This window comes from Archocentrus centrarchus, chromosome 24 (assembly GCF_007364275.1).
Source record: "Archocentrus centrarchus isolate MPI-CPG fArcCen1 chromosome 24, fArcCen1, whole genome shotgun sequence".
Classification (NCBI taxonomy): Eukaryota; Metazoa; Chordata; class Actinopteri; order Cichliformes; family Cichlidae; genus Archocentrus; species Archocentrus centrarchus.
Genome location: NC_044369.1, coordinates 3,131,989 through 3,183,019, shown reverse-complemented (window position 1 = coordinate 3,183,019; position 51,031 = coordinate 3,131,989). Strand labels below are relative to the sequence as shown.

At 41.4% G+C, this 51,031-nt stretch overlaps 2 protein-coding genes across 2 annotated transcripts; one reads left to right on the top strand and one right to left on the bottom strand.

Annotated features, from left to right (window-relative positions):
- The first annotated feature begins 488 nt into the window (after positions 1 to 488).
- Positions 489 to 2,589, top strand: LOC115774256 (uncharacterized). The gene is made up of 3 exons (XM_030721436.1): positions 489 to 1,415; positions 1,724 to 1,942; positions 2,196 to 2,589. The coding sequence occupies exons 1-3, from the start codon at positions 673 to 675 to the stop codon at positions 2,428 to 2,430; spliced, it is 1,197 nt and encodes a 398-aa protein (XP_030577296.1). The 5' UTR covers positions 489 to 672; the 3' UTR covers positions 2,431 to 2,589.
- LOC115774255 (uncharacterized) lies at positions 2,347 to 8,464 on the bottom strand. Its single transcript, XM_030721435.1, has 13 exons — positions 8,180 to 8,464; positions 7,739 to 7,875; positions 7,073 to 7,379; positions 6,692 to 6,774; positions 6,499 to 6,551; positions 5,848 to 5,890; positions 5,551 to 5,621; positions 5,263 to 5,364; positions 4,825 to 5,135; positions 4,518 to 4,696; positions 4,102 to 4,271; positions 3,156 to 3,370; positions 2,347 to 3,017 (listed from the first exon to the last, which is right to left on the bottom strand). Exons 1-13 carry the CDS (start codon positions 8,325 to 8,327, stop codon positions 2,782 to 2,784), a joined length of 2,055 nt encoding a protein of 684 aa, XP_030577295.1. The 5' UTR covers positions 8,328 to 8,464; the 3' UTR covers positions 2,347 to 2,781.
- Positions 8,465 to 51,031: the final 42,567 nt, after the last annotated feature.

Genomic DNA, 51,031 nt, shown 5'->3' with positions numbered 1-51,031 from the left:
AGAACACACACACACACACACACACACACATACACACAGTATGCCAGATATCTTCAATGACAACCACAAAGTCCAAATTTTCATGAATTTAGAGCGCTGACACTTTATTTCTTTCAGTTTTGCAATAAAACTATTAAAATATATATATATATTTAATAAAACGCATATAATGACATGGTAAGTACACAACCCAGACTGTGTTAGCTGATATGGAATTTTTATCTCATCTACAATCAGTGCAAATAGTTCTGTATTTGTGGTTATCAAAATGAAAACCTTACAGCATCACTGTGGTTGGTAGGTTTTTGTTGCGTTTAGCTTTTAACCAAGATGGGCAGCTCTGTACGGTGGCCCTGAAGTGCAAAGCACAACAACATTAACTAAGCACAATTACAAATTACGAAAGCACAACAACATTAACGAAAGCACAACAACATTAAAGAAAGCACAACAACATTAACGAAACACAATTACAAATTACGAAAGCACAACAACATTAACGAAAGCACAACAACATTAACGAAAGCACAATTACAAATTAGGAAAGCACAACAACATTAACAAACCGGAAAAGGTAGGTCCCAGTGGGAAAACCTGGGAAATCGCTGATTGGACGACGCCACTTTTGGCTTTTGAACCGGAAGTTATGGCTTTAGCGCGGTTGTTGATAAAATGAATATTACTGGTAATCCAGACGTAGCTACCGCTATCCACGAATATTTTGAGTCAGGACATACATACGAGGTGATACTGGACATGCTCAGGACTAACCACGATGTTTCATTTAGTATGCGTACACTGAAGACGCATTTAAAAGAAGCTGGACTGTACAGACGACGGAACTACTCTCCACTTCCTGAAGTGAGACATGCCATTATGACAGAGCTGAGAGGACCAGGGCAGTTGTTTGGCTATCGGACTATGTGGCAAGTTCTCAAACAAAAACACAAGCTACGTGTCAAACGTGATGGAGTTATGAGACTGTTGAGACAGCTGAATCCTCAAGGAATCGCCATGAGGACTCGCAGGAGGTTTACAAGACGCACGTATCACTCCATGGGGCCCAATTACATATGGCATGTAGATGGTTACGACAAACTGAAGCCATTCGGCTTGGCGCTCTCAGGATGTATAGATGGTTTTTCAAGAAGAATGATGTGGCTTGTTTGTGGAGCAACCAACAACAATCCTTCTGTCATTGCTCTCAATTATATAAACTGTGTCAAGAGTCTTGGAGTGATACCAATGAGACTACGAACAGACCTCGGGACTGAGAATGGGACTTTGGCAGCAATACAGTGTACCCTCCGTCATGCGCACACAGACTATTATGCTGGATCATCAAGCCACAGTTACGGATCATCAACAGGGAATCAACGCATCGAGTCATGGTGGTCTTTTCTCAGAACAGGAAGGTGGGTACATCTGTGTTTGGTAGATGCGATGTACAGTGGAAGCTGCCCAGTATTGATTTTATAACATTTTCTTGTTTTGCCAACTATCATGCCATATTGAGTTTGATCCCCAAATTACTTACCATAAGCAAATGTTTTGTTTTCAAAATTAGTATTTTCCATTGTCTGGTTACAGAAGGTACACCGACATTTTTAAACTACTTGGAAAAGAAACTAATTTTTTGTTTAACATACATTTCTATCATACAATATCAAAATGAGCAGAAATTAACAAGAACAGAACCATTTTGAATTTAATTTATCCCCAGGTCTCAGTTTTGGATGGACTTGTTTGGAGATCTAAGAGACTTCGGAACCTTCAATGGAAGCCATGAACATCAATGCTTGCTGAGATTCTGCTTCAGCAGTGTTCTGCAGAAAGACCTGGATGAATGCAAAGACCTCTGGAACAAACACAGGATCCGGCCAAGCAGACTTGCATCATGTCCTGGGGGAATTCCAGATGAACTCTATCTCTTGCCTCACAGGTAATTGTCATCTTCACAGAAAGAAATCACCTTCTGCATTACATATTAATGCAGTATTCTTATAGCACAAGTTGGGAAATATATTTTAATCATTGTACGAGTAAATACAGTTCATTTATGAGCTATCACTTTCTGGTGCTCACTTATACAGATCCATGTAGCCAGCAAACAAATCTGACATATTAAACTATTTGTAGTACATGTAGAAAATATGCTTCACAATTCTATTATTAATTCTATTCTGATTTTGCAGATATGGTTCAAGAGACTGTGGATTTGCTGTTGAGGAGAGGGAACTGGATGTGTTCCCTGAAGCAAGGCAAGCGACTGAATTGTGTGGTGATCAAAACATTGAGGAATACCTACAACAGGCTGTACAACAAAATGGACTACAGCAGCCACAAGACTGGGAATCAGCCACAGAACTGTATTTATTGCTGAAAGATATAGCCAGGTTTTGGACAAACTACCTGAACCCAAATTTTTGATCTTTTGTTTCCTGTTCCTTCTGCTAAAATGAAAAGTAATACATTATTCAAAACATACAAAGCGACAGGTGGATTAAAACATTTAAAATGAACTGTGTATTCAGTCTTAACCCTGAAGACAGACTTGACACATTCTGAATAAAACTCTGTAACAACGTGTTCAGCATGTTTCAACTTGCCTATACTGTAAATTATTTAGCTCTGCGAACCAAAAAACACCAAAAATGTTTAGCAAAACACTAAAGTAGCTTTTCGCTTCAATGTGTTACAAAACTTGCTTACAGTGGTAGTATGCCAACAGCATCTGAACTAGACTGAACAGGAATCAGTAACTGGCATTTGACCTTAGATTTAATGACAGCCGAATCCTGGAGCATTTTGGATCCCAAAGTCCATGTTTGCCTTAAAAACAATGTATGATTCCAAAAGCGGTAGCTTCAGTGTATTTGCACAGGTGTTTGCAACTGGAAAAGGTGAATCACTTAAAAACTCGAGGCGTGGAGGTGGCATTATGCCTGCTGGTGGAAGTGCTGCCAGACCTGTAGCAAACATCAACAGATCTTCCAGAGATACAGCTGTCATTTTTTCTGAAAGAAGAAAGTAAACATTGTAGTTGGATTTTGCATTGAGGAAAATTAATTACCTTATTTCTTCTTTCCTTTCATTATAACTAAAAAAAATAAAATAAATAAATTCTAAACAACACACAATCTGTCCATGCAAACCTTCTGAATCAAGGAGATAATCTGCCCAAAAGCCCAGTGTTTTTCCCTCCTTCTGACGCCTGTTGCTTCCTGTTGCGCTGAGATCTGGTCTGAACATGGTCTCCAAGTCTGAAGCAGTCAGGGCCTTGGCAGAGAAGCATAAGACTGGGGACAGAACACTGGAATGCTGCTGCAGTGCAGGGAGGAAACCAAGACTTGCCAATCCATCTTTGAATCTGTTAAGGATAAATGCATAACAGTGTTAGAATTGATTTAAAGCATAGATATGAACTATTCCATATCCGTCAACATGTGTAAATGCCAATGACAGTTTTAGTTTAATATACCTGGATAAATTTAAAATGAATAGTGTCATACACCAAGTAAAGCTCAGGTGTTTATGTAGGACCACTCATACACAAAACTATTAACAGTGCTCAGAAATCATTAGTAAAAGCAAAAATAGATAATTATGATTTAAGCATTTTTAAAAAAATGTTTTCACACTGTTTGTCAAACAGCTTATTTTTAGAAATCCCTTTTTAAAAGTAATCATGTAGCATGAATAATGATTCTAAAGCACTTTTAGAGTTATGGTGACAGACAAACTATTATACATACATTTCTTCGTGGATGATAAAAATGGTGAAACTTAAAATTTGGCAAGTATTGATATATTCCTAACATTTTACCTGAAGGGGGCAAAAAGATGGGTTAGCAACTGAAGATAAAAACAAAAAAAATTAAGGAAAGAAGCTTGTTAAATCTGATATGATCAGGTAATTTGTTGTTGCTGATCAGATTGCATGGTTGTTAATTAGCTTTTCATAATAAATAAAGGTCTCATGATATCAGTGGCTGCTGTAAACAACTGGCAATGCTTAATTCATATTAAGTAATGAGCTTAGAACCGCAGATTAGTTTTAAAATATTTTCAGCCATAAATGGCAGACAGGTTATTACTTACCGTTGAATGGCACTGTGGTTTCTGTCAATGATGTACCATCTGAGATACTCCTCCACAAAAGCTTGCTTCTCACATGTCTTCACACTTCTGAGGCATCCAGCAGTTTGGAACATGGTACTGTTTTGCAAAATTACATTTTGCAGAGATTCCTCTGATTCTGCTTCCAGGACCTTATAGAACAAGCAGTTTATTGTAAGGAAAACTACCAAGATATAAATTTGACAACCTTTTTATAATGAAGACAAATACAGGATTAAAATTATTCCATTTGTGACTTCACATTTGTTGAGAGAGGGTGAAATATGCCCTTTCAAAAACAGAAATAATTCGCTCAACCATAATCTTTATCTGAATGTCAAAATAATCTTTACTTGTCCTACAGTAAATCTGTTCCCTGAGCCTAGGTCATTTCCTACCTGCTGCAGAACTTTCCCTATCTCCTCATCTTGCACATCTTCTACAGTTGCGCTGAAACTTGGATTCCCTATCATGTGGTTGACCAGGTTCTTTGACAGAAAATGTGGTGCTGGTCCCCCGTGTACAATGGATACAGCAATCATCTTTCCTGCTAAAAAATACTCATCTTCCCTGGCAGCTGTTATACAGAGCACAGAATTATTGTGGTTATTACTACTTAAATCTGCCTATGATAAAAATATGAGATGTTTCTGAAAATTTTGATTTTAGTAGTACAACCACTTCACTATACCTAAAAAGACTCACCTCTTGAATTGCAGACAAGATAACGGTTTTCTGGGGGTCCATCGAAGATGGGGCGATTTCTCAGATGGCTCATGAGAAGTGTAAGGAATTCACGCCTTGGGCCGCCTGTATCCAACCCTTCTTCAAAGCAGCCAGCATCGTCATTAAACTTGATGAACATGTCATTGCTGTCAGAGTACGTGCTGCGTTGAAATCCGCGAACAGCTCCATCCCATACATCTGACCGACATATATTGAACCTGCTGACCTTCTTGCGGTCAATTGCCAGTGCCAGATGTGCAATAATTTCATGTGCCTGCACATTTGTTTTTCTAGAAAAAAAGAAAATATTTTAAACACAGGATGTACTTCTTTACTGATTTATCAAACTATGCATAATGTAATTATGTGCAGGAACAGATGCTGGTTAATTGAAGACAAAATGTCTAAATTACTAACACAGGCTCTTCTGTAGGCAGCTCTTTCTCTTTGTCATGAGTAAGATCTTCAACATCGTCTTCGTCGTCAATCAGAATGGGTTCAAACAGGTTGGTGTAGTTTCTGCAGACAAAAAACGTGCACACATCATAGATGAAAAAGAAATACATAAGCCTGCAGTTCCAGCTTTCTAGAACCAAACATTTAATTTATGACACAAGTCAAATATAAAAGATTCAAAGTAAATATATTTATAATCATTATCATTTTGTCTCATCCCCTGTAATAATTACAGGAGATACAACACACCTGTAACAGGAGCTCTGGACAGTGAGACATTCACGGGTGCCTGGATCTTTTCTGTTATCCAAATCTATATCCTGAAAACACAAAAATGAGAATGAGTGAAAATTAATGTTTGGCCAATTTAGAACTATTTTAATATCCTAACAGTTTAAAGGATTGAGAGGAGAATCTGTGGATTGTGGTGCGAGATGAAGGTCAGTCGAAAAAAGTTCACATTCTGCATTTTACGCTGCTCACATCCAAAAATTGCTGTAAATGCTACAAATATAACAAATCTTTCAAAAATAAAACAGTTAGTACCTGTTGTACTTCATTTGAAAGCACTAGATCCCCAACATCATCCCTTAGAGGGCAAAGAAAAGCATATATCATTGCGTATTATGAAAATATGCAGTCATGGAATTCATTATGAGACTGCCCCGTTTTCTTCAATGTCCTGTTTATTTTATTGCCCTGTAACTCCTCTGTGCATCATGTGACTAAAACAAACAGAAAAAAACATGGAATGCCTAAAAGCGCTGTTTTTGGCAGTATGGTACTATAGCTATTAAAGTGAAGTGATTTTTGTCATTCTCGCAAAGATTTTGTAGAAAATTAATAGATATAAGTTTTCAAAGTAAACTCTTATGAGCTATTTTTGTTGTTATTGTATTTGCCTAAACAAATGTACCTTTACTTGTACCAGACAGTAAAATGAACAAGACATTGAAGAAAGCAAGGGTGGTCTAATAATTATTTCCACGCCTGGATATTTGACATTTCAAAAACAAACAAGCATCCAGAAAATAAACAAGCAATACAAGCACTTTATAGGACATGTAACCACATACAGGACAAATAATCAAAGTAAATGTCATTAATACATACTGTATGCAAATACAGTAAAGGCTAAAATACTTTTGGTACACATGCACATGTCATGCTATGAAATGTTCTTAAAATATAACTTACTCTGTTTCTGCCACTTGTTGTAAAGGACTGCTTTCATCCAGAGGTTCCCATGGCTGACGTAAAGACACACAATGCATTTCACATAAAAACATTTACATAGTTCTATGGAGTTGAGGTAAAAGGTAAATGGTGCTTGTGATGGTCGAACAACCCAAAAAAAAGACAGACTAAATACATTTTAAATTGAACTTACCAGTGTATCAGCAAGATCCAACTCTGAGGATTTTTTAATAACAATCTCTGGGTCAGAGTCAGACAAGTCTGACAAATTTCCAACTGCAAAACATGAAAAAAAAACCCTAACTTAATTTCTACTAAGTGATAATACTATATTTGTTAAACAATGTTACACCCGAATGCATAAACATAACATTTCTAAAAACTCATGACTCAGTAGATCCCAGAGTGTATGGCTTTCAAGTTTCTAGGAAGTAACTTGACATGTAGGAGCTAATCTTTGTTATTGAGTTGATTGATTTATGCCAGTGATGCTTACTTGCACAACTTCAAAATTTATATTTGTTGAAGTTTAGGCGATGTGTGCCAAACTCCACACACAAACACCACAGCTTACCTTCTTCAAAGTCCCTTTTCAAGCAGATGAAAACAGTAATCCTTTGATATGGCTTGCCAACTTCAGCCTTATAAGCACCAAGGGTAAAAGGTCTTTGTGTCCCAGGGATATTAATAACCTCTGTCCCATCTGGATACAGAAGAAGGAAAGGCCCATCTTTTATATCTTTGTTGAAGTCCTTCATTTTTTTAACAGCCTGACTAAGCAGAGTTGTGGCAGAGATGTCTGGGTCTGTTGTAAGGGAAATATTTTTTCCACGTTGTGGCCTTAGACCACCCTTCTGAATGACCATCAAGCCAACATTTATCTGAAAGAAAGAAGATGTGAAAGACTGAGCAATGTTTAAAAATAATTGTCAAACTTGTTCTTTTTGTTTTTAAATCTTGTGTTACATGTTGCAATAACAACCAAATGGACCAATTATTTACTAATATCAGTCAAAGCACAATGATGGAAACCCTTACTTTTAAACCACAGATTTGGATACAAACAGTTCATAATAACGGTTGGTAATTTATTAATCAACAGCTGATTTACTATTTTGAATGATCATGAATTGACAATATGCTATTACTGGTTATCAATTATTCTGCATAGCTTTGTTCCGCTGAACTTTCTTCATAGATAAAAGCTGCTTGTTTTCAGTCGGAGCCATGATGAACCTACCCGAACTTTTATTTTTTCCTTGTGCTTTAACCCCTTTCTCCCTACAGAATACTTTTGCCGCTCCTCGTTTTTCTTTTGTTGATATTCTAGGAAGGTGCTGAAGGCTGGAGTCGGGCAGGGTGGAATAGTCTGTCGTGCTGAAGTCAAGGAAAAAAATGACAAAGTCGCACATCAGAGAGATGCATAGTCCTATAAACGACATGCCATACTAACCAGAGCAACACAGGTTTTCCAGGAAAATAGCGCCCAAGAATGCAACGGACATTTATATTTGATCTATAAATGCTGCTGTATTACTGAAACCTAGGCACACTTTTAATTCAGCATTTGAATTTACAAGGCCCATTTAAATGAGAACGGACACGGTCTGTACACCGCTAATGTTAGCAAGTTACTACATCCATAAGACAAACAAACCATTCTTCATGCTTATGAACTTACTTGAAGGCTGTGGAGTACTTCCGACACATATTTCTTGAATCCTCTTGCCACAGTTGCTGCAAAAGTTTGGTGACAGCTCAACCAGCTCTTTCCCGCAGTTAGGACAATACATAGCGATATGACTGTCTTGCCGCCGAGCGCACGCCATAACTTCCGGTTCAAAAGCCAAAAGTGGCGTCGTCCAATCAGCGATTTCCCAGGTTTTCCCACTGGGACCTACCTTTTCCGGTTTGTTAATGTTGTTGTGCTTTCCTAATTTGTAATTGTGCTTTCGTTAATGTTGTTGTGCTTTCGTTAATGTTGTTGTGCTTTCGTTAATGTTGTTGTGCTTTCGTTAATGTTGTTGTGCTTTCGTAATTTGTAATTGTGTTTCGTTAATGTTGTTGTGCTTTCTTTAATGTTGTTGTGCTTTCGTTAATGTTGTTGTGCTTTCGTAATTTGTAATTGTGCTTAGTTAATGTTGTTGTGCTTTGCACTTCAGGGCCACCGTAGCTCTGTGCTGCGACATTTTCAATAATGATAAAAATGCTGCCATACTTTAATGTGTGTTGATAAGAAGATATGACTGACTCAAAAACAGGATTATGTATATTTTTAACAGTCCAAAGAGGAGAGCAGAATGGGGGAACAAAACGTTTTCTAACTGCTAAACAGAGAGAATAACGTGGGCTCAAAAAAAACCCCAGAAATAAAAAAGTGACCCTTGGATGATTTATTCATGCAATATATCACTTCAGGTTGATTATTTTTGTGATTAAAGAGGAAATCAGTATTTTTCTTATTGCTTAAACTGTTGGGTTGTTTTACATACTTTAAGTGACAGTTCACATGGCTCTAATGTCACTGTTAGTAGATGTAGTACATTCTGACTTAGCAGAGCACCAAGACAAGGATTTTCTTTATTTTTTGTAATTATGGATAGGATCTGTAGTCTTAGTTGGGGTATTTTTCCATGATCTGGATTCAGTGACCCTAACGTTGGAAATCAGGACACACAAATCTGGTTCAGTTCGGTGTTATTCACAAATCTAATAAAATACAAACTTAATTTGACTTGCTTAAACTTACTTTACATACTTTTCCTGATTTTGTACATCATTTTTTAATAATCATTTCAGGTACAGTGGAATTTATAGAGTCCATTATTTCCTCAAGTAGAGCACTAGATGTGTGATTCGAGTCTTTACAGCTGAAGACTGAATCCATGTTTTGGCTCTGAGATTTTCCGATAGTTTTGAGAAATGTTTCTCATTTAATATTTTTACTTTCATTTTTGAATGTAAATCTATCTTTAGTTAAATCAATAAATAAAATTACAGGAAAGTCATATGTAATATCTGACCTGCTAGAGTCTCTTGTACACATATTAATAGTAGGGAACAAAGAAGAGGAATGAAGAATATTTTAAAAGGTTTTTTTACAATTTTATTTTGAAATATCAGTACTGAAATATTGAAAGCACAGAGTATGAAGCAATTTCTATTTGTCTTGCTTATGTGATATAAGAGTTATTCCATTTTAACACTGAAAATATTGATATCAGAATTTAGAGGATGATATATCACTCCCACCATTGCATTTTCCCCCTTTTTTATATTTATCTCAATAAATAATGAGTCTGATTATTCATCCTCAATAATAAATTCATCACAGATAACCACAGGATACAATGTGTTCACATATAAGCATACTCCACCACCTGGTCTGTCAAATCTATTTCTATGATATAAAGTATATCCACTCAAATATAATGTATCCACACGTCCTGTCATTAATCCAGGTTTCACTCCAGCCAATTGCATCAAATCAATGGTCAAAACTGGCCAGCAGGGCCATGACATTTAGCCAAACTTCTAATATTTAACTTAAATTTCTAATATTTAATAGTCTAATATCTAATAGTCTATCCGGCATACAGTGTTTACAGACAGACTTCTCACTGTTATGAAAGCAGTGCTGTTCAGATACTCCAGAATTTTCCAGGCCAGTTGTACACATGCTGAACATGACAATATAGATTGAGTACCCAGTGTCTGATGTAAATTCAGAATGGTACTAATAAACCTCATTTCTAAAAATCCTAACATCTAAGCTAATCCTAAGAAAGAGAAAAAGAAGAAATGAAAAAAAAGTTTAAACATGAGACCATGCCGAACAACAAGATTCATTCATCATCCGCTTTGTGCCATTTATCCTTTACATCCAATAATTAAGATTAGCCTTATACTGTAGGCAAATTCGTAAGGTGATGGCTGGACATTAGAGCTTATAAACTTTAAACTGGATACATTTAAACATTAAAGCTTACTATAATCCTGAAGCACCTTTCCACACAGGTGAAACATGCTGCTGTAGGTACTGAGGTCACTGCAGTCGGGGAATTACTGACCCAGATCTTGTAAGCTCTCAGCTGTTTTGGGCAAATTTATACTTTTGTACCCTCTACATAGTGGGGCTCATTGGTCCTACATGCTGGATGCACAATTTTTAAAGAAACACATATTTTACAGCAGTTTCTCTGACTCTACCCTTGGACACACTGGAGAATGTACAATCAGAACATTTGTCTACAGCCGGTGCCACCACTATGGGTCATTAACCAACAGCTTCAAAAAAGTACACATACAGGAAACAACAATTAATGCACTCATCACTGCATCTTCCAGTGTATTATGTTTAATGTTGCCTGTCCTCTTGTCGTTCTGAATTTGGATTTGTTCAAGAATTTTGATTTAATTGTGACATAATGAGTGAATTGCTGTAATTTACTGCCAATCATGTCAAAATTATTTTAAAAATTATTAATGTATTCGCAGAATAAGTCAAGACGTGTAGCTTTTAGTTTTATTTCATATTCATAAACTGAAATGTATATTTTTAAAAAGAGGTTTGGAGCTTTGTTACTATAGTCAAATTATAACTGTAGCGACTACAAAGGCCTAAGTCGCTTGAGAGGAAATACTGGGAACTGTCTATTTGTGTGACGCGTAGCCTTCGCTCCTAACAAAGTACGCTGAGCCCACGATGAGTTTGTGTCATGTTTATTGATCCACCGCCAAGCTTGAATCTAAATGAGGATCATCAGCGAAACTGGCAAACAAACAATACATACGAGCTTCGTGCTTCATGCATTACTTTGCATTGAGTTACGTTACATTGCGGTGCGTTGCGGTCAACAAAAATTACGGCCACCCAGCTAACCTCTCTCCTCCATTTCCTAAGCAGGTGAGTATGACACCCCTTTAACCCTGTCAGCTGTTACACCCACACCATGTGATCCATGCATCAATACGTCACCACGACCGCTGGCGTGATATCAAAACACAACTTAAGACAAAATGTATCTGGCACCTACAATAACAAATCTTTCAATTTAATAGGATTTCCAAGTTTTCTAGTAAATCATTACATTTTCGAGTAGTCAGATATTTTACAGTGTGTTTTGGTCCATATCCAAAATGTTTATAAGGTTGTGTAAGGTTAAGTGCCTGTGAAGGGAGTAAGAAATCATTTACTATAAAAAGAGAAAAAACAAATATAATTTTAATTCAAATCTTCTGTTTGATATCAAATTTAAAAGAACTGTGATGGCTCATCTTTCTGGTGAGTTGAAGTTCTCTGAAGTTCAGTGGAGTTCAGGGCCAGCTGAACTGTTTCCTACATTTTCATAGTTCACTGTGCCTTCATCATGGTCACCAACATAATGAACCTGTGAAATAACACACAAGTAAACTTCAGGAGAACCTCTGTGGTCACTGAAGGAATATCTAAAGGGCTAAATATACTTCAAACAAGCTAGGTCATTAAACATCTAAAAGACTGTCCTTCTTTAACCAAAGCCTGTCCCTAACCATGAAGATGGTTAATAACAATTCATTTACTAGAGTTTAGGTAGCTGCTCTGCACTGTGGTGGCATCTACTGTAATGATATTTATTCCCCATGGCTGTATAATCCATTAATGTACATTTAAATGTTGGTAAGACAAAAGAGGGCTTTCAGGGAATATTGGTAAATGTTCACTTTCTTTTCCATATGTCAGAAATAAATCCACAGTGTGATTAAAATGGTGGGACAGCTTATTTACGTTTTGAGAGGAGCCAATTGCATCAGCATCTACATGGATGCTAAAATCACCCAACATAGAAGTTTAAAAAAAATATCCAGTGATTCAATAAGAATTTCACATGAGGCATCCTGGCTACTTAAATCGTAGACACCAAAGTTATGTTTTATTAAACACTCTTTAACAGGCAGTAAATTGTTCTGGATAAAGGGGTAAAAGCACTTACTCACAGGACATTTTCAGGTCTTTTTATGGTATAAATAAGCAAAAACGTCCAGGGGGACCAGCTGATGCTTAGGAGTTATAGGGTTAATGGCATTTACAGTGTTTATTAGAAAGCCTAAGTTTTAAATTCCAAAGCAGTTTTTTTAACTTACGTTTGTGTCTTCAAGTGTTTTGTTCCTTCCTGGAAAAAACACAGAGAGAAACAATTAAAAATATATGTATATGTACTTTTGTGTATTGGTAATCGGTGTAATTTCTGATCAGAGTTCTCACTTCTGTGTCTGATGAGAAGAACAGTGACTGCAATCATTAGGATCAGCCCACCAATACGAAGAGCCCCCATGCCATAGCTCAGAGGAGACAGAGCTGTGGAATCTGGAAACAACACAAAAATTATATTTAAATTTCATACAGTTGTAACCTTGTAGTGAAAGTCTTGTAGCATCAGAACAACTGAAGCTTGATTTGTGATAGGGGCCAGCATGTTATGAGTCAGATTAAGCCAACTCTTACCCGTCCTACCGATGAGGACAGGTGTGTAGTGGGCTTCTATCTTCACACTGTTTTCCTCAACAAACTGGCAGGTGTATCTCTTGTTGTGGCCACTCTGATGATTCACAGTCAGAAGAGAAACACATTTCATCGAGTCCTTGTTGTTGGAAAAGCTGTTAAGCAGCACGGTTCCTGTCTCATCCACCCAGCGGATGCTGTTCTGTTGACAAGAAGGAAGTTCAGAGTATCTAAAGAGAGAGCACTCTAATGTGACATCTCCGTCCCTCTGTGAGTCAGTGTGTGATGGAGATGCTGAAACTGAGGAGAGAACAGGAAACATCAATTATTGAAGAATGAAAACACTGAAAATCTTTATTTCAAAAAAGTTTTACCGATATTTCAACATGTGTTTCAATGGTAATTGATCCAGATGTAATACAAAGAAAAGGTTTTTGATGAATAATCCCATGATGACCAATCAAAATTTACTTCCTTCTTCACAAAAGAAAATACCCATTTTAGGTCATCTCTCCAGCTGAGATGCTAAGTGTCATTGCTGACCCACAAGATGTGGGACAGAAAAAGGAAAAAACAAAACAGATGTAATTTACTGAGGTAGATCAAAGTGATACTCTGCATAATGTAAAGCATGTTGAATAACAATCATCCACAGTTGAAAGTTTGAGGGAAGGATTGTTTTGGGAAGGTCCCTCTGAGTTTGAAGATTAAATATGAAAACATGTCAAGCTTTTGATGCTGAATACTCACGAGTCAATATATTTAGAAAGACTTCAGAAAGTCTGACTAGGTAAGCGTCCTTCTTACACAGACAGTCATAATAACCAGCGTCCTCAGCAGTGATATTCTTGATGCTCAGTGAGCAGTCACTGTACACACTCAGTCTGGAGGATCTGGCTGAGCTCTCCTCAACCTGCCCTTTACGAACCACGTCTGTAGCCTCAGATGGATCTTTTTGGAATATCCAGCGAATTATGGAGCATGGATAATTTTCTTTGCCACAGGGCAGAATGACATCATTTCCAGGTCTATGATAGAAATAGTGTGTTCCTCCACTGATCCCTGCAGCAAAAAAAAACACATTTTGGAAAATAATTATACATAATATAAATTATCTTCAAACAAATAATAAGAATTAACTTTTGAAACTTCACATAAAATATATAAAACCTGCATATATTGGGTTTTTTTTTAATACATTTCAGTTATATCTCAGTTCTCCATCTCTCCAAAGATATTATTGTATTAAACAGCAATGACTTTAAAATTTGAAAGTCAGATTTGTGAGATGATTTTTGCGTTTTGTTTGACTTTTTTTCTGTTTTTAAAATCGAGTTGACATGAATTTGAGAATCTCCGTTCTTAACTTCCTCATAATTTCCACACTTTTTCTTCCCAAGTGTTGCCTTTATTTTACAGGTAGCAAGAAGCATAATGTGAGATTATCAAAGTAGACTTTAAAGCATCTCTTTAGTATTTTTGTGAAATAATTTATGAATCATATAAAACAAAAGGAGCTTTACCTTCAAACTGAAGCACAAAAATTAGAAATAGTTCCAGCAGAGCCATTCTGTGTCATTCAGTGACGTTTGTGCTGCTGGTCTGTCTGATGCTGCTGTTTCCTCTTTGACACCAACGCCCACCTCAGTGTCATAACAGGCTGTCATTAGAAACTTTGGGTTTCATCATATCCGTGTCTAGAAATAGACTGCACACAAGAACTACAAATGAAACAGACAAAAGTTAAAATGTTTTAGCTGAATAAACATTTTAGTGTGATGCCAAAAAAATATTTAAGGGTGTTTTTGCCATAAAGTGGTAAAATAAAAAAAAAAATTAATAAAAGCAACTTTAATTTTTATTATGTCAGTGTTATAAAAATGAGGAAGTGTGATGTTTGTAACTAAACAAAGTAGAAAAAGCAGGCGTGTCCTGCTGGCAGCGCTGACAGGCCACTGATGATGTTTGAACTGCATTAAACTCAAACACGTCTCAGAGAGCGTCTGATGACCAAAATGACACAACAAACAGTTTCAACTGTGGACCACCTGCCCTCTTTACCTGCATTGTTTGTAGGGTCACATTCAGTTTTATCCTCCTGTTCTTCTCTGCAGCTGGATGATGGAGCAAAAACAACTCTCTGCAGGTAATTCATGGTCCCACTAATGTATCTGCCTGTGTGCAGTTTTCTGTTAGGAGAGCAGAGGCGTGCTCCCATGCAGTCCTCTAAATGCTTGTTTTATGCTTGAGTGAGGTTAGTGCAAAGGCAGCCTGTGACTGTCAGTCTGCCTGCACAGAGCGTTTCTTGTCAGATGGGGGCAGCGTCAAAAATGTGACAATTATACAATTATAGATGTTTAGGTTTGCATGAGCGGTTCATAACTGGACACCCTAAAATAAAAAACCAGAGGATTTTGAACTGCCAGCTGGTTTATGGGAAATAGAAGAAATATGCACATGAATTTATGCATCCAAATCCCAGAATAAAAGAAACCAATAACTGCACACCATAACTACATCTGATCCATTTGCTTTGACATAGTTTAAAAGCTAACTTTGTTTAGCCAGATGATGATTTTGATATCTTACAAAAAGGTTTTTTTTAGGCTCAGTGTGAAAACATGTTGAAATACCAGTGATGTAACTTCCATTGTGTCATGGCAGCAGGTTAAAAAAAGAGGATTTGTAATTGCAGTGGAACACTTTGGTTGGTGGTGGTGGTGGGGGGGGGGGGGGGGGTTAAGGTTAAGCTCAGATGTTGCCATGTTGCTGGTCCCACAGTGTCTGTGATGTCAGTGGTATGAAGGATCTGTAACAAAGTAGAACAAGTCTGCAGACGTGCTTCCAGCTCTGAAACCTTTTTTAACCAGCATTCAGGATCCGTCTCTGTTTGCTGTGGCAATAACAGCCTAATAATGAAGGCACTTCCTTAATTTGAGCATCTTAATAAAATCTGTTGGATTTGTGAATCAGTATTTAAATAATACATTTAAAACATTTTTTTGTCCTTAGTTCCATAAATTTGTGTTACAGTAATGCTGCCATATTTTAAAGTATGTAAATCTGAAATTGACTCAAATACAAGGCTGTATCTTTATTTTTTTTATTCAGCAGTTGAAAGAGGAAAGAGTGCAACAAGACATTTTTCCAATGGGTAAAAACAAAATAATAACATGGGCTGAGAAATAACTACAGAGTGAATGCAAAGCTGAGCAACATTCAGATGAAATATTCATAAAATAAAACACTTCAGGGTGGTTATTTTTCACAGATGTCTCAAAAATGAGCTCAACAAATGATCCAGGATAATTAGACTTATTAACAGAGTTTCATCTTTTCTGAATCATAAACTGGCTTTATTGTGGAGCACCCTGCTTTGTTGTGCTTTATTTCTAAAAGTTATTAATGAGATTTATGTAAACAAAGCAGCTCAGGGACAAACTAGAGAGCGTCTGTGGACCCCTCTGAAAACAACATGTTACACCTCCCGGGGTTTAGACATACTAACACTTTCAGCAGATGATAACACAGCTGCTGAAATCCAGCTCACCGGTCTATGGTAGCAGAGCTCCTCCAGGTTTAAATTACAGCAATGATGTTATGAGACGTTTGATTTCTTCTGGGTGATTGTTGCTAAGTTTAGCTGACAGTGCTGTAGAAGCTGCTCGGGTCACTTTCTGCCTTTGTCTTGACTGCAGAATAAGTCACTGCCTCCTCCTTTCTGACCTGCATCACACAAACTGGAGTCTTTATGTGATTCAAACCATTACACACATTATGCTGCACACCGAAGACTTATTTTAAATAACTCACATCAGAATTTATGAAAAATGCATCACAATATAACCTATTACATATGCAAAGTAAATTTATGATGGAATCATGATGTTAAAACACAAAACAGCTGAATGAGTCAGTTACCTTTTCCTTTGGAGACGCCTCATTTTTAGCATGATCAATAGCAGCATAGGTGATATTGCTGTCTGGCTCATCCTGAGTACAAAAACAGTGGTTTATACAGTGTAAACATCATATTTGGCATATTCTGGTATATTTATAAAAAAAAACAATTTTTTTATTTCATTTTTTGTTGAAATAACTTAAGTGTCAGTCTCAGGTGCTGACTGTTTAACAGTTGAAATCTTATATAAACATATAGAAGCATCAGAGGTCATGCTCATGTTTGGGTCTGAAGTCTGAGGATGGACCAAACCATAAACAGAGGTGTTCTGTTGGATTAAATCAGGTGAGTTCATCCTTTAGGAACCGCCTGCATGTGCCACATGAAACCCAGCATTGTACACCAGGAGGAACCCAGGACCCACTGCAACAACGCAGGGTCTGACAGTGGTCCAAGGACTTTATCTTGATACATGTTGGTATCTGCAGAGAGCACACAGCTGAATGAGGCTGCTCAGCAGAGCCCACTGCTGATTTCAGGTCTGAAACTGAGGCTGGGGCCTGACCACCCCCACCCTGGTAACAGGGTGCTCAGGGACAGGGGAGGCCACAGGTGAGAAGTTGAGAAGCAGATGAAGCCTAACCAGCTTCTGTCACATGTGCTCAGGGTGAACCTGCTCTCAGCTGTGAAAAGCACAGGACACCAGTGGTGGACGTGCCAATCCTGGTATTCTGTGGTAAATTTCAAATTCTTATTACTATTATCACCTGCAGGTACAATATACATTTTACTGCATTGTACTGTGTATTACTGTGTGCATCTTATCAAATGCCAATTTGCAAGGTTCCACAGTGCCAGGCAGTGAGCACAGCGCCCACTAGAGGCCGTTGGGCCCTCAGGCCTCCATCGTAAAGTCTGTTTCTGATTGTTTGCTCAGAGACATTCACACCAGTGGCTGCTGGAGGTCATTTTGTAGCTCTGCAGTGCTCATCCTGTTCCTCCTCGCACTAAGGAGCAGATCCTGGTCCTGCTGATGGGTTAAGGACCTTCTACGGCCCTGTCCAGCTCTCCTGGAGTAACTGTCTGTCTCCTAGAGCCTCCTCCATGCTCTGAGACTGTGCTGAGAGACACAGCAAACCTTCTGGCAATGGCACGTATTGATGTGCCATCCTGGAGGAGTTGGACTACCTGTGCAGTCTCTGTAGGGTCCAGGTATGACCTCATGCTGTCAGCAGTGACACTGACCCTAGCCAAATGCAGAACTAGTGAAAACCAGTCAAAAGATGATGAAAGGAAAATGTAAGTATCCTCCACCTGTGAAACCATTCCTGTTTGGAGGGTGTCTCATTGTTGCCCCTCTAGTGCACCTGTTGTTAGTTTGATAAACACCGAGTTTGATCGCAGAGTGAACGCAAAGCAGCCAACATGTGCTCAGACCCTCTGGGAACCATTTCAGGTGATGACCTCATGAAGCTGAGTGTGCAAAGCTGTGATCAAAGTAAAAAGTGCCGACTCTGAAGAATCTCAACTCTAAAACATATTTGTTTCCTACAAGATTCCTTATGTGTTCCTTCAGTCTGGATGACTTCAGTATTAATTTACAATGTAGGAAAAAAAAAGAAAGACACCGAATGAGAAGGTGTCTCCAAAATTTTGACTGGTACTGTACATGTTTTCAAGCATATGTGAGATTATCAAAGTGGACTTTAAAGCATCTCTTCAGCATTTTTTGCAAAATAATCTATGAATCATATAAAACAAAAGGAGCTTTACCTTCAAACTGAAGCACAAAAAATAGAAATAGTTCCAGCAGAGCCATTCGGTGTCATTCAGAGACGTTTGTGCTGCTGGTCTGTCTGATGCTGCTGTTTCCTCTTTGACACCAACGCCCACCTCACAGTGATAACAGGCTGTCATTAGAAACTTTGGGTTTCATCATATTCGTGTCTGGAAATAGACTGCACACAAGAACTACAAATGAAGGCAACTTGTAACATTCTGTACAAAGAATTTGATCTCTTTGCTTTGACATACTTTCAAAAGTTAATGTTTTAGCTGAATAAACATTTTAGTGCCAAAAAAATATTTAAGGGTGTCTTTGCCATAAAGTGGTAAAATAAAAAAGAGCAGTTGTAATGTCTATTGTTATGTCAGCAGTATAGAAAACAAGGAAGTTTGATGAGTTATAACTAAACAAAGTAGAAAAAGCAGGTGTGTGGTGCTGGCAGCTCTGACAGCCCACTGATGATGTTTGAACTGTCAGTCCTGCAGTTCCTTCCACTCTCTCTCTACTTTCCACTCTCATCCTGCTTGTGTTATCTTTGAGTTAGTTCAGTTATAGTTATCTCAGTTCCCTGTTTTACTTTGTTAGTTAGAATCTCTGAGTCTGATTGTTAGTTGACTTCCTCCTCTTGATTGTCTCAGTGTTTTCACCTGTCCTCGTCACCCAGCTGATCAGCCCTTTGTGTGTGTGAATGGTCCTGTGGACATATTTTAGATGTAGTGCTGTCCGGTGGCCTGTCGATGAAATTTGTGATCTTAATTTTATTTTTCAGTCACATGCCTCTGAATTGCACTGCTCCCCTCAGAACTAGAAGTCTTAAACCTGAAGCTGAGCTAAACGATGTTACCAATTACTTTCTTATAATAACAGAAGTTATTTCCCCAAAATACCCCTTAGATATGATTCTTACCCACCTACTGAAGGAGGTTTTTGACACTGTGGGGATGAGGATGTTGTCTATTATTAGTCATGGGTCTTTTTGTGGACTTTAACTATGGTGTGGTGGATATATGGTGGTAATAGTCTCCACCACATTTAAAGTTAATGGAAAGACTCTAAAGTAGAGCTGAAAGCATCTTGCAGACATCTGCATTGTCAGTGACACATAATCCTCAAAAACTCTCTCTCAACTCTTCCAGGTTGCCTTTTTTCTTCCTGGAGGGTTTTGGGGGGGCAGTGTGGGCGAGCACTGATGACCAGCAGTTGGTGCTTGTGGCACAACTGTCCCCTCAATTTTAACTGCACCCTATACACCTCATTCATTCACAAATATAAACACATACACTTAAAAGTTGGGGAGGGGGAGGGGTGGATGGGTCATCTCACACCCCGATTTCTTACATCTCACCCGTGGTGGGGGGTCGGGTGGTTCCTTGGGGACCAGGCTGGCGGCGTCTTGGGGTCGCTGTTGGCCCTGGGGTGGTTTCCACTCGCCCCATCTTCAGAGGGTGGGTAGCTATGGATCAATGTGTGTCTTTGTGTATTTGTCACAGTCTCCATGAGTATGGGTGGGTGAGTGAATGTGTATGTACGGTGTATCTATGTTTATATGTGTGTGGGTGAGTGTGTATGTGCATGTATGTGTATTTGTGCATAAATGTGTACATGGGTGTGCTTGCGGGTGTGCATGTGTGTTTGTATGTATGGCTGGACCTGGGTCTGTGTCTTGTGCCTTGCCTCCTGGCCGCTCCTTGTTGGTTGTCTCCTCCCCCCCTGCCCCCCTGGGGTGTGGGGCAGGGGGGGGAGGGGGGCTGGATGTTCTGATGTGGGTGTTAATCTGCTCCCCTGGGGGCTGCTGCATGAGGCTGCATTGGATTCTTCGGCGTGGGGGGGGCCTGTGCAGGGGGCGGGCTGGCATCTCGTTGCCTCGGGTTCTCTGGTGCCCTTGCTCCTCGACTGACTCCTCCCTCTGGGACCTCCCTCTCCCCTCTGCTGGGGTGGGTGTGCGGTTCTCTATGTAATGAGTGGCCGCGGGTCTTCGTAGGTCTTGGTGGGCTGCTGGTGGCCTTGGCTTCCTGGGGCTTTCTTTGCCCGCCTCTAGCTCCTGATGGGCAGAGCTGCGGCGTTCTGCCCTCATTGGTAAGTACATTTCATGACACAGACACACTCACATAATCATAACACAAAATGGTTGGTTTGTGTAACTATCTTCTTTTTTTTTGTTTTCCCCACACAATTTTTAATTTTGCAAGTATTGTCAGTATCTTTTATGTTTAACAAATGATGAACTATTTGGTTTATTTACTTGTGCTCTTTCCCATTTTTTTTTCTATTTTCTCTCTATTCTCCCCCCCTCTTTCACTCTCCCTTTTTCTTTTCCCTTTCCTTTTCCTAAGCCTGTCAGCTCTAGCACAATTTGTCACACAGTATGTTGAAAATAACTCAAATAAAATAAAGGGTCACACATTAACCCTGTGCCAAGAATAGGTTTCTCCTTTCCCCAAACTCCTCGTGGTGAAAATCTGATCAAAATAATGGCATTGAGAGACCAGCTGACCAGATCCATAATTATAAATTCTAGTTCAGAAGCTTTGTGAAGAGAGGCTCTAAAGCAGCAAAGCAGGATAAAAAGGAAAGGCAGCGGAGAGAAGAAAAGTGCATCCATCTCCGCTGAGAGCTGAAGAAAAAAAAAAGAGGAAAAAACTTTGAAACTCCTTCAGAAAGTCTGGAGAACTACTGTTGAAGACCAGTTCAAAAAAGAACAAGAGGAATTCACCAAATTCAGAATCAGAATCAGAATCAGAATCAGAAGGTTTTTATTGCCATATGGGTGAACAGGTTCACAGCATTAGGAAATTGCTGCGGTACTTCGTGCTTACAGAAAGAAACAAATAAGTATAAAAACTATAAGACAATATACAAGTATACAAATTGCAAATATACAGAGATATTAGAGCTATAACTATAGCACAATATTACAAAATTACAAAATATACAGTGCAGAGACTAATTAAAAGATAGAAGAATGTAGACTATATTCCACTAATATGTACATCAGTGCAGTCAGACAGGTGCATAGACATAGGGTCATCAGCGTTTGTGGAGGGTGGTAGTAACAGTCTTAGGGTAATTGTTCATGAGTCCAACAGCAGAGGGGAAGAAACTGTTCTTATGGCGGGAGGTTCTGGTCCGTATGGACCGTAGCCTCCTGCCTGAGGGGAGAGGGTCAAAAAGTCTGTGCCCAGGGTGAGAGTGGTCGGCTGTGATCCGACCTGCACGCCCCAGTGTCCTGGAGGTGTACAGGTCCTGGAGAGATGGGAGGTTACAGCCAATCACCTTCTCAGCAGAGTGCACAACGCGCTGTAGTCTCTGTTTGTCCCTAGTGGTGGCTCCAGCGTACCACACAGTGATGGAGGAGGTGAGGATGGACTCAATGATAGCAGTATAGAACTGCACCATGGTCCTTGCTGGCAAGTTGAATTTCTTCAACTTCCACAGGAAGTACATCCTCTGCTGGGCCTTTTTGACGACAGAGGTGATGGTGGGCTCCCACTTGAGGTCCTGGGTGATGGTAGTTCCCAGGAAGCGAAAAGAGTCCACTGTGGTGATGGGGGTGTCAGTCAGGATGATGGAGGGTAGAGGGGCTGTGTGCTTCCTAAAGTCCCCTATAATCTCCACTGTCTTCTGGGCGTTCAGTACCAGGTTATTGTGGCTGCACCAGGACGCCCGACGTTTGACCTCCATCCTGTAGGCCGACTCGTCCCCGTCTGAGATAAGTCCGATGAGAGTCATGTCGTCTGCAAACTTAATAAGCTTGACAGACTGGTGGTCAGAGGTGCAGCAGTTGGTATACAGGGAGAAGAGCAGAGGAGAGAGGACACAGCCCTGAGGAGTGCCAGTGCTGATGGTCCGGGAGTCCGAGACATTCTTCCCCAGCCTCACGGGCTGCTTCCTGTTCGTCAGGAAGTCAGTGATCCACCTGCAGATGGGATCAGGCACGTTCATCTGGGACAGCTTTTCTTGGAGGAGATCAGGGATGATGGTGTTGAAGGCAGAGCTGAAGTCCACAAACAGGATCCTGGCGTAGGTTCCCTGGGAGTCCAGATGCTGTAGGATGAAGTGCAGAGTCAGGTTGATGGCGTCGTCCACAGACCTGTTGGCTCTGTAGGCAAACTGCAGGGGGTCCAGAAGGGGGGCTGTGAGGGACTTGAGGTGGGACAGCACCAGACGCTCAAATGACTTCATGACCACAGAAGTCAGTGCCACAGGTCTGTAGTCATTTAGTCCAGTGATCCTTGGCTTCTTGGGGACAGGAACAATGGTAGCGGTTTTAAAGCAGACAGGCAGAGGCAAATTAAAGCACAAAACACAAGAGTCCAAATATAATTTGTTTCCTGTGTTAGTGAGTTTACCCAGACATTTTTGTAATGATAGAGAGGGTCTGTAGTCTTAGTTTTTGGGTCTTTGGTTTGTTTATATCTCATCCTTTCTTCCTTGGTTTATTTTCCCAGGCGTCCCTGAGTGTTAGGTTGCTCTGTGTGTGTGTGTGTGTGTGTGTGTGTGTGTGTGTGTGTGTGTGTGTGTGTGTGTGTGTGTGTGTGTGTGTGTGTGTGTGTGTGTGTGTGTGTGTGTGTACTGGGCCCTATACTATGAAACAAAATCAACATACCCGGGGTATTTTTCCATGATCTGGATTCAGTGACCCTAGCATTGGAGATCAACATTGGAGATCAGGAGAACCAGTCAGTTCAGTTCAGTTTTATTAACAAATCTAATAACATATAAATATCAAGTACAATAATATAAAAATAAGTATTTGTGAAATGGGACTCCCCAAAAGCTAATCCCAGCTTATGAGTGGGGTTCAACATCAAATCATACAATCAAATACATTTATCATTCCTATTGAACAATTTCATATAACCTTATATCCAAAAGGGCAAAATTTACCATAAACATCCTGAAATGTATCTAAGACCAATCCATTGCATCTAGACAGTGGCACAAAAAAAATTAACAACAATAATAGATGTAATAATTGCAGTTTAAAAAGTCTGGTGCATACAGGAGTGAAAAATCAACCATATTCTGATAGCAATTCTTGTTTTAAGATCGACTTACAAACAGAGAAAGATGTTAATATTTTTTAAGTGACACTTTTTCTGATTCTTACATAATTTTTTTTTATCATTTCAGGTATAGTGGAATTTATAGAGTCCATTATTTCCTCAAGTAGAGCACTAGATGTGCGATCCAGGTCTTTACAACTGAAGACTGAATCCATGTTTTTGCTCTGAGATTTTCAGATAGTTTTGACAAATTTTTCTCATTTAACATTTTCACTTTCATTCTTGAATGTAAATCTATCTTTAGTTAGATCGATAAATAAAACTATAGGAAAGTGATCTGTAATATCTGAGAAAATTGCACCAGAATAAAAACAAACATTGTCGATGTTAACCCCAGTACTTACTGGGGTTAGGTTGATTGGCTAATCTAAATTGCCCATAGGTGTGAATGTGAGTGTGAAAGGTTGTTCGTCTCTCTGTGTTGGCCCTGTGACAGGCTGGCGACCTGTTCAGGGTGTACCCTGCCTCTCGCCCTATGACAGCTGGGATGGGCTCCAGCCCCCCCCGCGACCCTGACCAGGATAAGCGGAAGCGAATGGATGGATGGATGGATTGTCGATGTTTTTAATATTGTCAATAACTGACCTGCTAGATTCTGTTTCTCTTGTACACATATTAATAGTAGGGAACAAAGATGACGAATGAAGAATATTTTAAAAGTTTTTATTTTTTACACTTTTCATTTTGAAATATCAATATTGAAATCCCTGCGTGTCAAATAATTTGTCTTGTTTATGCAATATAAGAGTTCCTCCATTTTAACACTGAAAATCTGAATCTGGAGGACGATAAATCACTCCCACTATTAAATTTTCCCCCTTTTTTATATTTATCTCAATAAAAAATAAGTGTGATTATTCATTCTCAATAATAAATTCATCACAGACAACCACAGAATACAATGTGTTGACATATAAGCATACTCCACCACCTGGTCTGCCCAATCTATTTCTATGATATAAAGTATATCCACTCAAATATAATGTATCCACACGTCCTGTCATTAATCCAGGTTTCACTCCAGCCAACTGCATCAAATCAATGGTCAAAACTGGCCAGTAGGGCCACAACATTTAGGCAAACTTCTAATATCTAATAGTCTATCCAGCGTACAGTATTTACAGACTAACTTCTCACTGTTATCAAAGCAGTGCAGTTCAGATGCTTCACAGTTTTCCAGGCCAGTTGTGCACATGCTGAATATAACAATATAGATTGAGTACCCAATGTCTGATGTACATTCAGGATTGTACTAATAAACCTAATTTCTAAAAATCCTAACATCTAAGCTAATCCTAAGAAAGAGAAAAAGAAGAAATGAAAAAAGTTTAAAGATGAGACCGTGCCGAACAACTAGATTCATTCATCATCCATTTTCTGCCATTTATCCTTTAAATCCTGCTTCCAATAATAAAGATTAGGGTTAAATCGTAGGCAAAGAAGGAAAAATTCTTCCATTAATAATTTTATCGCTGAGTGTGCTCTCAGCGCTGGTGCTTATTTGTAAGATAACGGCTGGAAATTAGAGCTTCAAAACTTTAAACTGGATACAATTAAACATTAAAGCTTACTATAATCCTGAAGCACCTTTCCACACAGGTGAAACATGCTGCTGTAGGTACTGAGGTCACTGCAGTCGGGGAATTACTGACCCAGATCTTGTAAGCTCTCAGCTGTTTGGGTCAAATTTATACTTTTGTACCCTCTACATAGTGGGGCTCATTGGTCCTACATGCTGGATGCACAATTTTTAAAGAAACACATATTTTACAGCAGTTTCTCTGACTCTACCCTTGGACACACTGGAGAATGTACAATCAGAACATTTGTCTTCAGCCGGTGCCACCAGTACGGGTCATTAACCAACAGCTTCAAAAAAGTACACATACAGGAAACAACAATTAATGCACTCATCACTGCATCTTCCAGTGTATTATGTTTAATGTTGCCTGTCCTCCTGTGGTTCTGAATTTGGATTTGTTCAAGAATTTTGATTTAATGCTGACATGTTGAGTGAATTGCTGCAATTTACTGCCGATCATGTCGACATTATTTTCAAAATTATTAATGTATTTGCAGAATAAGTCAAGACATGTAGCTTTTAGTTTTATTTATATTCATAAACTGAAATTTATATTTATAAAAAGAGGTTTGGAGCTTAACAAATCTTTTAATTCAATACGATTTCCAAGTTTTCTAGACAATCATTACGTTTCTCGAGTAGTCAGATATTTTACAGTGTGTTTTGGTCCACATCCAAAATGTTTATAAGGTTCTGTAAGGTTAAGTGCCTATGAAGGGAGTAAGAAATCATTTACTATAAAAACAGAAAACAAATTCAAATCTTCTGTTTGATATAAAATTTAAAAGAACTGTGATGGCTCATCTTTCTGGTGAGTTGAAGTTCTCTGAAGTTCAGTGGAGTTCAGGGCCAGCCGAACTGTTTCCTACATTTTCATAGTTCACTGTGCCACCATCATGGTCACCAACATAATGAACCTGTGAAATAACACACAAGTAAACTTCAGGAGAACCTCTGTGGTCACTGAAGGAATATCTAAAGGGCTAAATATACACTGCTCAAAAAAATAAAGGGAACACTTAAACAACACAATATAACTCCAAGTAAATCAAACTTGTGTGAAATCAAACTGTCCACTTAGGAAGCAACACTGATCGACAATCAATTTCACATGCTGTTGTGCAAATGGAATAGACAACAGGTGGAAATTATTGGCAATTAGCAAGACACACTCAATAAAGGAGTGGTTCTGCAGGTGGGGACCACAGACCACTTCTCAGTACCTATGCTTTCTGGCTGATGTTTTCGTCACTTTTGAATGTTGGTGGTGCTTTCACACTCGTGGTAGCATGAGACGGACTATACAACCCACACATGTGGCTCAGGTAGTGCAGCTCATCCAGGATGGCACATCAATGCAAGCTGTGGCAAGAAGGTTTGCTGTGTCTGTCAGCGTAGTGTCCAGAGGGCTGGAGGCGCTACTAGGAGACACGCCAGTACACCAGGAGACAGACCAGTACAGCAGGAGATGTGGAGGAGGCCGTAGGAGGGCAACAACCCAGCAGCAGGACCGCTACCTCCGCCTTTGTGCAAGGAGGAACAGGAGGAGCACTGCCAGAGCCCTGCAAAATGACCTCCAGCAGGCCACAAATGTGTATGTGTCTGCACAAATGGTTAGAAACCGACTCCATGAGGATGGTATGAGGGCCCGACGTCCACAGGTGGGGGTTGTGCTCACAGCCCAACACCGTGCAGGACGCTTGGCATTTGCCAGAGAACACCAGGATTGGCAAATTCGCCACTGGCGCCCTGTGCTCTTCACAGATGAAAGCAGGTTCACACTGAGCACATGTGACAGACGTGACAGAGTCTGGAGACACCATGGAGAGCGATCTGCTGCCTGCAACATCCTTCAGCATGACCGCTTTGGCAGTGGGTCAGTAATGGTGTGGGGTGGCATTTCTTTGGAGGGCCGCACAACCCTCCATGTGCTTGCCAGAGGTAGCATGACTGCCATTAGGTACCGAGATGAGATCCTCAGACCCCTTGTGAGACCATATGCTGGTGCGGTTGGCCCTGGGTTCCTCCTAATGCAGGACAATGCTAGACCTCATGGGGCTGGAGTGTGTCAGCAGTTCCTGCAAGATGAAGACATTGAAACTACAGACTGGCCCGCCCGTTCCCCAGACCTGAATCCGATCGAGCACATCTGGGACACCATGTTTTGCTCCATCCACCAATGTCACGTTGCACCACAGACTGTACAGGTTTTGGCGGATGCTTTCGTCCAAGTCTGGGAGGAGATCCCTCAGGAGACCATCCACCACCTCATCAGGAGCATGCCCAGGTGTTGTAGGGAGATCATACAGGCACGTGGAGGCCACACACAATACTGAGCCTCATTTTGACTTGTTGTAAGGACATTACATCAAAGTTGGATCAGCCCGTAGTGTGTTTTTCCACTTTAATTTTGTGTGTGACTCCAAATCCAGGCCTCCATTGGTTAATAAATTTGATTTCCATTGATGATTTTTGGGTGATTTTGTTGTCAGCACATTCAACTTTGTACAGAACAAAGTATTCAATGAGAATATTTAATTCATTCAGATCTAGGATGTGTTATTTGAGTGTTTGCTTTATTTTTTTTGAGCAGTGTACTTCAAACAAGCTAGGTCATTAAACATCTAAAAGACTGTCCTTCTTTAACCAAAGCCTGTCCCTAACCATGAAGATGGTTAATAAAAATTCATTTAGTAGAGTTTAGGTAGCTGCTCTGCACTGTGGTGGCATCTACTGTAATGACATTTATTCCCCATGGCTGTGTAATCCATTAATGTACATTTAAATGTTGGTAAGACAAAAGAGGGCTTTGAGGGAATGTTGGTAAATGTTCACTTTCTTTTCCATATGTCAGAAATAAATCCACAGTGTGATTAAAATGGTGGGACAGCTTATTTACGTTTTGAGAGGAGCCAATTGCATCATCATCTACATGGATGCTAAAATCACCCAACATAGAAGTTTGAAAAAATATCCAATGATTCAATAAGAATTTCACATGAGGCATCCTGGCTACTTAAATTGTAGACACCAAAGTTATGTTTTATTAAACACTTTTTAACAGGCAGTAAATTGTTCTGGATAAAGGGGTAAAAGCACTTACTCACAGGACATTTTCAGGCTTTTTTATGGTACAAATAAGCAAAAAAGTCCAGGGGGATCAGTTGATGCTTAGGAGTTATACGGTTAATGGCATTTACAGTGTTTATTAGAAAGCATAAGTTTTAAATTCCAAAGCAGTTTTTTTAACTTACGTTTGTGTCTTCAAGTGTTTTTTTCCTTCCTGGAAAAAACACAGAGAGAAACAATTAAAAATATATGTATGTGTACTTTTGTGTATTGGTAATCAGTCTAATTTCTGATCAGAGTTCTCACTTCTGTGTCTGATGAGAAGAACAGTGACTGCAATCATTAGGATCAGCCCACCAATACGAAGAGCCCCCATGCCATAGCTCAGAGGAGACAGAGCTGTGGAATCTGGAAACAACACAAAAATTATATTTAAATTTCATACAGTTGTAACCTTGTACTGAAAGTCTGGTAGCATCAGAACAACTGAAGCTTGATTTGTGATAGGGGCCAGCATGTTATGAGTCAGATTAAGCCAACTCTTACCCATCCTACCGATGAGGACAGGTGGGTAGTGGGCTTCTATCTTCACACTGTTCTCCTTAACAAACTGGCAGGTGTATCTCTTGTTGTGGCCACTCTGATGATTCACAGTCAGAAGAGAAACACATTTCATCGGCTCCTTGTTGTAAGAGCTGTTAAGCAGCACGGTTCCTGTCTCATCCATCCAGCGGGTGCTGATCTGTTCACAAGGAGGGAGCTCATAGTATCTAAAGAGAGAGCACTCTAATGTGACATTTCCATCCCTCTGAGAGTCAGTGTGTGATGGAGATGCTGAAACTGAGGAGAGAACAGGAAACATCGATTATTGAAGAATGAAAATGTCACACTCACATAAATGTTCACATTTATGTGAATAAATTGTTGTTTCAGAAACAGTTTCACAGATATTTTAACATGTGTTTCAATGGTAACTGTGTATGGTAACAATGGTAACAAATGTAATACAAAATAATTGTTTGTTTTTTTAAATGGATAATCAAATGATGACCAATCAAAATTTACTTCCTTCTTCCCATAACAAACATGCACATTTGAGGTCATCTCTCCAGCTGAGAAGCTAAGTGTCATTGCTGACCCACAAGATGTGGGACGGAAAAAGGAAAAGTCAAAACAGATGTAATTTTGATCAGTTACAGGTTTGAGGGAAGGATTCTTCTGGGACGGTTCCTCTGAGCTTGAGGATTAAATATGAAAATGTGTCAAGCTCATTTTTGATGCTGAATACTTACAAGTCAAAATATTTAAGATGACTTCAGAAAGTGTGACTGGGTAAGACTCCGTCTCCCGCTGACACTTGTAATAACCAGCGTCCTCAGCAGTGATGTTCTTGATGCTCAGTGAGCAGTTACTGTACACACTCAGTCTGGAAGATCTGGCTGAGCTCTCCTCAACCTGCCCTTTACGAACCACGTCTGTAGTCTCAGATGAACGTTTGTGGTAACTCCAGTGAATTATGGAGCATGGATAATTTGCTTTGCCACAGGGCAGAATGACATCATTTCCAGGTCTATGATAGAAATAGTGTGTTTCCCCACTGATCCCTGCTGCAAAGAAAAAAACACATTTTGGAAAAAAATTATAAATAAAATAAATGATCTTGTCCCAACAGCCAGTTTCGATAGCCGGGGATCGGTCCGCCAGGGCCTCCGCCCTCGGCCACCGCCCGACACACATTGCACCCGACCCCTACGACACCTCCTGCGGGTGGTGGGCCTGCAGGAGGGTGGGCCCATGTAACCTCTTCGGGCTGCGCCCGGCCAAGCACCACGGGCTAATGCCTGGCCACCAGACGCTCTCCCTCGAGCTCCCTCCCCAGGCCTGGCTCCAGGGTGGGGCCCCGGTAACCCTATCCCGGGCAGGGTAAACTGTTCCCTTGTTTTTTCACTCATAAGGGTCTTCTGAACCGCTCTTTGTCTGGACCCTCACCCAGGACCAGTTTGCCATGGGAGACCCTGCCAGGGGGACAAGCCCCCAGACAACATAGCTCCTGGGATCACTGGGACACACAAACCCCTCCACCACGATAAGGTGGCGATTCACGGAGGGGGATCACACTCCTCAGCCTCCCCGGTAAGGTCTATGCCAGGGTGCTGGAAAGGAGGGTGCGTCCGTTAGTCGAACCTCGGATTCAGGAGGAACAATGCGGTTTTCGTCCTGGTCGTGGAACGCTGGACCAGCTCTTTATCCTCTCAAGGATATTCGAGTGTGCGTGGGAGTTTGCCCAACCAGTCTACATGTGCTTTGTGGACTTGGAGAAGGCATTCGACCGTGTCCCTCGAGGTGTCCTTTGGGAGGTTCTGCGGGAGTATGGGGTGTCTGGCCCATTGTTGCGGGCCATTCAGTCCTTGTACAACCACAGTGAGAGCTTGGTCCGTATAGCCGGAGATAAATCGGATTTGTTTCCTGTGGGTGTTGGACTCCGTCAGGGCTGCCCTTTGTCACCGATTCTGTTCATAATTTTTATGGACAGAATTTCTAGGCGTAGCCAGGTGGCGGAAGGCTTCTTCCTTGGTGGCCTCAGAGTCTCATCTCTGCTTTTTGCAGATGATGCGGTTCTGTTGGCTTCATCAGGGGGGGGCCTCCAGCGCGCAGTGGAACGGTTCGCAGCCGAGTGTGAAGCGGCTGGCATGAGAATCAGCACCTCTAAGTCTGAGGCCATGGTCCTCAGCCGGAAAAGGGTGGAGTGCCATCTCCGGCTCAGGAACGAGTTCTTGCCTCAAGTGGAGGAGTTTAAGTATCTCGGGGTCTTGTTCACGAGTGATGGGAGAAGGGAACGGGAGATCGACAGGCGGATCGGGGCTGCTTCTGCAGTGATGCGGACGCTGCACCGGTCCGTCGTGGTGAAGAGGGAGCTTAGCGTAAAAGCGAAGCTCTCGATTTACCGGTCGATCTACGTTCCTACCCTCACCTATGGTCACGAGCTTTGGGTAGTGACCGAAAGAATAAGATCGCGAATACAAGCGGCAGAAATTAGTTTCCTTCGAAGGGTGGCTGGCCTCTCCCTTAGAGATAAGGTGAGGAGTGCGGCCATCCGGGAGGGGCTCAGAGTAGAGCCGCTGCTCCTCCACATCGAAAGGAGCCAGTTGAGGTGGCTCGGGCATCTGATTAGGATGCCTCCTGGCCGCCTCCTGGGTGAGGTGTTCCGGGCATGTCCCACCGGGAAGAGGCCCCGTGGTAGACCCAGGACACGCTGGAGAGATTATGTATCTCGGCTGGCCTGGGAACGCCTTGGGGTCCCTCCGGATGAGCTGGAGGAGGTGGCTGGGGAGAGGGAAGCTTGGGCTTCTCTGCTTAGGCTTCTGCCCCCGCGACCCGGCCCCGGATAAGCGGAAGAAAATGGATGGATGGATGGATGGATAAATGATCTTCAAACAAATAAGAATTAACTTTTGAAACTTCACATGAAATATATAAAACCTACATATAATGTTTTTTTATACATTTCAGTTATATCTCAGTTCACCATCTCTCCAAAGATATTATTGTATTAAACAGCAATGACTTCAATATTTGAAAGTCAGATTTGTGACACCGTTTTCGTGTTTTGTTTGACTTTTTTTCTGTTTTTAAAATCGAGTTGACATGAATTTGAGAATCTCTGTTCTTAACTCGCTCATAATTTCCACACTTGTTTCTTCCCATGTGTTGCCTTTATTTTACAGGTAGCAAAAAGCATATGTGAGATTATCAAAGTAGACTTTAAAGCATCTCTTTAGTATTTTTGTGAAATAATTTATGAATCATATAAAACAAAAGGAGCTTTACCTTCAAACTGAAGCACAAAAATTAGAAATAGTTCCAGCAGAGCCATTCGGTGTCATTCAGAGACGTTTGTGCTGCTGGTCTGTCTGATGCTGCTGTTTCCTCTTTGACACCAACGCCCACCTCAGTGTCATAACAGGTTGTCATAAGAGACGTTGGGTTTCATCATATCCGTGCCTGGAAATAGACTGCACACAAGAACTACAAATGAAACAGACAAAAGTTAAAATGTTTTAGCTGAATAAAAATTTTAGTGTGATGCCAAAAAAATATTTATGGGTGTTTTTGCCATAAAGTGGTAAAATGTTGAAAAAAATAAAAGCAACTTTGATTTTTATTGTTATGTCAGTGTTATAAAAATGAGGGAGTGTGATGTTTGTAACTAAACAAAGTAGAAAAAGCAGGCGTGTCCTGCTGGCAGCTCTGACAGGCCACTGATGATGTTTGAACTGCATTAAACTCAAACACATCTCAGAGAGCGTCTGATGACCAAAATGACATCAACTGTGGACCACCTGCCCTCTTTACCTGCATTGTTTGTAGGGTCACATTCAGTTTCATCCTCCTGTTCTTCTCTGCAGCTGGATGATGGAGCAAAAACAAAGAGTTGTTGTCTGTACACTTCAACAACACAACTCTCTGCAGGTAATTCATGGTCCCACTAATGTATCTGCCTGTGTGCAGTTTTCTGTTAGGAGAGCAGAGGCGTGCTCCCATGCAGTCCTCTAAATGCTTGTTTTATGCTTGAGTGAGGTTAGTGCAAAGGCAGCCTGTGACTGTCAGTCTGCCTGTACAGAGCGTTTCTTGTCAGATGGGGGCAGCGTCAAAAATGTGGGCTACTCTTGTGTAGCACTGTAGACAATTATAGATGTTTAGGTTTGCATGAGCGGTTCATAACTGGACACCCTAAAATAAAAGACCAGAGGATTTTGAACTGCCAGCTGGTTTATGGGAAATAGAAGAAATATGCACATGAATTTATGCATCCAAATCCCAGAATAAAAGAAACCAATAACTGCACACCATAACTACATCTGATCCATTTGCTTTGACAGAGTTTAAAAGCTAACTTTGTTTAGCCAGATGATGATTTTGATATCTTACAAAAAGGTTTTTTTTAGGCTCAGTGTGAAAACATGTTGAAATACCAGTGATGTAACTTCCATTGTGTCATGGCAGCAGGTTAAAAAAAGAGGATTTGTAATTGCAGTGGAACACTGTGGTTGACGTGTGTGTGTGTGTGTGTGTGTGTGTTGGGGGGGGGGGGGGGGGGGGGGGGGGGGGGGGGGGGGGGGCTAAGGTTAAGCTCAGATGTTGCCATGTTGCTGGTCCCACAGTGTCTGTGATGTCAGTGGTATGAAGGATCTGTAACAAAGTAGAACAAGTCTGCAGATGTGCTTCCAGCTCTGAAACCTTTTTTAACCAGCATTCAGGATCCGTCTCTGTTGCTGTGGCAATAACACCCTAATAATGAAGGCCCTCCCTTATTTGAGCATCTTAATAAAATCTGTTGGATTTGTGAATCAGTATTTAAATAATACATTTAAAACATTTTTTGTCCTTAGTTCCATAAATTTGTGTTACAGTAATGCTGCCATATTTTAAAGTATGTAAATCTGAAATTGACTCAAATACAAGGCTGTATCTTTATTTTTTTTATTCAGCAGTTGAAAGAGGAAAGAGTGCAACAAGACATTTTTCCAATGGGTAAAAACAAAAATAATAACATGGGCTGAGAAATAACTACAGAGTGAATGCAAAGCTGAGCAACATTCAGATGAAATATTCATAAAATAAAACACTTCAGGGTGGTTATTTTGCACAGATGTCTCAAAAATGAGCTCAACAAATGATCCAGGATAATTAGGCTTATTAACAGAGTTTCATCTTTTCTGAATCATAAACTGGCTTTATTGTGGAGCACCCTGCTTTGTTGTGCTTTATTTCTAAAAGTTATTAATGAGAAAAACATTTATGTAAACAAAGCAGCTCAGGGACAAACTCACCAACAGACCGCAGTATGTGAGGTGCCATGACTGTGTGTCTGATGTAGTAGTCTGCAGCACGGGGGCGCCACAGGGCACGGTCCTCTCACCCTTTCTGTTCAGTCTGTACACCTCAGATTTCAGGTACAATTCAGACCATTGCCACCTACAGAAGTTCTCAGATGATACGGCCATCATTGGATGTGTATCAGATGGGAACGACCAGGAATACAGGGGGGTCATCAGTGACTTTGTCGGCTGGTGTGAAAACAACGAACTGCAAATCAACGCCAGCAAGACGAAGGAGATGGTCATAGACTTCAGGAGGAAGTCACCCCCCTACAGCACCGGTGAACATCCAGGGAAAGGACATTGAGACAGTGGTCTCCTACAAGTACCTGGGTATTCACCTCAACAACAAGCTGGACTGGAGTACAAACACAGACGTCCTGTATAAGAAGGGCCAGAGTCGACTACACCTGCTGAGGAGACTGAGGTCCTTTGGTGTCTGCAGGACTCTGTTAAAGACCTTTTATGACTCAGTGGTAGCATCTGCCCTTTACGCAGTGGCCTGCTGGGGGGGGTGGATGCACCGAAAGGGACAGGAGCAGGATCGACAAACTGGTGCGGAGGTCTAGCTCTGTGTTGGGATGTCCTCTAGAGTCTGTGATGGTGGTGGGTGAGAGGAGGATGTTAGCAAAGCTGACATCCATCATGGACAACACCCATCAGCCTCTGCATGAGGCTGTGGGTGAGCTGAGCAGCTCCTTCAGTCAGAGACTGAAACATCCTCGCTGCAGGAAGGAGCGTTTTCACAGCTCATTCATCCCAACAGCAGTTAGACTGTACAACACTTCATAATGTCTTGAGTCACTTGGACACTTTATCTCCTCTGCCACTGTCACTTTATCCATACAGTACATATACATTTTATTTATTACACTCACCCATATAATGCATACCGTGTATGCTGTGTACCTTACCGGCTACAAATGTATATAATATTTTGATATCTGTATATAGTGTTTTGATGTGTGTGTATATGTAAATGTGTGTATTGACATTGATATATATATTTATGTATATAGTGCTTATGTATATAGTTTTGTTTTTTGCTGTTTTATTTTATTTTATTTTATTCTATTCTATTTTAGTTTTAGTTTAGTTCATTTGTTCTTACTCATCCTTTTCATTTTTTCTCTGTGCTGAGCTGCTGTAATGCACAAATTTCCCCGTCGTGGGATCATTAAAGTTTTATCTTATCTTATCTTATCTTATCTTAGAGAGCATCTGTGGACCCCTCTGAAAACAACATGTTGCACCTCCCGGGGTTTAGCCATACTAACATTTTCAGCAGATGATAATACAGCTGCTGAAATCCATCTCACCGGTCTATGGTAGCAGAGCTCCTCCAGGTTTAAATTACAGCAATGATGTTATGAGACGTTTGACTTCTTCTCTGCCTGCCTCTGGATCCCCGGGAGGGTGGTTGCGGCTTCTTGCCCTCATTATTGAGTACATTACAATAATTTAATTCTCTCGTCATGAGAAACTCCAGTGAACTAAATATGAACATCCACTGACTCAAAGCTTCTCCAGAGATTTCCTCATTCTGTGGCTAATGAAGAAGAAAAGAGAAGCACGGTAACATTTACTGTCAGTTTGGCAACATTTCCTCAACAGGAAAGAAATGCAACAGACATCTTTCAGTTTACTCACAATGCACTGAGATGGTTTCTGAACATCTGGAACAAAAGGAAGAATTTCAAAGATTAGTTATCAAGCAGCAGCATCATCATATATTGTATCATGAATAAAAGTTTGAAATATCATTTATTTCACACTTCTGGCCTTCAGTTTCGGTGCAAAGTATATTAGACTAAAGTATCTCATTGTTATAACAAAAGGAACAGAGCAGAAAAAACTGTCTGAAACTGAGTTTTTAGAGCTGTGCAGCCTGAGAGTTTGACTCATGCAGATGACTTATACACTGGTTTGATTATTTGAAACTTTGGTCATGTTTAATGAGCATCCACTGCTGTAATAGGATTTTAATGAAAATAATAAAATTCCTTTGTTTAGAAAAATGTCCTTTGTTAGTCTTAAAAGCCTTAAATCAGTCTTTGAAAAGTGATCTGACTTTTATGACACTGTAATTTATAGTTTCAGAATAATTTATTATTACGATTATTTGATTTAAATGTAATACATTTTCTAATAATCTTTGTTGATTACTCCCCAGTATTTCCTAAACACAAAACAAAACTGCATCTTGGAGCACTTGGTTACATTCTGTGTATGTCTTGTTAAACATGGTTTTATTGCTCTGAGCCGTCCTGCAGTCTCATACTGTCTGTGTTCTTTTACTGACCTTCTGTCACTTTGGATCGCCTCCTGTATTTTTTTTTTTTTTTTTCTTTTTTGACCTGTCATGTCTGGCAGTTTTCGCAATTGGAATGATAATCCGAAGGCATTATTGTACCAAACATATTTGCTTTTACAAGACGTGGTCTATAAATTATAGGCTATATAGGCTATTCTTGTTAATTGTATTTTTTTATTTTATTTATTCTTGCCAGATCTGACAGGCAGGGAAAGAAGAGAGATGGAGAGCAGAAAGAAAAAAGAGAGAGGGAAAAAGAAAGCTACACGTACATACACATTCACATATATATATACACATGCATATACACACACACACATACAGTCTTGCTGTAGTTTGTAGTAATGTATGTTTGTTCCTCTGTCATGGAACGTACTCAATAATGAGGGCAAGAAGCCGCAACCACCCTCCCCCGGGATCCAGAGGCAGGCAGAGAAAGACCCAGGGGACCCGGGTCATCCACGGCCCACCAGGAGCGCAGACGACCCGAGACCACACATCCCAATGGCAACCGCGCGCACACCCCATGGTCAACGGGCAAGAGCCCAGAGAACCAGAGGCAATGAGCAGGGGAGTGGCCCTACTCGCTGCAGCACCCGCAGCACCTGCCCCCCCCAAGACCCTATGTTGTGTTGTGTTGTTTGATTGAGTAGGAGGAGGGGAAGAGTCAGGATACATATGACCGGGAGTAGAAGACTACCCCTGGAGGAAGAGAGCCAGCTAATTACTGGCTCATTAAACACCCAAGTTTCATACACCCAACCGCAGGGCAGGGAAGGCAGGTCCAGGGCCTGCAGTGGCCACACCCCCAGGGCACCACCATGCCCAAGGCCAGCACCCACCACCCACACCATAGACAGACACAAACATGCACACCTACACACACACACACCTACACACACACCCACACACCTACACACACACACACACACACACACACACACACACACACACACACACACACAAAAAAAGACAACAACAAACATCACACCCACACCCAAAAGACAACAGCAAACATCCTATCCACACACATACACAAACACAGTGGTCCCAAGTCCAGGACCAACCAGTCCCCCGTGAGAACCGCTGCCCCCACACCTGAGCGCCCCACCCCCCCAGAGGACATGCGGGCACCCCAGCATCCCAGAATGCCGGCCAGACATCCCGACGCCGGCCAACCCACCCCACACGGCGGTGCACCCAAGGGGGTGCAGACCCCTCCAGCACAGGGAGGGCCCAGCCAGGAAACGGGTGACCCCGGGCACCAGGGCACCAGGGCCCCAGATCCACACCCCAACCCCCACAGAGGGGGCCAGCCCCCACCACCACAGGCACCCCAGCTCCCAACCCAAAGACCATAAGAGCATCCATCCAAGCCCCCCACCCAGACACCACAAAACGGTAGCCACAGTCCTCCAGTCCGGGAGCCATCAGACACCCGAGTCCCCCGGACTGCCCCCAGCCACCCGTCAGGCCCCAGAAGAGACGAGACTACAGCCAATCACCCCCACTAAATGATGGATTTGATCAGTGGGGACCAGAGATAATCAAATTTGTCCAATTGGTTTTTTGAGTTTGCAGACATTCTCGCTAGACTAATGTGATCAAAAACTAAATTCCTATAGTGAGTAATACATAAATCAGTTTTTGATTTCCAATTCATGAGGATAGTTTTCTTAGCGATGCATAAGGCAGTAAGAACTAAATGTGACGTATTTGCTTCTGTATCTAATTCACTTACATCACCTAAGATGCACAGTTTGGGTGAGGCTGGGATATCACAATTAAACCATGTGGATAAGTCTTCACATATCCTCTGCCAGAACCTTTGAACAGGCATTCCAAACCATATAGCATGCATATAATTCTCAGCGTGGTCGCCTGACCAGTGGGTGCATATATTTGAGTGTCTGAGGCCCATTTGGAACATTCGTTGTCCTGTATAGTGTATTCTATGCAGAGTTTTGTATTGTATAAGTTGTAAATTTGGACTTTTAGACATTTTGAAGATGTTTAACATATGCGTCCAGAAGTTTTCATCTGGACTGATGGAAAGATCCCGCTCCCATTTTTTAGTTGGGAGGGAAATTGAATCATTAATTTTAAACAATAGCTTGTATATTTTTGATAGCAATTTAGAAGTACAGAGATTTAGAAATTCTGTTACCCATACAGGCATTTCCAAGTTCAGATCATTTAAATTAAATCTCGTCTGTATGATGGACCTCAGTTGCTGATATTCCAGAAATCTACTGCTGCTGATTCCATATTTTGATATAAGTTCTTGAAATGGAATAAAGTTTCCATCTTGAATAATATGCTCTAGGTTATTTATACCCTTTTCCTGCCATGACAGAAAATTCATTACTTTCTTTTTCTGGCATATATCTGGATTGTTCCAAATGGGTGTCAGTTTACTTGGGATAAGTGAAGACTTAGTTATTTTTAAAAATTCCCACCAGGCTGTCAGAGAGGTGTTTATGTTAAGGCTTTTAAAGCAATTATCTTGCTTGATACAGGAGCTAATGAAAGGTAGATCAGAGATGTTTATTTTTCCACAAAGTGCTTGTTCTAGGTCCAACCATGGGCTGTCTAGTGAACTTGGTTTGATCCATTTTGAAACATATTGCAACCTACTGGCTAAGAAGAAGTGATAAAAATTTGGTAGCTCTAGACCACCACTGCGTTTTGGCGTTTGTAAAGTTTTTAAACTTATTCGTGATGGTTTGTTTTTCCACAGAAATTTTGTCATGTTTGAATCTAGTGTCTTAAACCAAGCAACAGAAGGTTTATTAGGGATCAGTGAGAACAAATAGAGGATTTTTGGCAAAAACCATCATTTTAATGGTGGAAACTCTACCCATGAGTGATATAGGTAAACTATTCCAACGTGTGAAATCATCCTCTATCATTTTTAATAGAGGAATGTGATTTAATCGAACCAAGTCTGAGACTCTGGTAATAATCTTTGTTGATTACTCCCCAGTATTTCCTAAACACTAAACAAAACTGCTTCTTGGAGCAGTTGGTTACATTCTGTGTATGTCTTGTTAAACATGGTTTTATTGCTCTGAGCCGTCCTGCAGTCTCATACTGTCTGTGTTCTTTTACTGACCTTCTGTCACTTTGGATCGCCTCCTGTATTTGATGAAAACAGCAGTGATGACGACCAGCAGCAGAACCACCATCAGAGCTCCAATGATGATAAAAGTTGTGCTAGATGGTGACTCTGTCAGGGTCAGAGTAAAAAAAATTTTAAATACACAGTTCACATCAAACAGGAAGTTTTTGTTCAACGTGAACTTTTCATTTTAATTTATTTTCCTTTTAATGTCATCCTACCTATGAGGACAGGTGGGTAGTGGGCTTCTATCTTCACTCTGTTCTCCTTAACAAACTGGCAGGTGTATCTCTTGTTGTGGCCACTCTGATGATTCACAGTCAGAAGAGAAACACATTTCATCAGGTCCTCGTTGTTGGAAAAGCTGTTAAGCAGCACGGTTCCTGTCTCATCCACCCAGCGGATGTTGTTCTGTTGACAAGAAGGAAGTTCAGAGTATCTAAAGAGAGAGCACTCTAATGTGACATCTCCGTCCCTCTGTGAGTCAGTGTGTGATGGAGATGCTGAAACTGAGGAGAGAACAGGAAACATTATTGAAGAAAGAAAACATTTCAGTGTTAACTGATCCAGATGTAATTAAAATACACATATTTTTTAATCAAATGATGACCAATCAAAAGTTATTCCCTTCTTCCCATGAAAAACATGCCCATTTTAGGTCATCTCTCCACCTGAGATGCTAAGTGTCATTGCTGACCCACAAGATGTGGGATGGAAAAAGGAAAAAACAAACAAACAAAAAAACAGATGTAATATTGATTAATTACAGGTTTGAGGGATGGATTCTTTTGGCAAGGTCTCTCTGAGCTTGAGGATTAAATATGAAAACGTGTCAGCTTTTGATGCCAAATACTCACGAGTCAATATATTTAGAAAGACTTCAGAAAGTCTGACTGGTTCACATCCTGTCTCATACAGACAGTTGTAATAACCAGCGTCCTCAGCAGTGATGTTCTTGATGCCCAGTGAGCAGTTACTGTACACACTCAGTCTGGAGGACCTGGCTGAGCTCTCCTCACGAACCACCAGTGTAGCGTGAGATAGATATTTGTGGAATCTCTAAAGAATTATGGAGCATGCATTATTTGTTTTGTCACAGGGCAGAATGACATCATTTCCAGGTGTATGATAGTGTGTTTTTCCACTGATCCCCGCAGTAAAGAAAAGAAGACATTTTGGAAAAAAAATTATACATAACATAAATGATATTCCATCCATCCATCTTCTTCCGCTTATCTGGGGCCGGGTCGCGGGGGCAGGACCCTAAGCAGAGAAGCCCAGGCTTCCCTCTCCCCAGCCACCTCCTCCAGCTCATTCGGAAGGGACCTCAAGGCGTTCCCAGGCCAGCCGAGAGATATAATCTCCCCAGCGTGCCCTGGGTCTACCATGGGGCCTCCTCCCGGTGGGACATGCCCAGAACACCTCAGTCAAGAGGCGGCCAGGAGGCATCCTAATCAGATGCCCGAGCCACCTCAACTGGCTCCTTTCGATGTGGAGGAGCAGCGGCTCTACTCTGAGCCCCTCCCGGATGGCCACACTCCTCACCTTATCTCTAGGGGAGGGGCCAGCCACCCTTCAAAGGAAACTCATTTCTGCCGCTTGTATTCGCGATCTTATTCTTTCGGTCACTACCCAAAGCTCGTGACCATAGGTGAGGATAGGAACATAGATCAACCAGTAAATCGAGAGCTTCACTTCTACGCTAAGCTCCCTCTTCACCACGACAGACCGATGCAGCATCCGCATCACTGCAGAAGCAGCCCCAATCCATCTGTCGATCTCCCGCTCCCTTCTCCCATCACTCGTGAACAAGACCCCGAGATACTTGAACTCCTCCACTTGGGGCAAGAACTCGTCCCTGAGCCAGAGAAGGCACTTCACACTTTTCTGGCTGAGGACCATGGCCTCAGACTTAGAGGTGCTGATTCTCATGCCAGCCGCTTGACACTCGGGTGCGAACCATTCCACTGCGAGCTGCAGGCCACCCCCCGATGAAGTCAACAGGACCACATCATCTGCAAAGAGCAGAGATGAGACTCTGAGGCCACCAAGGAAGAAGCCTTCCCCACCTGACCATGACTAGAAATTCTGTCCCTAAAAATTACGAACAGAATCGGTGACAAAGGGCAGCCCTGCCGGAGTTCAACACCAACAGGAAACAAATCCGACCAAGCTCTCACTGCGGTTGTACAGAGACTGAATTGCCTGCAACAATGGGCCAGAAACCCCATGCTCCCGCAGGACCTCCCACAGGATACCCCGAGGGACATGGTCGAATGCCTTCTCCAAGTCCACAAAGCACATGTAGACTGGTTGGGCAAACTCCCATGCACACGTGAATATCCTTGAGAGGATCAAGAGCTGGTCCAGCATTCCACGACCAGGATGAAAATCTCATTGCTTCTCCTGGATCCGAGGTTCGACTAACAGGCGGTCCCTCCTTTCCAGCACCCTGGCATAGACCTTACCGGGGAGGCTGAGGAGTGTGATCTCCCCAAAGTTGGAGCACACCCTCCGGTCTCCCTTCTTAAAGATGGGGACCACCACCCCGGTCTGCCAATCCAATGGCGCTGCCCCAGATCTCCACATGATATTGCAGAGGCGCGTCAACCAAGACAGCCCTACAACATCCAGAGCCTTCAGGAACTCAGGGCGAATCTCATCCACCCCAGGGGCCCCGTCACCAAGGAGTTGTTTAACTGCCTCAGTGACCTCACCCCCTGTGATAGGCAAGTCATTCCCCTCATCTCCAGACACTACTTCCACTACAGAAGGCGTGTCAGTGAGATTCAGGAGGTCCTCGAAGTGTTCAGGTCAGGACCCCACCCGCACTATAAACAGTGTGAGTGGAGCACTGCTTTCCCCTCCTGAGTCGCCTGACGGTTTGCCAGAATCGCTTCGATGCCGTCCGAAAGTCTTTTTCCATAACCTCATCAAACTCCTCCCACACCCGAGGTTTTGTTTCGGCCACTGCCCGAGCTGTCTTCCGCTTAGCCTGCCGATACCTGTCAGCTGCCTCCGGAGTCCCACAGGCTAACAAACCACCTTGCAGCCACAGCTCTGAGCAGGAGCCTCAACAATGGAGGTGTGAAACATGGTCCATTCGGACTCAATGTCCTCAACCTCTCTCGGAATGCTATCGAAGTTGATCTTCAAACAAATAATAAGAACTAACTTAGATATATAAAACCTGAATACAGTACCAGTCAAAAGTTTGGACACACCTTCGAATTCAGTGTTTTTTCATTATTTAAAAATTGGCTACATTGTAGATTAATAGTCATCCAAACTATGAAGAAATACACATGGAATTATTATTATTTAGTAAACAAAAAGTGTTAAACAAACCAGAATATGTTTATTCATGTTGCTTAGATGACAGCTTTGCACACCTTGGTATTTTCTCAGTCAGCTTTATGAGGCACTCACCTGGAATGGCTTTCAGGTAACAGCTGTGCCTCATCAAGAGTTAATTTCTTGAATTTCTTGCCCTCTTAATGTGTTTCAGACCATCAGTTGTGTTGTGACAAGGTAGAGTTGGTATACAGTGAATAACCCTGTCTCAATAATGTTCTAATCCATATTATGGCAAGAACTACTCAACTAAGAAATGATGGCAATCAGTCAGTCTGAAAAATTTCAACTTTAAACATATTCTCAAGTGCAGTCGCAAAGACCATCAAACATTAGGATGAAACTGGCTCTCATCAGGACGGCCCCAGGAAAGGAAGACCAAGAGTTCCCTCTGTTACACAGGATAAGTTCATCAGAGTTACCAGAAACTGCAAGTTAACAGCACCCCAGGTAAGAGCCCACCTACATGCTACGCAGAGTTCAAGTAGCACATCTCAATATCAGCTGTTCAGAGAAGACTGCGTCAATCTGGACTTTATGGTTGAATTGCTGCAAAGAAGTCACTTCTAAGGAAGAACAACAAGAGGAAGGAAAGAGAATGTCTTGGGCCAAGGAATACAAGAAATGGACAGTAGACCAGTGGAAATCTGTCCTTTGGTCTGATAAGTCCATAGGTGCAGGAACCAGGGGGGGACGTGTTCCCCCCAACATTGGAGACAGGTGCATTTGTCACACTCAATAGTAAACTCATTCCTACGCTCATGGCTGAGTCCAAATTTGAGATTTCTGGTTCCAAACGTCATGTATTTGTAAGACTCAGACAAGGAAGTGTGATGATGATTTATTCCTAATCCAAACCACTCTTAACCAGCATGGCTACCACAGCATTCTGCAGCAACATGCCATCCCATCTAATTTGTGCTTCATTTGTTTTCCAACAGGATAATGGCCCGAAACACACTTCCAGGCTACGTAAGAGCTATTTGACCAAGAAAGAGGGTGATGGAGTGCTGCATCACATGACCTGGCCTCCACAATCACCTGATCTAAACCCAGCTGAGATGGTTTGGGATGAGTTGGACCGCAGAGTGAAGGCAAAGCAGCCAACAAGTGCTCAGCACCTCTGGGAACTCCTTCAAGACTGTTGGAAAACCATTTCAGGTGATGACCTCATGAAGCTGATTGAGAAAATGCCAAGAGTGCAAAGCTGTGATTAAAACAAAAGGCTTTGAAGAATCGCAAATATTTTGTTTTGTTTAACACTTTTAAGTTTCCTTCATGATTCCTTATGTGTTCCTTCATAGTCTGGATGACTTTAATATTAATTTATAATGTAGGGAAAAAAATTAAAAGATTTAATGAGAAGGTGTCTCCAAACTTTTGACTGATACTGTACACGTTTTCAAGCATATGTGAGATTATCAAAGTAGACTTTAAAGCATCTCTTCAGCATTTTTGCAAAATAATCTATGAATCATATAAAAAAAAAGGAGCTTTACCTTCAAACTGAAGCACAAAGATCAGAAATAGTTCCATCAGAGCCATTCGGTGTCATTCAGAGACGTTTGTGCTGCTGGTCTGTCTGATGCTGCTGTTTCCTCTTTGACGCCAACGCCCACCTTACAGTGATAACAGGCTGTCATTAGAAACTTTGGGTTTCATCATATTTGTGTCTGGAAATAGACTGCACACAAGAACTACAAATGAAGGCAACTTGTAACATTCTGTACAAAGAATTTGATCTCTTTGCTTTGACATACTTTCAAAAGTTAATATGTTTTAGCTGAATAAACATTTTAGTGTCAAAAAAATATTTAAGGGTGTTTTTGCCATAAAGTGGTAAAATGTTGAAATAAAAAAGAGCAGTTGTAATTTCTATCATTTTGTCAGCAGTATAGAAAACGAGGAAGTTTGATGAGTTATAACTAAACAAAGTAGAAAAAGCAGGTGTGTGGTGCTGGCAGCTCTGACAGCCCACTGATGATGTTTGAACTGTCAGTCCTGCAGTTCCTTCCACTCTCTCTCTACTTTCCACTCTCATCCTGCTTGTGTCATCTTTGAGTTAGTTCAGTTATAGTTATCTCAGTTCCCTGTTTTACTTTGTTAGTTAGAATCTGAGTGTGATTGTTAGTTGACTTCCTCCTCTTGATTGTCTCAGTGTTTTCACCTGTCCTCGTCACCCAGCTGATCAGCCCTTTGTGTGTGTGAATGGTCCTGTGGACATATTTTAGATGTAGTGCTGTCCGGTGGCCTGTCGATGAAATTTGTGATCTTAATTTTATTTTTCAGTCACATGCCTCTGAATTGCACTGCTCCCCTCAAAACTAGAAGTCCTAAAGCTGAAGCTGAGCTAAACGATGTTACCAATTACTTTCTTATAATAACAGAAGTTATTTCCCCAAAATACCCCTTAGATATGATTCTTACCCACCTACTGAAGGAGGTTTTTGACACTGTGGGGATGAGGATGTTGTCTATTATTAGTCATGGGTCTTTTTGTGGACTTTAACTATGGTGTGGTGGATATATGGTGGTAATAGTCTCCACCACATTTAAAGTTAATGGAAAGACTCTAAAGTAGAGCTGAAAGCATCTTGCAGACATCTGCATTGTCAGTGACACATAATCCTCAAAAACTCTCTCTCAACTCTTCCAGGTTGCCTTTTTTCTTCCTGGAGGGTTTTTGGGGGGGCAGTGTGGGCGAGCACTGATGACCAGCAGTTGGTGCTTGTGGCACAACTGTCCCCTCAATTTTAACTGCACCCTATACACCTCATTCATTCACAAACATAAACACATACACTTACAAGTTGGGGAGGGGGAGGGGTGGATGGGTCATCTCACACCCCGATTTCTTACATCTCACCCGTGGTGGGGGGTCGGGTGGTTCCTTGGGGACCAGGCTGGCGGCGTCTTGGGGTTGCTGTTGGCCCTGGGGTGGTTTCCACTCGCCCCATCTTCAGAGGGTGGGTAGCTATGGATCAATGTGTGTCTTTGTGTATTTGTCACAGTCTCCATGAGTATGGGTGGGTGAGTGAATGTGTACATACGGTGTATCTATGTTTATATGTGTGTGGGTGAGTGTGTATGTGCATGTATGTGTATTTGTGCATAAATGTGTACATGGGTGTGCTTGCGGGTGTGCGTGTGTGTTTGTATGTATGGCTGGATCTGGGTCTGGGCCTTGTGCCTTGCCTCCTGGCCGCTCCTTGCTGGTTGTCTCCTTCCCCCCTGCCCCCCTGGGGTGTGGGTGCCTCAGGATTCCTGGGTGGGACTGGATGTTCTGACGTGGGTGTTGATCTGCTCCCCTGGGGGCTGCTGCGAGGGGCTGCATTGGATTCTTCGGCGTGGGGGGGGGGGGGGGGGGGGGGGGGGCTCTGTGGGGTTGGGCGGTCCTCGGGTGCTGGGGGCCCTGGAGCCCTGCCGTCGGCCTGTGCAGGGGGCTGGCCACTTGGGGGGGGGGGCTGGCATCTCGTCGCCTCGGGTTCTCTGGTGCCCTTGCTCCTCGACTGGGGGGGCTCCCTCTGGGACCTCCCTCTGGGACCTCCCTCTGGCTGCTGGTGGCCTGGGCTTCCTGGGGCTTTCTTTACCTGCCTCTAGGTCCTGATGGGCAGAGTTGCGGCGTTCTGCCCTCATTGGTATGAACTATTTGGTTTATTTACTTGTGCTCTTTCCCATTTTTTTTTCCATTTTCTCTCTATTCTCCCCCCCCCTCTCTCTATCTCTCTCCCCTTTTCTTTTCCCTTTCATTTTCCTAAGCCTGTCAGCTCCACCACAATTTGTCACACAGTATGTTGAAAATAACTCAAATAAAATAAAGGGTCACACATTAACAAGAGGAGCCTATAGAGAACCTATAGAGCTCATCTTGAAATAGCAAATATGTTTGGCACAACAACACATTCAGATCACAGTTCTGTTTGCAAGATCTGCCAGACATGACAGGCTTTAAAAAAAAAAAAAGAAAAAAACTCTTATGAGTGGTCCCTAAAGGGTACATTTTTGTTGTTTTTCAAGTTATGGCATGGGTTTATGTGTGGATGAGTTTTAACCCTGTGCCAAGAATAGGTTTCTCCTTTCCCCAAACTCCTCGTGGTGAAAATCTGATCAAAATAATGGCATTGAGAGACCAGCTGACCAGATCCATAATTATAAATTCTAGTTCAGAAGCTTTGTGAAGAGAGGCTCTAAAGCAGCAAAGCAGGATAAAAAGGAAAGGCAGCGGAGAGAAGAAGAGTGCATCCATCTCCGCTGAGAGCTGAAGAAAAAAAAAAGAGGAAAAAACTTTGAAACTCCTTCAGAAAGTCTGGAGAACTACTGTTGAAGACCAGTTCAAAAAAGAACAAGAGGAATTCACCAAATTAAAGCACAAAACACAAGAGTCCAAATATAATTTGTTTCCTGTGTTAGTGAGTTTACCCAGACATTTTTGTAATGATAGAGAGGGTCTGTAGTCTTAGTTTTTGGGTCTTTGGTTTGTTTATATCTCATCCTTTCTTCCTTGGTTTATTTTCCCAGGCATCCCTGAGTGTTAGGTTGCTCTGTGTGTGTGTGTGTGTGTGTGTGTGTGTGTGTGTGTGTGTGTGTGTGTGTGTGTGTGTGTGTGTGTGTGTGTGTGTGTGTGTGTGTGTGTGTGTGTACTGGGCCCTATACTATGAAACAAAATCAACATACCCGGGGTATTTTTCCATGATCTGGATTCGGTGACCCTAACATTGGAAATCAGGACAATCAGTCACACAAATCAGGTTCACTTTTATTAACAAATCTAATAACATATAAATACCAAGTACAATAATATAAAATTAAATATTTGTGAAATGGGACTCCCCAAAAGCTAATCCCAGCTTATGAGTGGGGTTCAACATCAAATCATACAATCAAATACATTTATCATTCCTATTGAACAATTTCATATAACCTTATATCCAAAGGGCAAAATTTACCATAAAAATCCTGAAATGTATCTAAGACCAGTCCAGTACATCTAGACAGTGGCACAAGCCTCGTGCATACGCGAGTCAAAAATCAAACATATTCTAATCATCATCATCATCATCATCATCATCATCAAGCTTTAGTGCTGTACACCAAATAAGTAAAAATATTAAGAGAAAAAAGCAATCAATTAAGAATAAATAAAAACTGTAATACATTAAAACAGGTAAGATCAATGTCTCATGCTGGGTTGAAGGCCAAAGAGTATAAATGAGTTTTAAGATGAGTTTTAAAAATAGACAGTGAAGGCGACTGTCTAACGTGCAAAGGCAATTCATTCCACAACTTAGGGGCAACAATGGAAAAAGCTCGCTCCCCTTTGAGGTTCTGCCTAGATCTCTGTATACGTAAGAGCATCTGATCAGATGACCTGAGATCTTGGACAGGAGTGTAGGAACAAAGCAGTTCAGAAAGGTGAGGTGGAGCAAGGCCATTTAAGGATTTAAAGAGAAATACAAGGACCTTAAAATGGATTCTAAAGTGCACAGGCAGCCAGTGGAGTGAAGCCAGGACAGGCGTAATATGCTGTCTTTCACATGTTCCAGTCAGAAGACGTGCATCAACATTTTGAACCAACTGGAGACGTGCAAGAGAAGACTGGCTGACTCCAATATAGAGTGTGTTACAGTAATCAAGCTGAGATGTAATAAAGGCATGTATCACTGTTTCTAGATGCTGCCTAGAAAGGATAGGTTTTACCTTCGTCAGTCGCCTTAAGTGAAAGAAGCTAGACTTCACTACTGCACCGATTGGACTATCCAATTTAAAGTCACTGTCCATCATAAACCCCAAATTTGTAATGATGTGCTTAACATATGAGGCCAAAGGGCCCAAGTTAACCTGGGGAGGAGGCTTACAAGAGCTTCTGGGTTTAAGCACCAACACTTCACTTTTTTTTTCGTTAAAGTGTAGAACATTCAGGGCCATTCAAGCTTTAATGTCATCAAGACATGCAAGAAGAGATTTAATTGGGAATCCATCCTTCTTCCTTAATGCACATAGATTTGGCTATCATTTAAGAATGGATCCCAGTGGAAGCAGATAAAGTGAGAAAAGCAAGGGCCCCAAAATCAAGCCCTGTGGAACCCCACATAACAGGGGGGCAGAGGAGGAATCAGAGCCAGCAAAGCTAACTGAGATAGTTCTGTCTGCTAGATAAGATTTAAAGCATTCCAGAGCAGTGCCTCGAATACCCACAAGATACTGTTAACGGAGCAGAAGAGGAACTACATAGTAACCAGAATCAGATGCCAGGAGAATATCGTTAAAGACCCTTAACAGTGCTGATTCTGTACTATGGAAAGCTTTAAATCCAGATTGGAAAACCTCCAAAATATCATTTTTTTTCCAAAAAAGACTTCAACTGAGTGTAAACAATCTTCTCTAAAATTTTAGAAATAAAAGGCAGCTTAGAGATGGGCCTAAAGTTAGCAAGCACAGATTGATCAAGGCCAGATTTCTTAATTAAAGGTTGCACGACAGAATGTTTAAAGTTTACAGGGACCACACCGGAAGACAAACTGCTATTAATGATGGCAAGGAGTGATTATCCTATACTAGGAAAAACCTCTTTAAAAGATCGAGGAAGAGCAGCATCACGGGGAGAACCTGAGGGCTTAATATGATGAACCACATCCTCTAAGAACACCAGAGTCACAGGCTCAAACTGGTTAAAAACAGCAGAACATGGGACAGAGGCAGAAGGGTCAGAGACAGGGGCCGGGATGAGGGCCCTTATAGTGGCAACCTTATCAATAAAAAAGTGTAAAAACTTATTGCACATATCAGAAGAGGTTTCAAAACAGGCAGACTGTGAAGCATTCAGGACAGAGTTGATAGTTTTACAGTAAATAACAGGTGTGGGTTATGAGAGTTGGATGCAATGATATTTGAAAAGTATTCTCTTTTAGCCTCTTTAATGTGTTTTGATAACAGCGTCAACAGGCCTTTACGATTTGACGTGACACCTGCAGCCTGTCTTTCTTCCACTTGCGTTCAGCTCTGCGACACTCCCGTCTGACTGCACGACTTCTATCATTGAACCAGGGCTCAGATCTAGCTTTGGGCTGTTTAGATTTTAGTGGAACCAGAGTCCAAGATGGTTTGAAAGGAGGAATTAAAGAAGACACTGAGTTTCTCCAGATCAGAGGAAATCGAATCAGGGGAGTGCAGAACTGGTCAAAAACAGCAGAGAAGGGGCAGTGGATCAGCAGTGGAAGGGCTGAAGATCTGACGGCGCCAAACAGGGGTGCAAGTTTTGACTGTGGTATGAGACAACCCAACTTCAAACAACACAGGCGTGTGATCGGAAAAGGCAGTGTTACAAATCTCCTGGTTTAACACAGGCAGACCATGATAGCAATTCTTGTTTTAAGATCGACTTACATACAGAGAAAGACATTAATTTTTTTTTTTTTTTTTTTTTTTTTTTTTTTTAGCCTGTCATGTCTGGTAGATCTTGCAAGCAGAACTGTGATCTGAATGCGTTGTTGTGCCAAACATATTTGCTATTTCAAGATGAGCTCTATAGGTTCTCAATAGGCTCTTCTTGTTGATGTTTTAACCCTTTATTTTATTTATCTGAGTTATTTTTCCACATACTATGTAACAGCCAGAGCTGACAGGCTGAAGAAGAGGAAAATAAAGAGAAGAAAAAGGGAGAGAGAAAGGGAGCAAAAAAAAAAAGGGGAAAGAGCACAAGTCTATTAATCAGATACTTCATCACTTTAACATATAAAAAAATACTATCAATACTTGCAAAAATGAATTTGTGTGTGAAAAACAAAACTAACAAAGCATGTTACGCACACCAACAATTTTGTTGAGTTGTGATTGAGTGGGCGTTTGTGTCTGTGTCATGTTTGTGTCTGTGTCATGGAACGTACTTACCAATGAGGGCAAAACGCTGCAGCTCCACCCATCAGAAGCCAGAGGCAGGTACGGAAAGCCCCCGGAACCCCAGGCCACCAGCAGCCCACCAAG

Bases quoted from the DNA above. Each gene is read 5' to 3' on its own strand.
- LOC115774256 (XM_030721436.1), top strand. From the start codon at position 673: ATGAATATTACTGGTAATCCAGACGTAGCTACCGCTATCCACGAATAT. The intron at 1,416-1,723 runs GTGGGTACATCT...ATTTATCCCCAG, and splicing joins TCTTTTCTCAGAACAGGAAG to GTCTCAGTTTTGGATGGACT. The intron at 1,943-2,195 runs GTAATTGTCATC...CTGATTTTGCAG, and splicing joins CTCTATCTCTTGCCTCACAG to ATATGGTTCAAGAGACTGTG.
- LOC115774255 (XM_030721435.1), bottom strand. From the start codon at position 8,327: ATGGCGTGCGCTCGGCGGCAAGACAGTCATATCGCTATGTATTGTCCT. The intron at 5,365-5,550 runs GTGTGTTGTATC...TTTTGTCTGCAG, and splicing joins GTCCAGAGCTCCTGTTACAG to AAACTACACCAACCTGTTTG. The intron at 3,018-3,155 runs GTTTGCATGGAC...TTCTTCTTTCAG, and splicing joins TTATCTCCTTGATTCAGAAG to AAAAAATGACAGCTGTATCT.